At 36.7% G+C, this 72089-nt stretch overlaps 1 pseudogene; it reads left to right on the forward strand.

Annotated features, from left to right (window-relative positions):
* The first annotated feature begins 28450 nt into the window (after positions 1 to 28450).
* On the forward strand, positions 28451 to 29381 carry LOC110223256 (putative homeobox protein NANOG2; annotated as a pseudogene).
* The last annotated feature ends 42708 nt before the right edge of the window (positions 29382 to 72089 follow it).

A 72089-nucleotide genomic window follows, 5' to 3' on the forward strand; every position in this document is an offset into this window, starting at 1 on the left:
ATTTTCATATCAGTTTTAGCCTCTATGTCATTTAATCCTTTTGTTATAGAAGTACTTGTGTGAGAGAGACACTCATAGGAGAAAGAGACAGAGAGAAGGGAGAAGAGAAGAGGAAGGGAGAGACCAGATGAGCAAGGGAAGAGAGAGAGAGAGAGACAGACAGAGACAGAGAGACAGAGAGAGACAGAGAAACAGAGACACAGGCAGAAAGACAGAGATAGACAGAAAAAGACAGAGAAAGATAGAGACAGAGAGACAGACAGAGGGAGAGACAGAGAGAGAAAGAGAGAGAGAGGCAAAGAGAGAGGCAGAGATAGAAAAAGAGAGAGTGAGAGATGGAAAGAGGGAGAGAGGGAGACAGAGAGAGATAGAGACAGATACAGAGAGAGACATGCACAGAGACAGACAGACAGAGAAATGGAGAGGGGGGCAGGGAAAGGGGAAGGGGAGGCGTGCCACTTTTTTACTGAGCATTCTGTGGAAAGTTACTGTTAGAAATTAAAATAAACCATGAATCCAAGGAAAAATTACAGCAACATTGAGAAGTTCAAATAAGTTGTATATTAAATTAGGCATACTCTGCATCTCAGATATGAACTTCCTTTAATGCTGTGCTGTATTCTTTTAAACTCTTAAATGTTATATATTTCAGTACTCTTAAAATGTTGGATGTTGGAGGGGATGTCAAGTGGGATGCTAATGCACTGTTGGTGGAGTTGTGAATTGATCCAACCATTCTAGAGGGCAATTTGGAACTATGCCTAAAGAACTATGAAACTGCACACCTTTTGATTCAGCAAAATCACTGCTAGGTCTATATCCCAAAGACATCCAAAAAAAAAAAGGAAAATTACCTATTTCTACCAAAAAATATTTATAGCAGTTCTTTCTGTGGTGGTTAAGAATTGGAAATCAAAGGGAAGCCCATCAATTGAGGAATGGCTAAACAAGCTGTGGTATATAATTTTAATGTAATATTTATTATGCTATAAGAAATTACAAACAAGATGATTTTGGAAAAACCTGGGAAGACTTACATGAACTGATGTATAGTGAACTGAACAGAACCAGAATGTTGCACACAGTAACAGCAATATTATTCAATGAAGAATTGTGACTGACTTAGCTATTCTCAGCAATACAGTGATCTAAGGCAATTCCAAAGAACTAATGAAGCATGCTATATGCCTCAGAGAAAGAACTGATGTTGTTTGAATACAGACTGAAGGATGCTATTTTTCACTTTCTTTTCTTTCATTTTTGAAATTTTATTCTAGTCTTCTTGTACAAAATGACTAATATAGAAATGTTTTACATAATTGCACATGTATAACCTATATCTGATTGCTTACCATCTCAAGGAGGGAGTGAGAGAAAGATAGAACATTAAAAAAAATTTCTGGATATATCTTCTCTCCATGTCCTCACCTCCCCGTCCTACACTCCTCTCACCACAGTGTGAAAAACAGAAAAAAGAAAAAAAAGTCAAGCAAAATGAACCAACACAGAGTGATTTCTGGCAAATGCTAAATTGGTACCCATAATGCCAGTCTTGTTAAGAAAAGGAAAGAGGTACATTTCTTCTCTCTGCTCTGGAGCCAAAATTTGTGATTATAATTGTATCATATTTGCCTTTAATTTATTGTTCTTTTAATTCATATTGCTTGAGTTTTAACCTTCAGGTGATATTGAAAGCTACTATTTGGATCAAGAGCTGCTCTTGTCACAGCCTTGACCTGGCAGTTTATGCATGCCTTGATTGGGGCAGAGAGGCTGAGTAACAGCTGTGCTCTTTATGGTTCCTGAAGTCAACAGCCTTTTATCCCTCATCTCTTCTCCTCTCTACAGGGTAGTGCCAACTTGTAATAAATGCTTAATAAATGCTTGTTGACTTTCAAGGTGTGTGTGTGTGTGAATTTTGGAGATCTATTAGAACTTAGCTATAAGAACTTAGGTACTCCCTAAATTCTAGACATAGAATCAATCAGGATCCAAGAAATTTTAGGACATTTACAATGTGAATATATTTAGTTCCTTATGACTATGGGTAGTTCCTTGTTAGTAAACAAAGAACTATATGCCAGGAAAGTTCTTCAAAATGTTTGACTCACTGACTTCCAGTGGGATCGGTTACTGTGAGCAGTAGCAGAGATACCAGAGGAACTTTGGAGAGTCCTTGGACCAAAAATTACAACATAGGAAGGGAGTATGGAACTTAAGATACTGTGTCAACTAGATTTTACAAGGATTGGTGCTTCCCAAGGTCTAAACTATATAGTTGCTGTCAGGGGCATGAGTTGGCTTTCATTTTCAATTGATTCATGTCAGAACAGGGTGAGAGGAAATGCGATATAGTGTAAAGGTCACTAAACTTGGAGTCAGGGAAGAATTGAGAAGTCACTTAATGTCTCTGTGCCTCAGTTTCCTCTTCTATAAAATGAAAGGATTGGACATAGTATTATAAGGTCTCCTCTAGCTCTAAATCTTTGATCCTCTGACTCAGCTGCAAGTCCTCTCAAGGAACAGTTTCATTATTAATGATACTCATCCCTTCTCCAACTTTGAACTTGGCACATTCTCTTTCCTCAGCCACAACTCTTCTTAATTCCTGTCAACATCTTTACTTGAATTCCCTCCCTTCTTTGTAGAGGTATGGAATGGGACAGACAGTGAACAGGATTTATATAGTCATAATGCATATAATTTTTGTGTTTCTACTGACTTCATTCTACATTGGTGCATACATATCTTTCCATGTTTCTCTAAATTCCTCATTTTTGTCATTTGTTATGGTGCAGTAACATCCAGTTGCATTCATAGAGAGACAGGCAGTATGGTACGATGGAAAGAGCATTTAGATTTGGATTTAGAGGATCTGGGGTCAAATACTATTTCTACTACCTACTTGCTGTATGGACTTGGGGGAAATTTCTTCATCTCTCTGGAACTGTTTTCTTCTATGTGAAATGAGACTAGATAATCTCTGAGGTCCCTTCCAGTTCTAAAGCTATGATCCCATCATATATCACTGTTTGTTTAGTTGTTCCCCAATGAATTGACTTTCTTTGTTTCTAGTTTATTGTTGCCACAAGAAAATCCCAATTTAAAACAAATTATTCATTGTTAGAGTACTCAAATATTGACAAATTAAAGGTCATTTCCCCCCTTCTTGTTAATTTTCATGAATGATGTGATCTAGTTGCCTTCTCTGATAATAAATAGCTCTTTGGAGGATAACCAATGAAAACTACCAGATACCGGAAGGGGGCTCCATTATAATAGCTGGATTCTGAGTGATTTTCCTTTGTAAAGAGTGCGTTAGAGATTCTTAAGTTGAGAGGTCAAAAAAATCTGTGGAATTGCCAAGTAAGAGAATACTCTTATGCATATAAGATATAATGATGTGTTACTTGACTCATTTGTGGGTGGGCTGTTCATTTCATTTAGAAGCATTGAATTCCAGCACATGACAGCTCTATGGGCACCCCATGGAGCGAAGGAAAAGGTTAATCTACACCCACTCTCCATCTCACAGTTACTGGTATGTTGCCAAGTTTACTCCCCTTTCCTCAACCTGACTCCCCCATCCCCAACCACGAACACTGCAGCTAGTTTTTGTTTTTGTTGTTTTCCCCTCCCCTCTTTACTCTTCCTTTCTTCCACCCTTTAGATTACTTTGGATATCTTTACTCTTGTTTTGGCATCCTTCCTGGTTTTTCTTGCATAACACATTTGACTAGTATTGGTAGAAATGGATCAGAGAAGTACAGGGTAAATACAGAAAGAAAGAATTTGTGTCTAGCACAGAGAATCCAGAAGAGTCTTATTTCCCTACATACCATTGTAGTTTTTGCCTGGATTTATTAGAAGAACTTGGTCAATGAACTAACTCAACTATGCCTAAGATAACTTTGGCTTTAAAACAATGAACATTTACAGTAGTCCTGTAAATGCATGTTTAAACATCTCACTTCCATCAGATTTTTGGTTTAATTTATTTACGATCAAAAAGGGGGTTATAACACATTAGATATCTTTAGCTGCAATCCTGAGATATTTTATAGATCTTCCAAAACACACATTGGAGCATAAAACCATAATTGTTAAAATTATTGACTCATTGACAATCTCCTTAATGAAGAAAATGACATTAAAAAAACCACCAAAATCCAAAGATTGACAGCTGCTCTAAAGTATGCTTTGCTAAGTTTGTGGCTCCAAAATGTTAGAATATCACAGAATCTGAGTTTGGAGAAACCATCATTATGTGATGGTTTAACCTCTACCTAATCAAGTATCGTTACTACAGTATCCCTAATGAATTTGTCATTTAGCCTCTGCTGGAACTCTTACAGTTGGGAGACACCCACAGACTAAGAAAGTCGCGCATTCTGTTTTTTGTATATTTTTGTATATTTCTGACTGTGAAGAGTTTCCCCCCTCCCTTTTTGCTTCTTTCTATCCTACTTCTTTACAGAGTCTACCCATTATTTATAGTTCTTTCCAGAAAAGCTTAATCTCTTTTCCACATGAGAGCCCTTTGATTACTTGTAGATTAATGTATTGATATGCTTAGAGGACCCAATATTTGTGTTTTGGCCACTATCAAATAATTATTATCTAACTCTAAGTATATGCTGGTCATTCTCCTTCAAGAAAAAAATCAACAGGGCTTTCAGCCTAACTTTCTATTCTCCAGGCTATCAAGGAGAATGATAAAATACCGGAGAAGGGTGTCAATGTAACAACAACAACAACAACAACAACAACAACAACAACAACAGAGTGGTTATATTTGTAATGGTGTTAAGAAATACAAAAATAAACATCAGAAAACATTTATTTCTCTTTCAAATTGTTGTTTCAGTAACCTTCAGTAATGAAGCACCAATACTTGTCTCTTCTTCTGACTCTTACTCAATGCTCTCTCACATGACAGCCTCTATGGATATACAGCATCATTCCTTGGAAGACAGTAAGCTGCTGCTTCTTCAGAGCCTCCAGGTCCTCCTCCTTTAGGCAAAGCCTCATATTGACGACTTAGCTCCGTGTTTTGCATTTCTTAACACCATTACAAATATAACCATACTATAGTTAGTACACAACACATTGGTAGGGCAGTGCCTGACAACACATGTCTTGCATTGCAACACCTCAGAAGTAGGCTATGCCATTAGTCCACAGGAGTCAAGACTAATTGTCGCATTATTGCATGGACAACAGCTCAGATGTCTTTCAATATAGTTTATTGTGGTCATTGTATAAACTGTGTTCCTGGTTCTACCCCACTCTTCATCACTTCTTACATGTCTTCCTAAGCTTCTCTGAATTCTTCATATTCATTTTTTTGTGGTACAATAGTACTCTAGTGAATTTATTGATTACATTTTGTTTGGCCATTGCCAAATTGATACTTTGTTTTTGCTAAAACAGGAAAATGCTGCTGTAAATATTTTTTCTGTATGTGGTACCTTCTCTTTACTCACTGGCCTTCTTGGACCTATGTGCCCAGTAAAAAAAAAATGTGGTCTGTTGCATTTTCTATATATATTTGGAGCAATTCGGGCAGGGAGCGCATTATATTTCTTCTGCCATCTTGACTCTATAACAGGCTTCTAACAGATCTTCTTGCCTCAGTCTCTCCCTTTCTAGTTCTACACAGCTGACAAAGAGGTATCCTTAAAGCATAGGTCTGGTTATATCACTTGTCTACTCAAGATGCTTCAGATAACATAAACTCCTTGGTTTGGCATTTAAAGCCCATTACAACCTGGCTCCAACTTTTATTTCCCTACCCTTCCCACATTCTGTGCTTTAAGATGGTCTCATAACATACTGTCTTTCATATGTGACATTCTATCTCTTCTCTGTGCCTTTGGGCTATTGTCCAGGCCTGATTGGCCCTTCTTTCTCATATCATGCTGTTAGAATCTTGAGCTTTATTCAGTGCTTGTCTCTGTGAGCCGCAAATCCCAGTATGTCAGTCAGTTCTCAAACTCCTGTTGCACAGAATATGAACTCATCATCATCATCATCATCATCCAAGACAGTTTTAGCAGGGAGGGCACAAGGAGGTGGGGTAGGATGAGGAAGGTCTTCAGTGTGGAAGAATATGCTTCATTAAAATTCTGATGGAAACCAGGAATTTGAAGATGTGGAGACAAGGAGGGAGTGTATTACAGACATGGGAGACAGCCAATTCAAAGACATGGAAAGAGGAGGAGAGCTATGTGTGAGGTATAGCAAGAAGGTCGATTTGGTGAACTAGAGAGCACAGAAAGAAGAGCAATGTGTAAAGGTGGACAAGGGATGGGGCCATGTTATAAAGTGCTTTAAAATGCTAAAAAAAACCCTAAAAAACAAACAAAAAACCCCCAACCCACCCAAAGTAGTTTATATCTACCTTAGAAGGATTAGGAAGTCATTGGAGCTTAACAAGTAAAGGAGTAACACAGTCCAACCTTTGCTTTAAGAAAATCACTTCCACAGCTCTCTCAAGGAAGGGAAGATGAGGTAGGCTCAGTTAGGAGGCTATTGAAATTGTCCAGGGGAGAGGTGATAAGGACTTGAGGACTTTGTGAATTATGGCTAGATGGAAAGATTTTGTGGAGATGAAAAGGAAGATATTTGGTAATTGATTTGATATGTGGAGTAAATGAAAGTGAGGATTTGGTGAAAACAATAAAGTTGCAATCCTAGGTCACTGGAGTACTCTCTACAGAAATAGGCAAGTTCAGAAGCTACATGCATACACATACACATACATGTATAATTTACTTTATAATGGAACTTGATATGAGGAGTATATTTTTGTGTTGCTTTGAAACCTTTTAGCTTTGAAAGTGGAGGGAGGAGAGAATGGGGAATAAAATCAGGGAGTTTTGAGATACAAAGGCAAAAAAGGGATCTCACAATAAGTGTTGTCTTTTTCTCAGGGAACTAAAAAAGTAAAGGAGGAGAGAATGGGGAATAAAATCAGGGAGTTTTGAGATACAAAGGCAAAAAAGGGATCTCACAATAAGTGTTGTCTTTTTCTCAGGGAACTAAAAAATGGTCCTCAGATAAGAGGATGAGAGGAGAAAGAGGGAAGAAATTTAAGGATAGAGTTTTGGGATAGTTTCTGTGGGGAATGGAATAGAGACTCAATCAAGGAAGAGCAAAATGATTATTTTGCTTCAGTGAGGGCCTAGGTGAGATTAAATAACTTAGATTTGTCGTGGATATGTTCATTTCCATTGGGTGACTCTCTCTGTCTCTGTTCAGCAGCAGGTGAGTAGGAGTAGAGAAGGCAGATGGTGGGAGTAATCCAGGGTTTGGGTTTCACAAGATATGAAAAGTGATAGGATAAATCTTAATATTTCTCTCCGCGTTTCTGTTTAAATTCTACTTCTAAGTGGCATTAGAAATGATCGGCATGTGCCATTGTGATAAGTGTCAGTTAACCCTGAAAAGCACAAGTTCTAATCTAGCGCTCCCAGAGTCTGGTATCAGCATGGAGCTATAGATCAAAGATGGTAGCACTGCTGAGAGGGCTAATGGGAATCTGGGAACGCCAGCTAGTTCTGGGGCTGTGCAGCAATTGTGAAGGAAAAGAGAACCAGTAGGATAGAATTAGAAACAATCTATTCTCCTGTGATCTTTTAAACTCAAAACTGGTCCAGAATGAATTATGATCCAATTGCCTCCCCCCTCCTGCCATCCTCCCAAACCAAGACAGTGCCAGATGCCCTGAAATGCAACCAGACTCCAAGGCAGGTTTGTCTGGAGCCACCAGTAAGTGGGAGTTTCCAGAGATTTCCATGTCAGTCCCTCTGCCAGGCAGGGGGAGTACTGGAGCTGCTGGAGCATAACATCGATTAGGGAGAGATCCTTATCAAAGTGAAAGCATATACACAGCCACAGACAACCTTTTGGCTAATGTTATTGCCAACCTTTTGCTCCCTGCCCCTACAGCTATTGCAGTGGCTATGGAAAGATAAGAGGTTCTGCTAACCTCTGGCTGATTATGTTTTTACATTGTCTTCCAAGAGATGGCATTGAAATTGTATATTTTATTTCTCCCCATTTCCTAGTAACCACTCTGATTTTATGTAAACACGGTCCCTTAACTATGTCCCTTCCATCTTGTTTTATTCTGGGCCCTTTAGACTGTTGTATAAATTTCAGTTACTACTGGAGAAAAACATAAACGATCAAAAAATTTCAGGATCACTGAAGTTACTTAAATTTGTTGAGTTGCTTTTTATAGTTGTATCTGACTCTTTGTGATCTCATTTAAGATTTTCTTGTCAAAGATACTGTGGTAGTTTGCCATCTCCTTCTCCAGCTCATGTTACAGATGAGGAAACTGAAGCAAACAAGGTTAAATGACTTGCCCAGAGTCATATAGCTAGTAAGTGTCTGGGGCCAGATTTGAACTCAGGAAGATGAATCTTCCTGACTCCAAGCCCTGCACACTATCCATTGTAACACCTAGCTGGCCTCACTTAAATTTAGGAAACACAAAACTAGAAGCAGTATCTGCAAACCTTTAAAAGGATCATTATTTACAATTGAAGGGGAAGGATACATGTCCTTTTAAGAAATTTCAAGTATTTGTGGAAACAATGGTGCTTCATGATACATTAAAAATTCTTTCCAAACTGGTGTAATATTACAAGTTATACCCAAGAGAGTGGAGTTTAGGCTATGCAATGTGTAACAATGATTTCTGAGAAACATTTTATTTTATTTTTCTCTATTTTGAGGGGTGCAAAAATGATAATTTCAGCAATAATGGAAATAGTTTCTAAATAACAATGTTCTTTGTGGGAATAGTTCAAATTTTAGTAAATCATACTACATGAAAGAATTCCTGAGAGGCAGAAAGAAGTAGAAGTCCTTCACTAAAGCCACTCTCCCTACTTTTTTCCATTCTATGTCTTTTAAGAACGGATAAAGATATGTACTTAGAATCCAAAATTCAGGCATCTCTTTTTTTCAAGTAGGTGGCTAAATATGGCTTTACCTTGGTTTTGAGGTGAAGGATTTTTGTCTAAGTTTTGTACAAGGTATAAGCATTCACAAAAATAGGCTTGTTGAAAGCAAAATCATAGAACCTTTTTGTAATCAGACATTGTTGGTTTCATTCTCCAATACTTCTGAATGATTAAAAATTGAAACAGATGTTAAAAAACCTCATTTCTAAAAGAAATAGATGAATTCTAACTAATTTAGCCAGTCTTGAAAAAGTCTTTAAATTCAAGACTTCTCTCCCTAAATGAGAAATGTTCTCTAAAATTAATTTTAGTATTCATTAAGCAATTTGGAAGCAGGTGCTATGGTAAAAGAGCTATAACTAGGAATTCTGGTACTTGGGGAAAATTCAGTTAGTCTGCTGGGTCAGATGGGGATATATCTAACATGATGACTCTTGTGGACTAGAGACAGAGGTCTAAGAGATTGAGAAATTGCCAGGGTATTTAAAGGGAACAGGAGTTGGATTAGAGAAGAAGACTGTATGTCAGGAATTGAATTTATTGGAGAGAAGGAGCTTGGAGGTTTATATACAAGAAACTGGAAAGGACAGAGAAACACAAAAGGTGAGACAGGTGATTTCTGAGTGACAGTTTCAGAGGGAGGGTCTGAAAGTGGTAGTAAGAAACAAGGATTATGCCAATTCCTTTGTCTTCCTGGTCCTATGTGACAGGAAGCAGCAAGGTGTCTTGGTAGATTACAGCACTTGGCCTGGAGTCAGGAAGACCTGAGCTCTAATCCAGTCTAAGATACTAATAGCTGTGTGACCCTGGACAAGTCACTTAACCTCTGCCTTAATCCACTAGAGAAGAAAAAGGCAAACCACTCCAGTATCTTTGCCAAGAAAACCTCATGGGCAGTATGGGCCATTGGGCCATGAACAGCCAGACACAACTGAATGACCAAATAACAGCAACAACAACCCTGTGTGTCAGGAGGGTGGGAGTGCAAGCAATCAGCAAGAGAAAGGATGATGAAAGATATTCATGTTTGCAGGAGAAATCTAAGTTACAGTGAGCACTTGAAGATGAAAGGAACATGAGAAGCTTGAGGAGAAACACAAGATGAAAGGGATTTTCCTTTTTCTTTTTGTTCTTTTAAGAACGTAGGTGGCTTCCAGAGAGTATGGTGAAAAGAAAGGATAGAATAAGATAGGGACATGGGAAAGTGAGGATCAAGTTCATTCTGGGGAAGATGTGGTGGCATCCACTCAAACGTTTCCTTTGTAACTTGTTTCACTGATGATTCCTGGTTGCCCTAATTTTTTCCCCAAATAATATAACGTGCTTAGGAGCAGCTAGGTGGCGCAGTGGATAGAGCACTGGCCTTGGATTCAGGAGGACCTGAGTTCAAATCCAGCCTCAGACACATAACACTTACTAGCTATGTGACCCTGGGCAAGTCACTTAACCCCATTGCCTAGCCAAAAAAACAAAACAAAACAAAAACAAACAAAAAAACCCCAAATAATATAACATGCTTATTGTTATCTATGTTTATTTTTTTCCTATTACTATTATTTTGAGTGATGCATTCTTTATTTGAAATGGTAAATCGGGGGTAAATGGTCTGCCTATGCAAGAAATTTGGCCTTTTAAAAAAATGTGTGATGGCCATAGGACCCTGATGGGTTGAGAGTCCAAGGACTGCATACTGGGTAAAGGAAGATAACCCCTATCCACTATTGGTACCTGGGGAAAAGTCCTGATTATTCTAACCTAATTCCAGCTCTTAGCGGAAGATAGAGAAATACAAAATAAGGTGCCTGTCTTCAAGAGACTTATGGTATAGTTGGATGGACAACATAGTGCCTACTATAGTGCTTTGCCCATAGAAAGTTCTCAGTAAATATGTATATGTATATATATATATATATATGTATATATATATATATATATATATGTATATGTGTATGTATGTATGTGTGTATATATATGTATATGTGTATGTATGTATATGTGTATGTATGTATGTGTGTATATATATATACATATATATGTATGTATATTTAAGACTCACATATGAAGTAATAGCAAGCAATGTAAGACAATACCATTAAATGCTAAGCTAAGTGGTAAAGCCTAAGAACTATAGAAATTCAGGAAAAACAGGAGAGGGCGATAAAGGAGACTGGGGTAGTTGGAAAGACTTCATAGAAGAAATAGGAATTAATTTGAGCCTCTAGTGGGTATGACCAACCAATTCAATGTTATTTCAGTGATAGCAGCTGGCATAGATGGGTATAGGATTTGGAGAGATGAATAAGGGCATTAGAAGAAAGTGCTGTAGGTCAGGTGGTACCATGTGAGTAAGGAATCACAGGCTTCTCAGAGCTGGTAGTGTATAGGTACAGAATGAGGTACATATAATCAGATATGGCTTAAATATATTTCTTTGTTACAAGGAAGGGTCTTATTGTGGAAGGGCCATGTAAAGTGAGTTTTGTTTAAAAGGGTGCCAATAAAACTTTTCCAAAGCAAAACAATAAAAATAAAAAAGCCTGTAAGAATGAAGAATATGTTTGTATAGAAAGCATATATGTAATATATGTGCATGTGTGTATATCTGTATAATAGATATACATGTACATACACATGTGAATATATGTAAGTATATGTGTATCTATTTATATATGTAGGTATGTATACATATAGTATGCATCTCTATACACACAAACGCAGAGGGCTCACAATTCTTCTGTATTCCCCAATTCCTGTCCTCATACTAGGACACTTCAATAAATATATTGATTCTAAAAATTCTTAACTGAACCCAATCACTTCCCATGAGCTACTCTTCCATACCCACCTTAGACACATACAGAGATGGTCATATTCTTTATCTTGTCATCACACACAAATGCACCACCTCCATGTTCAAGAATTCAGAAATCCCCTTTTCCAACTACAATCTATTGGCTTTTCCCTCTCCCTCTGCCTTTCCTTATAAAAACCTATTTTTTATTTGCATCATGACCTCCAATCACTTGACCCCTCAATTCTCTCCCAGACCATCTTCCCTGCACTAGCTACTGTACCCTCCATAGCCCCCTTATCATATTACTAGTTATGACCTGCCAAGTCTCAGACTTGGATCACTCCCATCATTTCCTACCATTGCTCCTACACACATTACTGAATGAAGGTAGAGAAAATCACACAACTCCTCTGATTGGATTTATCACAAATTTATGTTACACAATTTCAACTGGGTCCTCACTGCTACTGGCAATCCAACTATATCTCCCTTTATCAATTCACTATCCTATTTTCTACAGCATCTCTTCCGAACTTTTTCATCCTTCCTCAAACCTCCCATGGCTCGACCTTTCCCCACTCTCTCAGCTGAGAACCTTACCTCAAATTTTACAGGAAAAGAATTGAAGACAGTTGCTGTGAGCTCTCTCTTCTACCTGCTTCCTCATCTATCACTCAGATGCCTTCTGTTACCATCTCCTCCTTCATCCATTTCTCATATGAAGAAGTGGCTTTACTCCTTACTAAGGCTAATCCCTTTATCTACTCAAACAATTCCATTCCATCCCATCTCTTCCAAGATGGTCCCCTCTGTCATCCCCATTCTATTAATTATTTTTAATCTCTGTCTATTGACTCATTTAATACTGTCAGCAGACATTCCTATGTCTCTTCCATCCCAAAAAAATACTTCCTCCACTTGATCCTTCCATCCTTACTTGATTCTTCCATTCTCAATAACTGTTATGCTATATCTCTTCTCTTTGCAGCTTTCTTTTCATTTTCTTTCCTCTCACTCTCTTCTTAACCACTTACAATCTGGCTTCTGGTCATATATCAATAGAACTACTTTCTCCAAAGTTACCAATGATCTTAGTTGCCAAATCCAAAGGCCTTTTCTGAATCATCATTCCACTTAACCTTTCTGCACCCTTTGACATGGTTGGTCATTTCTCCTCCTTGATATTTTCTTCTATGTTTTCAGGACATAACTCTCTCTTTGTTCTTCTCCTACCTTTCCAACCTCTCCTCAGTCCCCTTTGTGGAATTCTTACCCAGATTATACCCTGTAACTATATATATTCTTCAGGCTTCTGTCCTGGGCCGTCTTCTCCCTCCACACTGCTTCACTAAGTGATCTCATCTACTCCCAGGGATTTAATGTTCTTCTCTATGCTAATGATTCTCAAATCAACTAATACTGCCCTAGCCTCTCTATTAAACTTCTATCCCAGATATCTCAAACTGGATGCTCAGTAGACATCATAAACTAACCATGTCAAAAAACAGAACTCATTATTTTCCAACACATCCTTCCTACCTACCCTATTACTATAGATGATAACACCATCCTCCCAGTCCTTCAGGCTCACAACCTAGGAGTTATTCTCAACTCCTCACTTCCTCTTAGCCCCTATATACAAGCTGTTTCCAAGGCCTCTCGATTTCAACTCAGCAACATCTCATTTATGCCCCATTCTCTCCTCTAGCACTGACACTAGCCTGTTGTAGCCTGTTACATTTCATTTACAGATTATTGCTATAGCCTCTTGGTAGGTCTGCCTGCCTCAAGTCTCTCTTCTCTGAAACACATCTTCCATTTAGCCATTAAAGTGATTTTTTTTTTTTGGTGAGGCAATTGGGATTAAGTGACTTGCCCAGGGCCACACAGCTAGTAAGTGTCAAGTGTCTGAGGCTGGATTTGAACTCAGGTCCTCCTGACTCTAAGGTGGGAGCTTTATCCACTGTGCCCTAAAGCTCAGTTCTGGTAGTATCACCCTTATTCAGTAAACTCAAGTGACTGCCTATCACCTCCTGAATCAAATACAAAATGTTCTGCTTAGTAGTCAAAACCCTTCATAACCTAGCTCCCCCTGCACCCCACCTTTCTAGTCTTCTTACACTTTACTCCCCAATACACACTCTTTGATTCAGTAACATTGGCCTCCTGGCTATTCCTGGAGCAAGACATTCAGTCTCTTTGCTCCCAGCATTTTTTCTGGCTCTCCCTCCCCACCTCTCCATGTCTGGAATGCTCTCTCTCCTCTGTGTTCTGACTACTAACTTTCCTGGCTTCCTTTAAGTCTCAGCTAAAATCCCATCTTTCACAGGAAGCCTTCCCCAATCTCTTTTAATTCTAGGGTCTTCCCTTTGTTAATTATTTCTTATTTATCTTCTATGTATTTGTTGGCATGTTCTCTCCCCATTAGGTTATAAGCCTGAGGGCAGAGGCTGTCTTTTGCCCCTTTTTGAATCCTCAGCACTTAGCACAGTGCCTGGCACAAAGTAGGCACTTAATATATGTTTTTTTTTTATTGATTGATTAATTGGTTTGAGAAAACTAAGTGTCGTATATATGAGAGGGCTGGGAATTAAATTTCAATTTCTGAAAGAGAAAAAGCTCCTAAATTGTTGTTAACTCTTTTGCATAAGATTATAGAAATGGTAAACTGACAGACCACGTTAATGATCATTTACTATGCTGTAGTTGGAGTCTGCCACATGCAGAGTGCATGGGACACCAGGTCTCCTCTTGGATAACCTGAGAAGCTTTCATTTGAGAGAATCGTGATGACCTGTAAGGCAAGTACCTTGGGGAGTCAGACAGTGGAGGATGCACAGATATTCTGTGACTAGTACTGCTCAGCTAACGTCATATTGAAGAGAAGGCTCTTAGAATGGCCATGAGACGTTCAAAAAGGGCCCATCTCCTTCAGCACTGTCTCTTTACCTCATTCACCTCTGGGGGAATTTTGGTGACTCCTTCACTCTTGGCTTCATGTGAAGGAAGTAGTGTCTCAAACCTTAGGAGTTTCTAAAGGTTGTGAGAGTAAGCCTCAGTAACCTAGAAGCTGGAGCCCAGCCCAAATGCTGCAGCCAGCCTATCATTTGATATACTGAGGATTAAGGATCAAACCTTTTTTTTTTGGAGGGGAGCAAATTTTGCAAAGAGCAATCTTTAGGTTCCCTACCCAACAGATATGAATTTGATGACCTATCTTAATCATCACCACCGCAATAACTACTGACCTACACTTATCAATAGGCAGACAGGCCAAGGGTTCTAGGAGTAGCAGCAATCCTCAGACTACCAATATAACTTTCAGATCAGCTCTCACAACCATCATCCAGGGAGGTAGCACTATGGAGAAGGGGCCAGCAATCACCCCCAACTGCTTTCCTCAGGGCCTAGATGAAGTAGTAAGGCATCCTACGGTAGAGATGTAAGGTAGCAATGTACTGAGCAAGGCAGGTCTTGGATCCCATCTCAATCACCATCTCCCCTCAGACACTGATAGAAACAGTTTAGGACCTAGAACCTGAGAACCCAGGTAATGACATGCTTCCAGCTCAGTTCCTATAGCCATCATCCTGGGAAGTCAGTCCTGTGGAGATGCAACCTGGCAACTGCTCCTGCAGGTGCTACAGCCATGTTTATTGAAGACTCAGAAAAGAAAGTTCTTACCACCGAAGTCATTGGCACTGTCACATTGTTCAACATCAGAAACTGATATGATTTCATCAATGGAAATGACATTAAGGAGACATTACCATCTGCTTTGCTATGGTACCCCGAGGACCATGGAACCTTTCCGTATGACTTGAAGCTGAAATCTTCCATATGTGTTGCCTTTCCCAATTAGAATTTTTAATTTTTGTACATAAAAGATACATAGTTTAATGGAAAGTAATTTCAAAGGGAAAGCACTAGAATCTGGTGGAGGAGGGGCTGGGGAAGGTAAAAGCTCTGCCTAGAAATTGCCCTTTACCTCTACCTTTAAATCAATCAATCAATCAATCTATTTATTATCTATCTGTCTATCTATCTATCTATCTATCTATCTATCTATCTATCTATCTATCTATCTATCTATCTATCTGGGAGTAGCAGCTACCTATCTTCCCCCAAATACATGTTAAAACAAATTTTTTTGAACATTTGGATTTTTTTTAAGTTTCAGTTTCAAATTATATCCCCCCTTCCTTGTCTCCTCTCCCCTGTCCCTGAGACAGTAAACAATCAAATATTGTGACACGTAAAAAGTTTGAGAGACATAATTTCTGGGTAAGTAACTATTTTATTAATCATGCTAGCAGATAATTAATAAAAGGGGTCAAATGCCAAAAGCCCTCATGGAACCCACTCAAAGCTTATATGCCCTAGGTGGAGTAGGTATTTTTGAAGGTGGCAATCAACTCTGATTGATTAAGAATTAATGAGAGGAAGGAATATTATAATGAGAGGTGGGATTATTCTAATGAGTGGCTGGGGACTATGACTCTGGTCACTCAGTCTTGGACAAAGAGACTTATCTCTTTTTTGAGACTAGGCTGCCTAGGGCAATCTAGACAAAAGAGGGTCCACCTCTGCTTTCGGGAGTGGAACACAATGGGCTATAATTCACCTTGGATTAAATTTTTTGTAAGGTTCTCTAATTGGGTGGGGTCTCCACCCAGGGTTGAAATGCAATCTCATCCATCAACAATGTCCTTCAGTTCAATGTCCTGAATGACCAACAGGTCCTAATTTAATGATGATTATTAATATATGAGAGAAATAATCATTTCTCTCAATACAGGTAATACAAGTGCAATCATGTAAAACATTTCCATGTTAGTCATTTTGGAAAATAAGACTCCAACAACAACAACAAAAAGAATGAAAGGAAGAAAGTGAAAAATAGCATGCTTCAGTCTATATTCAGACAATATGAGTTCTTTCCCTGGAGGTGGATAGCATGCTTCATCATTAGTCCTTTGGGATTGTCTTGGATCATTGTATTGCTGAGAATGGCTAAGTCATTCACAGTTGATGATTGTACAATATTGCTATTATTATATACAATGTTATTCTGGCTCTGCTCAATTCTCTTTGCATTAGTTCACATAAGTCTTTCCGGGTTTTTCTGAAATTATCCTGTTTGTTATTTCTCATTACATAATAACAATCCATCACAATCATATACCACAGCTTGTTTAGCCTTTCCTTGATAAATGGGCATCCCTTCAATTTCCAATTCTTAGCCACCACAAGAAAAGGTGCTATAAATATTTTTGTACAAATAGGTCCTCACTTTCCTCCCCCTTCTCCCCCTTCTTTTTTTGGTCTTTGGGATATAAACTTAGCAGTGGTATCACTGGATCGAACAGTATGTACAGTTTTATAGCACTTTGGGCATAGCTCCAAATTGTTCTCCAGAATGATTCCCATTAGAATTTGGGCTCCTGGAGAACAGAGATTGTCTTAATTTTTTTCTTTTTCTATCCCCAGCACTTAACATATAGTAAGTACTTTATAAAACCTTCATTCATTCATGAAACTATTGGGACTAGTGCTATATAGCATCAACAGAATTTTAAATGTAGTGCAAACTGGACCAGTCTCTAACCTAAGAATGACTGGAGCCAAAACAGAACAGGCCAGAGATGGGCATATCAGGAATCAAGTAGAGGTTTAATTAAATTCAGATAAACACTTCAAAAAAACCACTTGCAAGTGGAAGTCCCCCTCCTCCTGAGAAGAGGCTTAGCATGTTGGGGTACAGATAACGCTTATATAAATAAGTGTGCTGGACTATGATATAATCATTCTTGGGTCCTGGGTAGTTGTTCCAATGATAGCCTCATGCATGGACAATGCAGGTGTTTCTGGGTCCTGTGGGAATAAGTCTCCAAATTGTCTCACAGCAGAGTACCGTACCTGGTTTGGTTCACTTGGTTGTCACAGGGATTGTGAGCAAGTCAAGCAAGATGATGGGAGGTTCTCAGGTACCTGGGAAATAGGGGACAGTGAACACCTGGTGCTGGTCAAATCAATACAATTTGCCAGAGGGTGAGATCTTCCAGAGCACAAAGGATTGTTGTTATGCCAAGCTCACAGTCTGCTTGCTGGGCCTTACCTCTGGGAAACAGTCTCAAAAATATTTTGATGATAGGAACTGAAGCTTAGTCTACAACTTTCCTCCCCAGAGACCAAGATGGTGTGGGGGAGAGAATGCCTCATAGGTATTAGGGAAATATTTGCATATTTTTTCTTCTGGCTTCCATATACTTTGTTCCCCCTAGCTGTTTTACTTGTATACTAATCAGTGTTAAGTGTTTAAATGGAACTTAAATACTAGTCACTGGTCCTCTCAAAGTGGGGAGAATGTAGTAGAGGCTCAAGCTGAAAAAAAAAATCCACCCTAAGCCTCTTAGGGTATTAAGGACCTTGAGGGCAGATATAGCTCCCTTGGCCTTGAGTGAATGAGCCAAAGTGTACATGCTACAGTGTAATGGTAACCAATGCTACCTTGAATTTGTTTTTTATGTGTGCTTTTAAGTTCTATTTTACCAATACTTCCTAACTGATACTCTCATTCTAGCCTCTCTTTTTTCATGTGCTAGAAAACACATAATGAATGACTTAATGAAAAATACTAACTTTTACTTAACCAAAAAAAAAGAGCAGGAGGTTTATATATCTTATGTGAAGACTATAGCTTTTTAGTCTTAGCCATAATATTTAACTTTCATATTTTCTCCATCAGGTTCTTTAATTCCTCATTAGTATTTTCATCTTGATCAGACTGTCTCCTTTGTTTTTGTCAAGGAAGAAGGCATCTGTCACACACACAGTGCTACCCTATGCTGGTCAAGATACTTGTATTTGCCAGATGTTTCCCATGCTCATGCCAGGCACAAAAGTACTGATATCTTGTCATCCTATTTACCTTTCCATTGTCACCTCCCTGATTGACACCTTTGAACACTGTCACTTTAGAAAATCCTAATCACTTCTCTAAAGTGAGAACACTGAGAGTTTTGAAATAACGGAAGCCTATCACACTGCTAAATTTAAATCTTAAAATGATTAAAATAAACAAATGGCTAGTGGTCAAGAACCAACAGCAAACTGCTTCTTAAAATGTCTTATGTTAAGACTTAACTTAGAATAAGTTAAAATTTTAACTCTTAAAGAGCATTTAGGTATTGTTTTTAATGGAAATGAATTTAATGAAGTGTCATGAAAAAATGGGGAACAGGTGGGTCACTGGTCTTAAGCTGAGCTCAGTACCCTGAGGACTCTGCTTTAGCCTCAGTCATAGAAGAAAACAGATGTCGTGCTGACAAATTGGATAGTGTGCACACACCAGTCACCCAATTCTTCTAGTACTTATTAAGATCGGCAAGAAATGGCTTAATATAGTTTTCCCCTTAAGCTGTGTTTTTACAAGAACTTCATTATACACAATTTTCATTTGAGTACAATTTTGAAAAGTAATTTATAATTTATATTTATAATCCTGTCATCCTGGTATTAAATAGAGGGAAAACCCACTCTGAAAATTCAATAACCATCAAAAAGATGCTCAACAAAATGCCAGTGTTGGCTTCATTCCATTCTTTATAGGTGCTTTAATGTAGTTGTCTCATCTGTCTGGTTGAATTATTTTTATTTATGTCAGAACTTCCCTATATGATTTCTCCTGAAAGGTTAAAAAATTGTTTGGCTATAATTTTCTGTTTTCATGGCTAAATTCTCACTCAAATAGCAGGAGATAAATCAAGAAAGGATTTAGAGAAAACACAGGGTAGAAACTGGAGTAATTGATAACTATTCCAAAGAATTTATTTGGGATGTCTACTCAAGATTGTAGAACCCAGTGTAGAAATTCAGATAAAAAGCAAGTAGAAAAAATATAATACTCATTATTTGCTTCAATATATTGGCTGGCACAACATCTGCTTGTCATCTTGTAAACCCATTCTAGGAGTCATCTACAGAAAATAATTAAATGTGTTTTAAATTATAATTAGCAGAATTATAAGCTCCATTTGGACAAGGGCTATTTCATTCTTGCCTTTGTTTCCACAGAACCTAATACCGTGCCATTTCCATTTTACATGTTCAATCAATGTTGGTTGAATCTAATAAAATCATGAAAAACCACCCAACTTGTCATTTGTTTCCTCTGTGACTATGATGAAAGGAAAATTCATTTGGACTTTCACCCTGATTAACAAACAAGGCAAAACAAGATGAAGAGAATTAAAAGGATTTTATTATAAATAAGTCAAGGTAGCAACTCATTGACAGGCAAATCATTGAAGATCAGTAATGGCTTGAAAGTGGGGACAGCTTTTTTTTTTTTAAGGCAATTGGGGTTAAGTGACTTGCCCAAGGTCATAGCGTCAAGTGTTTGGACTGAGGCCAGATTTGAACTCAGGTCATCCTGATTTCAGGGCCAGTGCTCTATTCGCCATGTACCACCTAGCTGCCCCTGGGACAGCTTTTATAGGTAACTTTAAGACAATCCAGATAGCTCCACTTGAGCAGAAGAGATTGGGCCTTACATCTCAGTTCCTCCCCAAGGTAACAAGAACATGACAGTTTACAGGTAGAGGTATATGACAAAGAGCAAGTAATACAAAAAGCTGCTGTCCCTCTCCAGCAGACCTCCCCCAACACTGATTGATAAGCAGGGCTGAGAACAGTGAGAAACTGAGGTACAGTAACTTTTAACATCTAACTTTGAAAATTACCAAAGTTCTAGATACAGAGAACTAACTGACATAATTGTTAATATAATTGTTAATATAATGACAGAAAATTATTTATACTGATTATGATATGGACAGCTACAACCTCTTAATCGTCCTGACAATGTCAAAATTCCAGTAATATTCTTACATTCTTACCCTTAAGATAATGAGATTAGGTTAAGTTGAGTCAGACCTTAAGTCTCATCCTGACATCTTTGCCCCCTTCCATGAAGATTCATGGTAGGAAGGGCAAAACAGCTGGAATGAAGTAGTTTTCCTTGCTGAGGGCTGCTGGGATCTCATGACCAAGCCTTTCTGCCTTCTTCTGTTACATCTTCCCTGTAAGAAGCTTTTGCATGGGTCTAAGAGCTGGGAAATCCATTGTGCTCTGCACTCATGGAATATCCTTCAGGGTAGTATGTTCCCTACCCTGTTATCTCAATTAAAGACACTTTATTCCTCAACTGGTGGCTTTGATTTAGTTCAGATCAGGTAGCAGGCTATTAATAATAACAATAATTAACATTTAAAAAGTGAATTTAGATTTATAAAGCATTTTCCTTAGAAAAATCCCATAATGGAGTTAGTGTAAATATTATTCTCCCCATTTTACAGGGGAAGCTAAGACTTAAGTTGGGTAATTCGGCTCTGGTCACAGATTGAAGCTAAGCTTCAAGCTCAAATCCCTGACTTCAAGTCCAGCTTTTTTCTCCCCTATATAATTTTGCTTGTCAAAGATAGAAGATGTAATTGCTATTGATTGTAAAACAAATTCTCATTGCAGAACTTCTTTACATGGGCAAACTTCAAAATGTTCCATGACATCTTGAGGATAGTATCATCCTTAAGCTCTAGTGTGTTTTCATCCAAGTCTTCTGCTGCTAATCTTTCTCACTTAAGCTTCTGACTAAAGGATTTTAAGTAATTTTTGGCCATATACATGATAGCGTGATGCCTAACTCAAATTATATAGTATATTTATTTGACACAATACTCTTTTCCTAAGGAAATGCTTTTCTATAATTGTGCTATAAAGAGTAGATTTGTTCCTGCCCTTTAAAATGACTCCTTATGACTCTAAAATAGAATTAACTGATGATCTCTAAGTTCCCTTTCAGGTCTATGATCCAAGAGCTCATTGTTTTTGAATACTTCTAAAGATATTTTTTCTTACAGAAGAAAGGACTGTTTTCTATGTAGTATGCCTTCACTCCTTTATTTAGATTTGTTCTAATCAGATATAAGAACATCTTAGCAAAGGCTTTTTTTTTTAAACAAAAAGCCCATTGACGGCCTTAATTAACCCTAATAGGTTCTTAAATAAAATGGTCCATAAGATTTCCTGCTGCTTTTTGAGGAGATTTACATATTCAGGTAATGGTTTGCAGTATTCTGCTAAATCTTAGGCCATGGATGGTTTCCATCTGAACAACTTAGATTTCATAAATATATGTGTGTATGTATATACATATATACATACATATACATATGTGTGTATCTATATATATATAGAGAGAGAGAGAGAGGGAAAGAGAGAAAGAAAGAAAGAAGGAAAGAAAGAAAGCCATGTTGCCCAACTAGCCAGCTCCAGTTTTGTCCCCAGTGGACAGTACCTTTTCTACTCACAGAGGTTGTTGTTTGTCCTTTGTTCTTGAAGAGGATGATGACACAGGGAGGTGATGCCATCACATGCAAGTGAACTGGATTTAAGTGAGGGAGGACTGTGCAAAGTCTCCAGCCTCACTTTCCCCTCTGGAATCATCTGGTTCCAGTGGCCAGACATATATCAGGACAACTGGATATGGTCCAGGATGTAGTGGGGACCTTGGTTTTTTCAAGCTAAGATCTTTAACAAGCCTCTTTACCTAGTAAAAAATAAAATAAAATAAAATATAAATTTTAATCTCTGAAACCTTTTGGTTTTATAGTTTTTGTCTTTTCTTTCTTAAAGAACAGCCTTAACCTCAAACCACTCTGGCTCTCATTGATTGACCAACAGTAGGTTCCAGGCCAAGCCCTTTTTGGTCATCTTTGGGCCCTGATTGGCTCAGAATAAATAGAAATAGCAATTGTTTCTGTTTTGGTCAGAAACCCTGAGGGTCTTCCCCTCCCAGATCAATTTTTTTTAATTTAATTTTTTTTTGACTAGGTAAAGAGGCCATTATCTGCCTAATTTCTTATTAAGCCTCAATCACTGAATGGGCATTGCCTCAGCCAGTCTGAGACCTGTTAAAGACCTTAGCTTAAAAGGCCAAGTTCTTCCACTGCATCCTGGGCCATCTCCATCTGTCCTGATCTATATCTGGCCATTGGACCCACATGACTGCAGAGGAGAAAGTGAGGCTGGTGACTTTGCACAGCCCTCTCTTACTTAAATCCAATTCACTTGCATGTCATGGCATCATCTTCCTGATGTCATAGTCTTCTTCGAGAATGAAGGACAAACAACAACAACTACACACACACACACACACACACACACACACACACACATGTGTATATATATATATATATACACACATATCTGTATGTGTACATATACATACATGTAGATAGATACAGTATTTCAAAAGTCTCTACTAAAACAGTTCTCAAGTTTCTTATTAAGAAACTTCCCTCTTATCAGAATGGTAAACACTCTGCATTACTATGCAGATATAAATTCTAGAAATCAGGTTTTAATCCCAGTTTTTAATGGTGACTTCTAAGACATTGAAATCTTGCTATGAGATCATTTCACTTAAAATGGATATCTTGCTAGTTGGTTCTTATCCCTTTCTACTCAGGTTCCTGTCTTGTTTCTCAGCATGATAGCCCTCACTTGATTTCATCTCCACCTGTAAAGATGTTGGTATAAATATTTCATTTCATTTTGTCGTCTTAGTTCTGCCACTGCAGTGTTGGTTATTTATTATTTATCCTGTTTTTCAGGACTTTTTTGTGGTGCTTAAACATTAGCTCTAAACATGAGATAATTTGGATAAGATAAATTATTAGCTAATAAAACATAACATTTTCAAAGTTGAATTCTTATAACTCTTATTTCAAATTTTTGTGATTCAGTTACTATGCCAACTGAACTTTAACCTTCCTTTCATATTCAAATACCTTTAACCTATAGATATAGACTATCTATACCAGTCACTTCTGAACCATATTTTCCATATTTCATCATTAACTATTAGATAAAATTACTCCATAAAACTTAAACTAATGCTTTTAGATGACTGATTCTTGAGGCAGAGCCAAGACGGTGGAGTAAAAGCAATGACTTGCTTGAGCTCTCCCCCAAACCCCTCCAAATACCTGTAAAAAATGGCTCTAAGCAAATTCTAAAGCAGCAGAACCCACAAAAAGACAGAGTGAAACAAATTTCCCACCCAAGACAACTTGGATGATTGATTGGAAAGGTCTATTGTGCCAGGCTGGGAGAGGAACGCAGTTCAGCGAGTATGCACAGGAAAAACAAGCCTCAGTGAACTTGGAGCAGGCCTCAGAGGACTGAATCACAGGCAGCTGTGGTGTTTTCCAGACTTCTCAACCAGCAAATGACAAAGACCACTTAAAAGGTCAGTAGGAAAAGTCTGTGATTGTAGGGTAAGAGAGAAGCTTGATCCCAGCCAGTCCCGGCATAGTCCTGGGGAGGCATATGCTTTCTGAGCTTCTGGCCCACAGACTGAGGGGGAAATGAGTAGCTGATCAGAGGGTCATTGCAGGTGTTTATTTGCTGGTGCTGAGGCTGTATTCTCTTGGTTTGCCTGTGCTTGTATCTGGGACATAGTTCTGGGTGGTGGTCCTGGGTTGAGGAGGGGCACTGTCATGGTAGAGCTTGTAGTGGTGGTGAAGAGAAAATCCTCCTTACAGTTCCGAGCAGAAAAGAGTGCTTGTTGTCACTCATAGACTAGAGCACAGACCAGAAAGGAGTAAACACCTCACCCTTGATTGTGCCACCTTGGATGAACTGAAAATTTACAGGTCCCTAAAAGTATCTCTGAAAACAGCTGCACAAAACTTCCGAAGCTTGGGACAGTACATTCTCCACACTGGAAGCAGACCCCTACCTTAACAGAGAGTTAGTAACTCAAGTAATTAGCTGGGATCATGAGCAAATTATGCAAAAAAAAAAGTCAGACCATAGAATCTTTCTTCAGTGACAAAGAAGATCAAAACATACAACCAGAAGAAGACAACAAAGTCAAAGCTCCTACATCCAAAGCTTCCAAAAAAAATATGAATCAGTCCCAGGGTATGAAAGAGCTCAAAAGGGATTTTGAGAAGCAAGTAAGAGAAGTAGAGGAAAAACTAGGAAGAGAAATGAGAGTGATGCAAGAAAATCATGAAAAACAAGTCAACAACTTGTTAAAGGAGACCCCCAAAAATACTGAAAAAAAAATAACACCTTTAAAAATAGCCTAACCCAAATGGCAAAAGAGGTCCAAAAAGCCAATGAGGAGAAGAATGCCTTAAAAAGCAGAATTGGCCAAATGGAAAAGGAAGTATTATATTTATTCTTCTAACTATGTTTGCTCCAGCTGACAATCAGATTCACAGCCAGTATTCTACTGTTTTTGGAGACCTGTTAAAACTTAGACACTATTAACTTTCTTGGCTCCACTTTTTTTCCCCAGACTCCCTGACTATAGATGTCCTCAAGATGAAGTCAGCCAGCTTCCTTTGTTTTTCTCTTGTGATGCTTCCTAAGTGGAAGATTAGTACCAAACCTACAACCAAGGATTTGAAAGTTATTTATGCAAAACCATGAAAATCCTCAGATAAGAGCCTTTAGAAAGTAACATACTTTAAAAACTTTCCAAGACCTCCTGGGTCCAACTTTGTAGTCCTGGAATAAGAGAATCTTTCTTAACTTCTTCCTAGTTTAATACTCCCAATTTAATTCAATGAATATATCATATTGCATATTTATATTTCTAAATCCTTTGCCCTGTCAGTTTTTGCCTCAACTCTAGTCCAGATTTTCATCTTATCTTGAATAATTTAGTAAATTTCCCCTTGAGAATGTGAGAATATCATCTCTGTCATCTTGACACTCTAGTCTTCCTTATGTTCATTTTAATTAAAAAAAAAACCTTAGTTTTTCTGACTGATACTAAGTATTTACTACTTGCAAGGAACCTGTTAAGCAAGGGGAACTGAAAAACAAAAATGAAACAGTTCTTGCCCTGAAGGAGCTTAAATTCTTTTAAGTGAATGTAACAAGTACAGATTAAGTATCATAAAAGGAAAATTGAGTAGATATAGATTTCCCATCAGTCCTAAGTGCAAATAAGGAATCCTAGGGTCATATGTATATATTTAATTTTTCACTATTCACAGTCATAATTATGAAAAATGTGGTAATTGGTTCCAACCAATTGGAATATGCAGTATGAATTCTAATATTGCCATTACTTCATGACTTTCATTATTAACGATTTTGAGTACTTGGCCTCACTAACAACTGGGGAAATCAGGGAAGGTTAAATAGAGGAGGGTATACTTGAATTGAATTTGAGTAAAGACAAAAGATTCTTAAGAAGAGTTGAGAAGGCAAGGAATACATTCCAGCCAGTGGTTTCATTTGCTTTATCAAAACCTTCACTGAAACATGTCCATGGTCTTTGCCTATTGTTTTAGTTATCCTATAAACCTAGAATAATTTTCTTTATTATCATTGTAGTACCAAGCCATAAACAGGTAGACTCTTCCCAAAAAGCTACATCAGGTTCAAGGCACTCCTTGGAGCCACATCCATTAAAATCACAGCACATAAGCACACACCTATATGATTACTTTTAATAGTCAGCCTCTATGCTAGTGGTGTCAAACTCAAATAGTAAGGGAGGTCAATAATCCCTGCATAAAGGTCCCTGGGTGTGGCATATTGACTTAGTTTTAAAATGTAATGTTATCTATGTCTTATCACATTTTAATTTATTTTGTTGAATATTTCCCAATTACACTTTAATCTGGTTCCTGTAGCATTGTTTGTTTCATACCTCTGAAACAGAGGACACAATTAGTTCAAGAAGAAATAAATAATACAATAAAAAAATTGCAATAAAAGATTCTCTCCATAAACCTGGGACATATTCTCACAGAAGTACACACACTCTCAGTGGGAAGAGTGGAAACTCTTAATGATCACATGTTGAAACAGACACTTAGGAAATATGTGTCCAATACATCCATATGGAAGAATCACTATTGCTATAGCTGTCACTGAACTTATGAGGGCTTCTGGAGATACCATCGCACAGATCTGCTGAGCTTGCTCCCTTCTGGACATAGTGTCTCTGCTGCTTCATCCTGGGTGACTGGTGTGTCATGTACCTACTACTCTCTTGTGGTAGGGCTATTCTGACATTTGTCATCTACTAAACAATTGTGATTCAAACTCTTCTTCATCATAGGAGAAATTGGGTCCACTCTCAGTTGTTTTTTAAACTTATGAACAAGAGGCTAACTTTTAGGTCTATTAGAAAGGCAGGCTTTATATATGCATATAGTATATATAACACATTATCTCAGATGCTCTCTCTTAAGGATAAAGAGTTTTGTTTGCTCCCTGAGTTTCAGCTTCAGATGTTAACCTCTTTGAGAACACATACCAGTCAACCAGCTAGTAGCCTGTCTTTTGGAGTACGTTTCTTCCAGCTATCAGTGAAATCTCTGCTCAGTCTCTGTCTAACATAATGTATTTTGTTGTTATCGAGTTGTTTTAGTCATGTCCAACTCTTCATGACCCCATTTCAAGTTTTCTTGGCAAAGATACTGGAGTGGTTTGCTATTTCCTTCTCCAGCTTATTTTACAGATGAGGAACTGAAGCAAGCAGGATTAAATGTCTTGCCCAGGTCACACAGCTAGTAAGTGTCAGAAATCAAATTTGAATCTTCCTGATTTAAAGCCCAGTTCTCTATTTACTGTGCCACGTAGCTGCCCTAATTCTAGAACACCCCATTCAACTCAAGGTATTTCTTGATTGTCAACCTGAATTCCTCCTAAAACTATTTTGAGGCTAGGGAGTAGAGTGAGGACTGCATTCCAATGACTGTGTGAGTCTGAGCATGGTTGCTTTCCTAGATACCTTCTCCCCAAATCTTATGGATCTCTCATGTAAATGAAGGGGTTGGGAGAAGGAAATAACAAAATAATAAAGTGGAATCACTGAGAAGTTATGGGTGGATGAGAACAATTTGTTCCAGTGGCTATGAAGGTGACTGACACAGTAGAGCACTTGGAGCTTGATCAGACATTGAAGATGCCAAGGTCATCCATTTCATCCCAGGCCATCACCACTCATCTTGACTTTTGTCCTGCCAGGGTACTTTGATGACTCTGGAAGAGAGAATGAGGCTGATAACTTTCTGCAACTCTGCCTCATTTAAATTCAATTCATGCATAAGTGAAGATGTCACCCATCATCTACTATTTTACCTTAATATCATTGTGTCATTGGTCCTCTTTGAAAATGAAGGACAAATTACATTTTTTCCACCTAAACCCTTTATTGTAATTTCTTCCTCCTTGAGCAACTGACCATAAGCTTCCCAGACTTTAATCCTCTCTATATTATTAATATAAATGCTGTATGTATAAGCTACTGTCTTTGGTTGGTCTGTAGCTATTTGTGAATACTGATGTTTACAGGCCTATCTTTGAATAGCAAGATGGATACTGCCATGTGAATGAACATGTGAATTTGGAGCTAGAAATCTAGGTTTGGACATCCTCCTGTTTAGACTGGTATTCCTAGGCAAGCCACAACCTTTGTCATTTTTGAGTCTTGCAGTTTTCAACTGAAAGACTATTTTGCATTTGTAGAGCATTTTATACTTTGAAAAGCACCTTGCCAACCATACACTCAAGGCTTTTGTTCCTGGACTTATTGTGACTGCCCAGATTGGACCCCTTCCTTCAGTATGTTCCCTAAAACATGACCTCCACCTCTCACTCACAGTAATGCCAATCCTGCTGGCCCAAAGGCAATGCCAGCTGCCCTTACAACACCATGTCCCTGCCAGAGCCATTTGCCTCCCCAAGCCCTTACTCTAATTTCCAAAATACCAAAACTGGAAAAGCTCCAGCCAAGCATAACAATTTCTTCTGCTCACCCTTCATCCATGGATATGTTTATTCAGATATTCCTGACCCTGCCACTAGCCCAACTTCAAATAACCTTTCCTCCCAGATTAAGCCCAAGATCCATCATGGAAAAGAAGATCAAAGCCCGGTCAAAAAACCCAAGATGAGGACAATGTTCTCCCAGGCTCAACTAAACGTACTCACCAGTAGATTCATGGAGCAAAAATATCTCAGTCCACAGCAGATCCAAAATGTGGCTGAGATTTTGAACCTGACTTACAAACAGGTTAAGACCTGATTTCAGAACCATAGAATGAAATCAAAGAGATGGCAGAAAGATACCATGTGGTCAAAGAATGGCAACAGTATGAGTATGGTTCAGAATGGATCAGTTGTTGGGGTGTACATAAGCTTCTACTTTCCATTTCATCAGGATTTTATGATGAACCCTTCTGGAAACGTATTTTGGAACAACCAGACTTGAAATAACCAATTCCAGAATGGTGGAGAGGGTGCCTATCAACACCAGATGCTTCAGCACTCCTACCCTGCCATTGATTTGGGAGCTACCTTTGGAAATAATACTGGTGAGGTCTATCCCATGCAACTACAGACTACTATGAGTTGTTAATGTCCCCTACCTCATGGAATATCTTCCAAACAACTCCATGAACATGCAACTAACCCATAGAAAGTCAGAAGAGGACTATGATTATCGGCAGGACAGTGATGCTCAGGCACAATTCTTAGATCCCAGTGGGGCATCCATATTCCAGTTGTAATCTGGGCAGTTAATTCCCCCCCCCCCCGCCCCCAGAAAAAGTACTCTTTCTAGGGGTCTTTACCATTGGTTTCTTTTCCTGCCTTTTTAGTATCTCTGTTATATGACTGTTGTGATTGGTTGGTTTATATGGGTAAAGGCACATAGTAACCTCCTTAAATACTTGTTCATTTGACTTGGCCTGGCTTTTACCTTTCCAATACCAAAAGCTAAAAAGTATGCAATAGCCTTACATTGATCTTTTTCTTACTGAGACATGAATTTGATTGAAATTTGTTTTTTTTTTTTAATGAAAAACTCATTTGAAATCTTGTTCCAATTTTGTTGTTACAAGATGATAGACCAGCCAATTTAAGAGTTATAAATACGTTGTCTCTTTGTAACTTAAAAAAAAGAAATCTAGATTTGAATCTCTTTTTCTGCTATTGGTAATGCTACTTCATTTTTGTGAGATCTTAGGAAGGAAGTGAAGTCCTGAGATCTTTCATAATCTGTAAAATAAGGGGGATGGATTTTGAAGGTCCATTCCAGTTCTCTATACTATGATCCTACATCAGAAAGCCATTTAATTAGGACTAGTCCAAATTATGAAGCTATCAAGTTGCTCTAGAATTGTGCTACAACAAATAAATTAAATATATGTTTTCTGTGAATATATATTACATATGTAAGAAAAGTTATATACATGTTATATGTAACTTTTCTTCTTAGATTGTAAAAAGTATAGAATATCTATACTAGAATGTTTCACCTAAGTTTATATATGTGTACATACATGTATCTACATATAATATGTATGTACATGTATATGTGTCTATATAGTCATCCATCACATAAGGGACGTGTGTATACGTATATACACACAGATCCATGCATCTTTTCTTTTAAATGATAGTTGGCAATTAAAGAGTATTTGATTTCGTAGAGATGATGTCAAACTTGATAGAAAGGCCTAGGTTTTAAAAGTATTTCAGACACCTATTAAATGTGTGTCCTTGTGGGAGTAGCTTAATCTCTCTTCTCTATCTCCTTATTTATAAAATGAATTGGAATGAACCCCTAAAGTGTCTTTGAGCTCTAAACCTATGAAACTAAGATGTATGATGTGAAACTAAGATGTATGATGTGACAGTCAAAATCACCAGTACAACCTTAAGCTTCATTAATGAAAGCACAATGGCTAGAAAGAGGTAGATGAAATTCCATTATACTCTGCCTTGTTCAAACCCTCTCTGGATTAGGGTGTTCAGGTAACACATTTTAAGAAAGACTTGATAAATAGGAAAGCATTCAGGAGAGGGCAGTGGGCCAGGTCCTTTCTTTCCAGGCTCTGTTATGAGAAGATAATCAAATCCAATGCACTAGATACACAATTACTAGAGAAACATGCAGCTTATATTTTAACCTGTGCATCAAAGAAAGATGATTACATTGGAAATGAAAGGCACATAAAGACGAGTAGAATCCACTGGGGACTAATAGTAATGTGCCTCATGGGACAACTTCATTGAGTGAATAAAGAGGAAATTCTAACATACATTAAGACATGCCAGACAGCATGAGTGTGGAGGAATAGGTGCTAGCCTAGGCCATGATCCTCAACTTTTGTATACTTTTAGTGCTGTTCAAGTGAATATTTCACTGAAGACTGTTATTTACACCTGTTTGATTTTGAGATTTAGTTGATTCAGAATGTTCCCTCACTATGTTATACATTGTAAAGTCTTAAGTGTAGCTGATTCTCTTTTTTTAAAATTTATTTTATTTTGAACTTAATAAAACAAGCATTTCCATAACATAGTAGAAGAGAAATGCACATGATACCACAAATCTATTATGTACAACTTGCTATTCTTTTTAAATATATATTGAAGCTATAATGTAACTTTCTTTTTTTTTTCTTCTTTTCCCTATCCTCCTCCCCTTCCCCACCCCCAAGATGGTTATCATTATACACAAATGTGTATGTGTGTGTGTGTGTGTGTGTGTGTGTGTGTAATCATTCTGTACATACTTCTATTTATCAGTTCTTTCTCTGGATACAAATAGAATCTTCCTTCATAGATCCTTTGTAATTTGGGTATTTATAATAGACAAAATGACTTGATCACTCAAAGTTGTTCTTAAAACAATATTGCTGTTACTGTATACAGCATTCTCTTGGTTCTGCTCATTTTGCTGTTTATTATTTAATGCAAGTCCATCTACATTTTTCTAATATCATTGAGTATATAATTTTTAATAGCATGGTAGAATTCCATCACAATTATATACCACAACTTGTTCATCCATTCCCTAATTGATGGGCATCCCTGGAATTTCCTGTTCTTTGCTACTACAAAGTGAGCTTCTATAGATTGTTTAGAACATACAGGTTCTTTGCCTTTTTCCCTAACCATCTTGGGAAACAGACCTAGAAGAGGTATTGCTGGGTCAGAAAGTGTTATATTTTGGACATAATTCCAGTTTGTTCTCCAAAAATGTTTGTTCAGTTCACAGTTCCACCAAAAGTAAATTAGTGTTCCAATTTTTCCACATCCCCTCCAACATTTGTCACTTTCTCCAGTCATTTTAGTCAATCTGATAAGTGTAAAATGATATCCTCAAGGCTGTTTTAATTTACATTTTTCTAATCAAGCGTGATTAAGAACATTTTTTCATATGACTATAAATTGTTTTGATTTCTTTATCAGAAAACTGCCCGTTCATATCCTTAGACCATACATCAATTGGGAAATGACTCTTATCCTTATAGATTTGACAAAGTTCTTTATATATTTGAGATATGAGACCTTTATCTCAGAAATTGTCTATAAAATTTCCCCCCAATTTTCTGCTTTCCTTCTGGCTACATTTGTTTGGCTACATTTGTTTTATTTGTACAAACCCTTTTTAATTTAATATAATAGAAATGATCCATTTCATATCTCATACTTCTCTCTAGCTCTTATTTATTCATAAATTGTTAAATATCCATATGTCTGATAAGTAACATGTTCTTTGTTCTTAAATTTTCTTGTAATACCTCTTCTTATATCTAGGTAATGTATCCATTTCAACCTTATCTTGGTAAATGGTGTAAAATATTGGTCTATGCCCAATTTCTGCCAGTCTGTTTTCCAGGTTTCCCAACAATTTTTACCAAACAATGAATTATTATCCCCAAAACTTGAATCTTTACATTTGTTAAACACTAAGTTACTATAGTCATTTGCTGCTGTAAATTGTATGTCTATTCTGTTCCACTGATCTACCTTTCTACTTTTTAGCTAGTACCAGATAGTTTGGATTATGACTGCCTCATAATATCATTTAAGATCTGGTGCTGCTAAACCTCCTTCCTTTACATTTTTCCCATTAGTTCCTTTGATATTCTTGATCTTTTGTTCTTCTAAATAAATTTTGCAATTGTTTTTTTCTATGTCATTAAATAAATTTTTGTTAATTTAGTCAGGATGGCATTGAATATATAAAACAGTTTATGTGAAATTTTCATTTTTATTATATTGACCCTACCTACCCATGAACAATTAATATTTGTCTATTTAAATCTGATTTTATTTACATAATTAAAAAAAATAATTTTGGTCACATAGTTCCTGGATTTTTTTCAATTAATTTTTTAGTTGAGTCTTTGGGATTTTCTAAGTATATCATCATATTATCTTCAAAAAGAGATAGTTTTACTACCTCATTTTCTATTCTGATTCCTTCTATTTCTTTTTCTTCTCTTATTGCTATTACTAGGATTTCCAGTACAATATTGAATAATATTGGTGACAGTGGGCATCCTTGTTTCACAGCTGATCTTACTGGGAAGGCTTCTAGCTTATCCCCATTACAAATAATACTAGCTGATGGTTTTAGGTAAATGCTTTTTTATCAGATTAAGGAAAAATCCATTTATACCTGTACTTTCAAGTATTTTGAATAGTGTTTTATCTTATTTAAAAAAACACTTTTCTGAATTTATTGATATAACATGATTTTTGTTATTTTTATTATTGATATAATCAATTATGTTAATTGTTTTTCTTATGTTAAGCCATTGTATTCCTAGTATAAATCCTGCTTGGTCATAATGCATAATTTTTGTAATATATTACTGTAATCTTTCAACTAGTATTTTATTTAGGATTTTTGCATCCATATTCACAGATGAATTTGGTCAATAATTTTCTTTATATTTTTTTTATTCTTCCTGGTTTAGGTATCAGTACCATATATGTTTCATAAAAGAAGTTTGGTAGGACCCCTTCTTTGCCTATTATTCCAAATAATTCAATGTAGTTGGTTTTCTTGTTAGAAAAGCGATGTTGAATTCTGACCCTAGGTCTAGGTGGTACAGTGGGTAAGACACTGGGCCTAGAGTGAAGAAGACCTGGGTTTAAATCTAGACTCAGACACTTTTAGCTGTGTAACCTTGGGAAAGTCAGTTAGCCTCTATTTACCTCAGTTTCCTTAACTGTAAAATGGGAATAATAACACACCTACCTCTCAGGGTTTTTGTGAGGATCAAATGACGTCAGGTTTGTAAAGTGTTTAGTATAGTACCTGGCACATAGCTAGGTACTATATAAATGCTCCTTTCCTTTCTTTACCCTTTTTTGTTTATTGAAGTCCTGATCTGAGATTTCATTGATATAGGAAGCTTTTAGAGAGGGAACCTGTTCTGGTCAATGCAAATTGGCAACTGCATCACAATTTATTGTCTCAGAGAGTTGTTTGGGACACTAAGATTTTAGGTGACTTTCCCAGGGTCACACAATCACTATGTCACAGGCAAGACTTGAATCCATGCCTTTCTATTACAAAGCTGTCTCTTTAACCATTATATTACAATGCGTCCTGTTAGAGCTGTCCAAAGGTGAAATGGATTGCTTAGAGAAGTGAGTTTCTCATCCTTGTACATCTTTAAGGGAAAGCTGGGAGACCATTCACCAGGGAGTTTTCAGAAGAGATTGATTACTGCTCAGATAGCGGTTCAACTACCTGACCTCCAAACTGTAACTCTATGACTTTCCTGTCAAATTTAGCTGTTGAATTTTTTATTACAAATTCATGCATACGCAGACATCTTTTCCACAGAGAAGTTAAGAGAAGAAGGAGAGCAAAGAAGGCTGTTGCCTGTATTGGAACTCTATGGCTTATAATAGGGGACCTCAGTTGTTACATATGCTAAATTTACACTTTAGCAAGACCTTAGCAACAGAATAAGTGCAAGAGTCTGTGGTGGCAAAGTGTGGCATGTGATGACAGCACCATATGGGGAATTCTATGCTATCTGGTGACAAGTTGTATGTTAATGTTTAATTTAAGAAATATGATCATCTAAATTTGGCAGTAGGAGCCAGGAGTGAAAATGTTGGAGAGAGGGGAGAAAGGCATGAGAATGAGAACCTGAAACTACTATCTATGATATCCAATGAAACTTAAAGCTAGATAAAGAGTCATCATTTAGTCTTCTTCTGCAAAATGCTCTTATATTTAAAAATAAGTTTTTATTAATCTTGCAAATGAATATTCCTATTTTTACATGTGAGAAATCTGTTACTTTATTGCATACTACTATTTATTTGTATGGATTAAGGTTCCCTCCCCCATTTTTAACTACTTTGTTTGTTAACATTTAATCTCATATAAATATGGGTGCTTAAATTGCTATTGCAACTGTGAGTGTTTTGGCCACAAGTTGTGATTCACACAAATTGTAGCATATGGACTAGCATATGGAATAAGCCAAAAAGGATTGGGGTTCACTTTGTGGGAGCATATGTCACATCATTTTCTGGTATTGCTAATATAATCTAGTATAGGTAAATGTAATTTGATTTCAACTGCTTAGTTAAGACAAATAAAAAATAAGCACATTTATTTTAACAGAAGACTCTATTCAAAAATGCTAATTATTTTAATTGATGAATATTGAAGACTTGTTAACACTGTTCTAACTAAGTGAGCTTCCTTGACTCTCATTCCCATCACCAACTACATCTTTTTAATTATGGCCTGATTTTCTCAGAAATTTGTCATTCTTTAATCCCCATGAAGAAGAACATAACTGTGGATGAATATAAGTCAATACAGTTTCATATGCATCTACTCATGCCAAGGAAAAAACAGGACTATGAAATAAAAAGGAGCCTTGAAAAACCTTCCAAATACACCAGCATCTAGGAAATCATGAAATCAAACTTTAAAGAATGGGAGTGCATTGTGCCAAGTTTAGAACTCAGTAAAAAATTTTATTTTCACCATTTATAACCTAAAAAGATTTTGCAGGGATTTCACCTCATACACTGAGGTGGAACAAAACTTCTCATTTTTAATTAAAAAAAAAGTCTTAAAGGCATATCTTAAAAACCCCAAGATTTTATATAACATTATTTCTTGATTGAAATATAAATACCTAAAACATAAGAATTTTATTTTTAATTTAACCTTAACCATAAATGCTCAGAAAAATATATTGCATTGCATTATCTTCTCTAGAAAATCATTGAAAGCCACATTTGAGGATAAATGCAGGCACTGTTTCTATATTATACTATAGCAGAACACCATCATATTTCTTGCCTTCTCAAATGGGTGGGGAAGGGGTAGAGGGAGGGGAAAATTTGGACTTGAAAATTTAAAAAAATGAAAATTAAAAAAAAATGAAAAATAGTTAAATTGGTTCACCAAGGAGTCAAGATGGGTAAGAGAAGAGAGAATGGCTAGTGCAAGGGAAAGCACTAAGATCAAGGGACTGAAGGTCATAGTAGGGATGGAGGATAGGTTTTTTTTTTTAAGGGAAGGTAAAGGAAGAGGCGAAAAGTCAATAGATTATGGTCAGATAAGGGAATATCAGAATTCTTGAAAATGCCTAGTACATTTGTGGGTGATGCAAGATGACTATGTTTATATGCAGCTGAGGTGGGGTGGAAGGAAGTGAATAGATTAAAGAACTGAGTCGTTAGGGAATTTGAGGGAGAATCAGTATGTATATTGAATTCTCCTAGTATGAAGGCAGGATTTGGGGAGGAGAGAAAAATTGTGAGCCATGTATTGAACTCATTGAAGTTGGAAGGTGAGTGTCCTGGGGGATATGTATACAACAGCTACTAGGATTTTTATTGGTTCATAGCTGTAAATACTATGAACCTCAAAGGAAGAAAAGTTACTGAGTGATATAAGTATGGGAGAACCTCATAGTGGAGCAAGGATTATTCTAACTCCCTTCCCAAGGGGAATGAGTAAATGTGTAGCCAGTATTAAAAAGAGTGGTCAAGGAGGCTGTGTCATCTAGGAGAAGCCAGGTTTCAGTAAGGGCTAGTAGATGGAAGGAGGAGGAAAAGAAAAGTTTAAGGACAAAGGAAAGTTTGTATAGAGATGGAATGTCAGATAGTACAGTGGAAAGCCTGGGTGGTTTTTGGTTGATACTTCGGGGTTGGGATGGTTGAAGGAGATAAGTATAAGGAATTAGGTGACCAATCAGAGTGGGGAATGGGATTTGGAAGATAATCTTTGGGCTTTTGTAATTCCTTGGTTGTGAAGTGGGGTTGGGGTTGGAGTTGGGGTTGCCACTTTTTTCAGAGGAGGTTGGAGACTGGGCTGGAAGCAAGTACAGCACATGACTGGAGGGACATGGTCAGATGATCAGATGGGAGGCCTTGCTTCATGGCACCTCTTCACTATGAAAGGTAGAGATTAGGGAGGAAAGGGGCGCTGCAAGAGAACAAAGTAGAACTTGCACTGCAGAGGAAGAAGTTTATGTGGGGACTTCATGTGGGAAGTCTCTTTCCCCACCAAACTTCTTCTTTCAAAGGACAGGTGCAAAAGGAGACAAAATGCCTAAGGTCAAAGTGTTGGGTGCTCTTCTCTACACCAGAGGTTCTTCACATCTCATTTAGGATGTTGGATTGGCAGCAGGATGGTACAGATGAAAGTTGTTGCTTTGCAGCAGAGAGAGGTCCTTTACAGCAGATAGAAAGCACCCAGTCCAACCTCTTCCCTCATGGTCATGCTGTACCCAGCAGAGGATGGAAGACATAAGGTGAGTGGTCACAGGAACTCTTGGCCTCTTTTCTGAAACAAGAGGAGAAAATTAGGATTCTGTTTCCTTTTAAACTCCATTTGGCCATTGTTGTGTCCTGTAGAATGGAAACTAGAGCAGTGGACTACTATGGAGATTAATAATTACTTGTAATTGAAGTGAAGATAATACACACACATATACATGCATACATAGATGTATATATCTATTTTCACTTTTATGTATATATATTTGTGTATGTATATATACATATTATACATAATGTGTGTGTGTGTGTGTATGTATGAAATGGGGCATCTCTTAACTCTCTTCCAGTAATATATGTCCCACTTGATCTAAAAGGTACAGAATTAGAAACGTTGTTCTAAAAAAACCTTTGAGAAATACTGAGTATAATGGAAGAATTACTTCTTAGTTTCTATGTTGAATCCTTAAATTAAATATAACATACCAAAAATGCTTCAAAGATTATTATGCCTAGATATTGTGAATTTCATGGACCCAAAGAAGTTTAAGTGATAAGTTTCAAAGCATTTTAAAACTCTTTAAACTCTATGGCAGTTTATAAAGTTTAGTATAAGATATACTATGCAAGAGACTTGACCTGATGCTTGCTGATTATAATTATTTAAAATGTATTGTTATCTTTATTGAAGGGAAATATATTCTCAAAGTAAACAAATGGAACAATTGATCTCCCTCTTCAAAAGGATGGAGCACATCTAATGAGGGCGGGAAGAATATATGTGCCAAAATTGTTGGGGATTCTTTACTAGGATAGTTACACTAATGCTTTGTTGATATATCTATAAATTAGTCCAACAATTTTGGAAAGTAATTTGAAACTGTACCCCAGAACTTTGCTAAACTATGCAAAGTCAACCCAGTGCTACCATTATTAGGCAAATACTACAAAGAGAGCAAAGATGGAGAGAAAGGGCCCAAATGTGCAAAAATATTTACTTTTTATATAAAAATATTTATAATAGCATATTTTATTGTAGCAGAGACCCAGAAATAATTTGGGAAATCATCAACTGGGGAATGGCTGAACAAACAGTGGCATATGAGTTTAATATAATATTGTTGAATCAAAGGAAATGATGAAATGTGACAGATTCAGAGAAACCTGGGCAAGAAGTGTTGCCCCTTGAAGATGTAAGCAGTTTGATTGTTGAAAGAGGAAGAAAAAGTACTTCAATAAAAAGAAAAGTAAGTAAATCAACCTGTGAAGAATATAAGGTAATGCCCCTTTCACAGATTCACAAATGAATAATCTACTGGCTGGAAAGAATAAAAACAGAACTTTTGTTTAATAAAAACTAATAAATATATGTTTGCAAAGAGACAGTTTCAATATCAGATGTAAAGTTTCACTGTAAACATGATAGAAAATGGACTTTTTCATAAATTGGAAGGTTTTAATTACCTTGTAAAAGATATGACAATAATTTTCTTGTGGAAAGGGGCAAATAAGGAACTTTGATTTGCTAAAAACTTGAAATAAAAATGCAAAAAACCTACCTAATTTTCAGAAATGCAGAATTTTAAGAAGAATGGATTGAGGATTGAAAAGGGCTGATCGGCATTGTTGTTTCTTAGCTTATTTTCAGATAACTGTTTTTAGGCTCAGAGGTTAAGATTCATAAAGTAAAAAATCAAAGTTTTTAGACTGGTATGATTAAATAAAGATTGTTGGTTTTATAACTAAAAAAAGGGAATATTGATAAGGTTGTTTTTTTTTCTTCATAAGCAAAAGGTCAGTCATTAAATTCCAGTAGACTGTTTTGAGCCATTAAGCAGTAAAGAACAGAAACAAATGGACAGAAGAGAATTGAGCAGGAGAATGAAGACTCAACTATGACTGCAAAAACCAGCTCTGAAAGAGTTGTGTGAAGAAGCAGGCCAAGAGTCAAAATTGACAAGAAACCTTCTTCTATTAGTTCTATATTAGCTGGAGAAAGACTGATTCTCATTGGAAGACAATTGGGCTGCCCTTTAGTCTCAAATGTGGTTTGACAGAGGTCAACCCCCTTTGACATAATTGTTGTTTTCTGTTCCTCTCCTTCACATGAGAAGGAAAACAGAAAGGTTTTGTAGCTGTTATGCTGTCAAGATAACTGACTGACAGCTGATTGAATGCCACAGAATTTTGATGAGTGGAGAGGTGGCTGGGTTTGTCTACTTTGCTCAAAGAGAGTGAGCCTGATATACTCTGCAGTTCATACATTAAAGGGATCAGCTAGCTAATACAGTAGTTTAATACTTTCTGAATGCCTTTTTAAAGATGATTGTAAGTTAAAAGAGCTTGTAAATGCTTCATCAATTCAAGAGTAGAAGAGAAGAGGATTTGCCCATCGGGAGACTGGTGAGGACCAGAAGACGTGTGTTTAAAAAAGATGTAGCTTCATATGGTGCAAATGTTACTGAATTGACCAATGACATCAAGGCCCACATTCCAGAGTTATTTTACCCTGGGTAGAAGAGCAATAATAATTCTTATATTCATTCATTAAATAAGAGTTTAGAAAGTTACTGTTATGGGCAAGTCACTATACTAGGTGGTAGACATAAAAAGATGAACAGTACACATCTTTAGACACATACATATGTAACAGTATGAGTAAAGAAACACAGTGAACTACAGATCTTAACATAAGGAGAGTATGACCCAATCTATAGCAAACTCTTAGAAAACTTGTATTCTCATTTTCTCTACTTTCTTACCTCTGTTTTGTTTCTCACCACTTTATTATGTGGCTTCCCTACTACTGCATGGAAAATGCTCTTTCCAAGGTCACCAATGACGTCTTTATTACTAAACCAAACGTCCCTATGAAGTCCTCATCCTTCTTGATTCCTTTGCAACATTTGACATTGTTGACAGTCATACTCTTCATGACACTACTCTGCTGTGGTTCATTTACTATCTACCTTATTGATTTTGCATAGTTTTCCTTGGATGATTCCCATGTATTATTATCCATGTCCCATTCCCTCTGTGTCAGTATACACCAAGGCACTGTTCTGGGTTCTTTCTTATCTCTATAAATTTTCTCTCTTGGCAATATCATCAAGTCCCGTGGGTCCAGGTATCATTTCTCTGTAGATCAATTCTAAAACATGGCTAATACTCTCCTATATTCCATCCGGCATGTCTGTAGATTTGAAAAATTGATGTGAAAAATACAGTATGTGTTACACTTCCATTGTCTCCAAAATACGAACTCCTTTGTTGTCATTGGAAGCCTTTCACATACCAGGTGCATCAGATCTTCTCAGGCCAAAACAACATTGCATCCCATCATATGCACTGATTCTCCAGTCTGCAATATTTTCTCTCCTTATCTTTAACTATAAAAATTCCTAAATACCTTTAATGCTCCTCTCAAGTGCAATTTTTCCATTTAGATGTCCCATAGGGATCTCAATCTCAACATGTCCAAAACCAAATTTGTTATCTTTTCCACTAATCCTGCCATTCCTCCTAACTTCCTTATTTCTTCAAAGGCACCAACATTCTTTCAGCCACCTGTCTTTGCATACTAGCAGTAATAAATGCTTGCTGATTGATTCTCAAATCTTCACTCTCTCTCACCCCCAATATCCAATCAGTTACCATTTCTTGCTGATTTTGCTTCCTCAATATCTCTCATATCCATACCCTTCATACTACTTATATGGCAGCAATCCTGATTTAGGCTCTTATTATTTTTCTCCTGCACTGCTGCAATAGCTTTCTAATTGGACTCCATAAATCCAGTTTCTCATCTCTCCAATCTATTTTCCACACTGCTGTTAAAATTACAGGAAGGAAAAGAAGAAGGGTGAAATACAGTTCTGAAATGCTGACCTGACCATGTCATTTCACTATGCAAAAAGCTTCAGTGACTCCCTGAATTCAGAATAAGTATGTTAACTTAGGATGAACAACTTCATTTTGTGGTAAGTCTCTATCGTGTGAATAAGGAGTTGATATATAAGCTATTTTTCTGTAATAAGATAAGCACTTGAGTGGTATACTTTGACAATGTCATGTGTGTTCCCCAAATCTAGTAAACATCTACTGATGGTGTATCTGTGCCCCAAATCTGGTAAACAACTGATAAACACTTGCTAATGATGTTAGAAAACTAGCACTTTAATTATTTCTTTTCATCATAAACTTAAGTAATTAATCACCAATCAAAATTTAGAAGTAAATCGTAAACACCTTTAGCCACAGCCATAAAAACCCAGTGGAGACTCCAGCCATCAGTCTGCTTCTGGATCTCAATGAGGACAGACTCCTGTGTCCCTTACATAAGGAAATTTGAGCTTCCCATGTTCATTTGAGAGCAGTGATGAGTGATGGAGAATTGCTAGACTGTCACCTTGGAAGGAGACACACTGCCATCAGCTGTGCAGATAGAGAACCTACTTACAAGCACTGGTACAAGACATAAACCTTTAGAAATAAGATTGGTGATTATGTTCCTAGATGGTTGATGTTTGTATTATTGAATGGTCAATAAAGTTTGATTGCATACATTGATGAGTTTTAAACTTTTTTTAGTGTACCATCAATAAGCATATGGAACAGCAAATTGATTTGAAAAAATACAGTATGTGTTGCACTCCCATTGCCTCTAAAATGTGAAGTCCTTTGTTGGCATTGGAAGCCTTTCACAAACTAAGTACAGTATATCTTTTCAGACCAAAACCACATTGTATCTCATCAAATACACTGGTGCTCCAGTCTGGAATATTTTTCCTCTTCATCTATAACTCTTGAAACTTTCATATGCCTTCGATGCACAGCTCAAGAGTAATTACCTGTAAAAAAATCCTTCCTATTTCCCTATTAGTGTCTTCTCCTCCTCAATTTTTATTTACTTTATTATATATCTAAATGTATTCCCCCAGTAGAATTGAGCATTCTTTAGGACAAGAACAGTCTCATTTTTGTAGTTATGTCTCCGGTAATTAGCATGATTTCTGACTCATAGTAAGTACTTAATAACTGCTTATTGATTGATTCCCTAAGATATAATGGAATTTGGTTTATGACTAGGAAATAGTTATGGAAACATACATCTTGTTGACAGACCAAAAGAGATATAAGGGTTGCAATGAATAAATGGTCAAAGGATATGATCCGAGGAAAATTCTTCTGAAAAAATAGCTCTGAAAAAATGTAAATTATTTGCAACTATATCAAATATCACTCCAAGTGCAAGTAAAACATCCTCATATGTAAAATTGGCAAAGATACAAAAGACGGAAAAAGTCAATATTAGAGAGGTTTTGGCAATACAAGAACTGATAATTGATGGAGTTATGAAGTGGTCCAGCCGTTCCTGAAAGTTGGAATTATGCTAAGAAATTGACTAAAATGTTCATTCCAAAGTCACTAAATAGTACATACCCTTTTACTCAGTAATACTATTTCTTTGCTTATCTCAACAGAGATCAAAGATAGACATGACTCATGTGCAAAAATATTTGTAGTAGCTCCTTATGTTGTAGCAAAAAATTGGAAACAAAATTGGTGCTCATCATTTAGAAAATGACTGGACAAATTGGGGGTATATAAATCTCTCCTTTTCCTTTAACATAAGGAGGTGCAGCATAAGTTGAGGCATAGATAAATTCAACTTGAGTAGGACCTGTGTTTATTCTGACACTTTCTGGCTGTGGGACTGGGGATAAGTCACTCAATCTCTCAGTGCTCAAAGCAACTCTCCAAGATTGTAACTTACAAAGAAGGTGCTATCTTACATTTTTTTTGGGGGGGCAATTGGGGTTAAGTGACTTGCCCAGAGTCATACAGCTATAAAGTGTTAAGTGTTTGGGCTGAGGCCAGATTTGAACTCAGGTCCTCCTGACTTCAGGGCTGGTGCTCTATTCACTCTGTCACCTAGCTGCCCCTGCCATCTTACATTGTTAAGAGTTTTCTCATCTAGAGTTTAATATGCCAGCAAAATCATAGATCTAGATCCTATCTACCGAATTGCAAATTACATCCCAAAATTTGTGAATGTGATTATTGAAACCTTCTTTGTGATTTTGAAAAATTGTGTGGAAGAGAAGAGGTGGATTCTTCAAATTATATTCCAGGAAGCTTGATTTTGATTCTTGCCAGCAATCTGGAAAGTGGTATTTAAGGAGTGTTTCATTAAGAACAAGTTAGATAGTCAGCTAGTGATTCAGAATGAGATGCTACATTTATTCTCAGTCATGTCCAGTATATTAATTCATTTTGCTAGACTACATGCTTGTTGTTGTTGTTGTTGTTTCAAGGGAGGGCTTCTTATCTGTGGATACGAAGTGGGGATGGTAAATTAATGGATATTGATAAAAGGAAGTGCAAAAAAAAGATCATGAATAAAACAATTTTAAAATGTACAGAAGACAAAAACATTTAAAAAAAAGGGACACAAACATAGAGAAATTATATTATTACTTTGTTATGCATATATGCATACACATACATACATACATATATATATATATATATATATATATATATATATACTTCTTAAATAAAATGTTCATAGAAGTTCATCGAGTTTCTTATACAAATCCCTTATTTTGTTTGTTATATATTGAAATGTTCATATTTGATATGGCTTATTGAGTTAAAAAAGATCACTAATTTAAAAAAGAAAGAAATACATGAAAACAAAAACAAACTGAAAAAGTCATGCCATTAAAAGTTAAGCTCATTTCCATTTTTGAAAAGCTTACTAGAACTAGTTTATTAGGTAAATGCCATAGACATGTTATAACTGAATTTCAGAAAGGTATTTAACAATATCTCTATTAAGACTAATAAACAAGGACAGGGATTAGCAGAATATTCAGTACCAGTGCAGGTAAATAGGTTCAGAACACACTGAATGATCACCCCCACCTCCCACCCAAAAAGTGTTGGCCTATCCTGAAGGAGGCTTTGATATGAGTCAATAAATTAATATGGCAGCCAAAAAATCTAGTGAGTCTTATTCTACATTAATAGAATGAGGGAAATGATAGGATTGGTATCATTGTTCAGTCATTTTTTTCAGTAGTGTCTGACTCTTCATGACCCCATTTTGGGTTTTCTTGGCAAAGATACTGGAGTGGTTTGCCATTTCCTTCTCCAGGTCATTTTACAGATGAGGAATTGAGGCAAACACAGGTAAGTGATTTGCCCAAGGTCACTAGTAAATAGTAAATATCTGAGGCTGGATTTGAACTCACAAAGAAGAGTCTTCCTGACTCCAGGCCTAGTACTTTATCCACTGTACCACCTGGATACTCTAGGATTTATTTATCTTGTACGAAGTAGGCAGTCGATTAACATTTTGTAAATTAAATAGAAATACTAATCTCATCATGATTGGTGGACACTGAAAACTATATGCAGTTTCTGTCTCCTATAGAAAGGCAATTTTCATTTGAATGCTCATAAGGAATCTATTCAACAAACATTTATAGCACATTATCTTTGGCACTAGGGAAGATGTGAAATTTACATAAAACTGGAACTATCCTCATAGAGCCTGAAATCAAGTCAGGGAATACTTATACATAGATAACTGTGATACTCAATCATAAGTATTTTAACAAGCTACAAAAAGAAGGATTATGTGAGGTATGAATGATTGCACCATATACCATATTAAATTCTCATGCTAAATATAATATGGTTTTAAATGGAATTTGTATTTGAAACAAGAAGGTTTGTTGTTTTAGAACCAAGTTGTTGTTTGGATCATTATTCAGTGTTGTCCAGCTCTTCATGACCCAATTTGGGGTTTTCTTGGCAAAGAAACTGAAGTGATTTGCCATTTTCGTCTCTTGCTCATTTTACAGATGAGGAAACTGAGGCAAACAGGGTTTAGTAACTTGCCCAGGGTCACACAGATAAAAAGTGTCCGAGGCCAGATTTGAATTCTTGACAATAAATCTTCCTGCCTCCAGGCCTAGTGTTCTATCCACTTGCACCACTTAGTTGCTAGTGAGACTAAGTACATTTTAGCTAATATGAGAATGCTGTTCTCCAGAGGGCATTAGTTTATGTTCTCTAATGCTTCTGAGCTAGTCAGGTAGAGAGAGAAAAATTATAGTAATGCTTTATTTTGTTGAAATTTCAATGTATATGTTTGTTATTAAATAATTGTTACATTATAGAAATTATTCACTATAGATTCCCTGGGGAGTTGCTCTGCTAACCATTTTCATCCTTAAAGAAATGATCCCCTCTCATGAGGTTTACCACTATCTTCCAGGAAATATGCCCCTCTCCCAATTTGTTTACAGACTGTTTCATCACAGATAAGTTGTTTCTTTGGCTGCGTTTCCATGGCCCCTCTAACTTACAGAACAGGCTAACTTAATGATTTATGACAGTCAATAACTTCTATATGATGCTAAAAATCTTAGCCCAAACAGCCAGGCTGTTTTCCAACTGTAAAATGTCAAGTAGTGCATCTCATAGTTATTCAATCACCAGGCATTTATTAAGCATCTACTGTGTACTAGATGCTGGGTAAACAAAATCAAAAGTGATACAGTTTCACCTTTAAGAAGGTTAAAATGTAGATGGTAAAGAAATCACACATGTATGTGTGTATATATATGCATACACATACATATGCATATATCTGAATATACATATATGTGTACATATGCATATGTTACACATATACATATACATATCCATACATGCATACTAGGTGGGATCAGGCAAAACTTCTTGTAGAAGGTGGTACTTGAGCTACATCTTGAAGGAAGGGGGAAATTCTACAAGACGGAGGTGATACAGGAGTACATTTTAGGTATAGGGAATAGTCAGTGCAAACGTATGAGGAGAAAGAAGGCCAATTTGGATGGATCATAGAAATGGATGAATGTACAATAAGTCTGCAAATAGGGATGGGGCAAAGTTGTAAAAGGCTTCAAAATCTATACAGAAGAGTTTATATTTAATTCTAGAGGCAATACGATGCCACAGGAATTTAAGGAAGGCAGTGACATGGTCAAATCTGTGGTTAAGCAAAACAATTTTCACATCAATGTGGAGGCTAGAGTAAAGTGAGGAGAGATGAGTCAAGACCTAAATTAAAAGATCATTACAATAATATAGGGGATTAGTGATGAAAGCCTATAAGGTGATAGCTGTATTAAGTAGAGAAAAGGGAATGAACGATAATTGCTGAGTAGATTTTTAGCATAAGACGCTTTTGTATAATGGGCCAGCCCAGTGAACAATTGTGAAATAGGTTAAATTTGTCATTTGTACTCTCATTTACTCATTTTTATATCTCCCCTATATAAAGTAAATACCACTGTCATGATGGGTGCTCCGGCATTTCACATAGGTATATATATTTTCACTAGGTAGGACACTATTCTCTAGACTTTGCTGTACTTCTTCTCCATCAGATCTTGCCAATGATCTAATTTCTTATAGGTAGCCAGTAACTAATTTGAGAAACTAATACATGCAAATGAGTATAAAGGATGCTAATAATGGACTAATGAATGTCAATATATTTGAAATTTTAATCATATCCTATTAGAAATTTTGTTTCAACTCAAAAGAAAGAAGAGTTTGGAAGGAGAATTAGGGGCATGACTCAACTCCTACTAGTTAGATAGCTGTCTCCTCTATTTTAAAAGAGTTTTTGCATTTTATAATATGATTTCAAAATGTATTGAGCTGAATTCCTTTACAGAGAGATATTGCCTATATTAGAATGAAAAGCAATAAGAAGTAGATTTTGAAACACAAAAAGTTCTCAGAGACATATCCAGTGACTACTTGATAGTTTTCTTGAGTCAATAGATGTGTTAGATAACATAATATCCATATAATTGGGGTTATTTTTCCCAAAATCCATTATCCACATCTGGCCTGATGACATTTCAGCTACCATTTTCCTCTTTTATTTTTACTCAGGCTTATAAGATATTCTTCTGTTTTCTTCTCTTTGGCTTGGCATTCCATTCATGGCAATTTTATTATCATATATCCTTAAACTTAGGATGGCCACATTCCTCATTTTACCTATTGAACTACTCCCTTTCTTGAAAGCCTATCTCAAATGCCATCTCTTATATGAGGCCCTCCATTATTGTTACCCACTCATCATCCTTCACTCTGATCCCATCAGTAATGATATCCTCCTTAAGTAATGGAGAATTGAACAGTCCAGTGCTTGAGCATGAACAGCATGTATTGTCTAAGTCAATCCCCATATGGATTATGAAGACTAGTATTTCTGAAAAAGGATGGTTGGAAAGCCATCATCAACAGTTGATCAATGTGTCTGCTTTATCATCTTTTAAAAATGTTTCTGAGATCTAGTCATGTACTGAGCATAGCTGTTGAAAATATGATCAGATGGGTAGGGCTTTTTAGACAACTCTCAAAAACAAAACACATCTTTGCAATTACATTGACTAAAAGGTCTACAGGATACAGAATTCCATGGAGCTTATTATTTATTGATTACTTTAAAAATCTATATCTTTAGTTGCTAGCATAAAAGATAAAGGCTCAGCTCTAATAAGATATTTCCTTTATTTCTGTGCAGACCACACAGAGTTCTCTGCTATGGGTGTGACAGGTCAGTATGTATATAGGCAATCTTCCTAGCACTGCCTTCCTATGATTCTCTGAGAGCTTACTTCGGGCTTAAGCTTATACTCTTAGCTCAGCTCCAACTCATTGGGAATTTGTATTCTGATCCAACCATTGAAAATCATTTAGACCTCAAGTCATAATAGCACAACATTTAGTTAGATTAAGGAAAGCATGGTAAAATTGAGAAACATTAAACAACAGATAATGCAATAAAATACATGGTCATTTGCTTTCATTTCAACTCAGATATGATCTTATCTATACCTAGGCTGTAATACAATTGCTTATCACTCTGAGACTGAATTCCGCTTAAATCCTGTTTCCAACATAGGATATTATTTTCTGTCATGCATGGAATTGGTTTGGGAAGTTGATGCCAGCTTGTGGGGTTCACTGTCCTTTTGTTTTGCACTAATCACTCTGACTTGGCAGGACTGGTTTGGCCAAATTGCCCAGTGCTTACTCATATGATATTACTGCCTCACTCCAAATCTATGTGTATGTATGGAGAATACAGCTTATTTACGTGGCTACAGCTGTGTTAGCCCCCACATTCTATGTTTTCTTTGTTTTTTCTTCCTTCTTTTATCCTTGGTCCAGCTATCCATTTTGTTTCCTTTCCTCCTGTCACCTGGCATCATGGGGAAAAGGGGCAAATGAAAGTATCTCATTACTTTCTTTTTATTGAAAACATCATTCACTATGTGATCATGTTTTTCAGAAGATATGCTTTGTTTAATGTTAAAGATGTTAAAATGTTAAAAATAACAGTTTAATGATCCTATGATGATTAATATCACTGGATGCATAAAACAGGGAGACATATACTGGCCATAGTTGTTTGCCCCTTTCATGGAATATGTCCGGTCAAAAATCTATATAAATATAGGATTCTTTATTGTGGAATATCAAGTACTGCTACCTTTTGACTCTCATAGACTCAGATTCAAATTGTGGAAGCTTTAAATGATAATTGACCTCTCTTGGCTCTCTCATCACCTCATCAACTTGGAATTTCTGTAGTTAATTTGGATCTTTGTATTCAGTTGTTTATCGTGTTTGAAGATCTAGGCAGACAAACAGCAAAATATACTTAATTGTAACAGAAATAAGTAAGAAGGGACTGAAAACAATATTAGCCCACATTCCTGAATGGTGTCCATCCCCTTCCTTCTAGAATCAGTTGGAAAGTGGGGTTCCTCCAACAGACTCATTTTTATGATGTGGTCAGGTAGACCCAATGTCTCTCTGAGTCCAGAGTTAAGGTTGGGGAAGGTCAGTGTGGATGACCTTGGGGATCTTTGAATACTGACCCAGATCGTATAGTTTGTTCACTATGCCTTGTTACCTGAAAGCTCCCAGTTTTAAATATAGTTACTGGCTTGCTTTTTCTCAAGAAATCTTACCACGCTTGGTCATGGGCAATTTCATGCTACTGACCTAGTCCCCTTCTCCTGCCCCATTGTTGTAGATTGCAATAAAAATGCCCAAATATCCATTAGTCCTCCATCTTGTTGTTGGTATATTGTTCCTTTCCCTGTAGTGAAATAAGCAACCCCTCCCTTCTCTTTCTTTCTGTCTCCCAAGAGAACAAGAGTGAACTGCACACAGGCAGCTCTTGAGATCCATGGCCATTTTGAAGAGATGAATCTACAATCCATACAGGGAAACACAAATTACTGAAATTATGACATCCAGTTGGATGGGAAGCCCTTTGAATAAGTCCATCAGTACAGAGAACTTGGCCATGTATAATTGGCCCAGAATTGGCTAGGAGGAAAATAATGGCCTATACTGAACTCCAAGATTTCAGCATGTTTCTTGTTATCTTTTTTAACATTAATATTTTCCTGCTGATATTAGATGTTTATTGATTATGGAATATCATGGTCTCATATGAATCAAAATTTCAGGTGATCTAAAGAGCTGGTTTCTGTAAGTAGGCTGGGACATATTACCAGTGATGACATGTGAAAAAGGGCCCTAAAACAAGTTATTGAGGACATATCTATTCAGAGAAGGAAAGTGTGTGGACTCCTTCGTGAGATAATTTTTTTTAATAATTAAAGGAAATTATAAATTTCAGTTAGGAAATTAAGATGCTCCACCCACGTTCACGGACATCCTGAAATCTGTTCACAGAGCCAGATAGAATGAAAAGAACACTGTATTTTGAGTCAGATAACCAGGATTAGAATCCTTGTTCTGTTAATCACTACCTGTGTTATGTTGGGAAAGTCCATTCCCCTTTCTTAGGTACAATTTTCCTGTATGTAAAATGAGAAGGTTGGGTGATTTCTATGATTCTTCCTAAATCAAAGCACTATGAATATGTTATACATGGAAGCAAAAGAAAGGCTTAGGAAGAGAAGGTAAGTAGTTGAGATAGCAAGGAGAAGAATTCAAGAGCTATTGTTGAAACTTTTTGAAGGTTAATATTCCTTACCTCAAATGGCTAACATTCCTCAGCTCCAGTCAATTTACTTATCAGGTGCAGGATTAGGTGTATTAGAAGGCCTAATACATACATTGTGTATTTGAATTAGATGTACAAAGCCAGCCCCTTCCCTCCCTCATTGGCATACACTTCCAAAGTTCCTATCTTGCTCTTATATTCCCTCCCTTCTCCACAACTTTCCCTTCCAATGAACTAAAACCTGTTGCCAGGAAAAGACCTGAAACTCATTTACACTGAAGTGGTATAACAGTTTTAGCTCTTGCCAGGGATATATATTTTTTAAATAGTATTAGAATTTCATTAACGTAACTTCAGAAATTTCAACACAAGGAAGTGAGCCTTTCTAAAAACAAGAGAAAACAGTAATAACCTAAAATGAATTCAAGTAAAATAAATGCAGAGTTGGGTTGAGGCTGGTGAACTTTGAGTTGTTTTTCTGTTGCAGTAACTGATTTTCATCTGCATTCCCACTCCTTTGTCTAATACCTATAGATATAGTGCTATATGGTTTAGAAAGTAACATGTGTAAGTATATACACACACACATAAATATGATATTCTACAATAAAGAATATAAATGAGAAACTGATGGACAAACTAACTTTTGAAACAATCTTTCATTTGATCTCTGCCTTATGAGGATTAAAATTATGGAATCAAAGAGGTTAATTAGTAGGGATCATAGATTTTGAAGTGGAAGAGATCTTAGAAGCCTCTTCATCCAAGCTTTTCACTTTACAGATGAAGACTGAAGCCTAGAATGGTTAAGTAATTGAAACAAGGATTTTGTGTAGATATCTTAATTTGTATCACAGGAGATAATATTTATAAAGTATTTAACAGTGACTGCCACATAGTAGGTACTTAATAAATGTGTATCACTCCTCATCCCCCTCTATTTGGCCCACATTGAACTATTTTTGACTTGTCTTTCCCCCCAAATATAAAGCTAACCTACAAAAGAAATAACATTGAAAGCAAAGTTGAGCTTTCTACATAAGAAATGATTTAATTCTTTTTTTTTTGACTAAGCAACAACAAAAGAGATATTTGCTTTAAAGATATAGCAGACAGAGAGTACAGATATTTTCCCCAATACTTTGGGGCTTCCTCCCCCTGTATCACCTGGTCTCAGGATGAGGATAGGTGGGGAGGTTTCTCAACTTAGCTTAGGGAAGACCTATATAGTATTGATTCTACCAAGTTTATATAAAGATAAGACATGATTAATATATGAGTTCTCAGTTTCTGCCTAGAGGTCATTCCTTGTGGCATTGATGCTGGGCTGACTGCAAAACCTGGCTTGGACTCTGATTCCCTCATTGCTGTGGCCTTCCCTCCTGACCTCAAGATTAATCCCCTTCCCCTAAAAAGAAAAAGAACTAACACAGGAACCAAGAACCAAGGACCATTTGCAAGGACCACATGGTCTTAGAGGGGAGAGGCCTTAGGGCCTTCTATCCTTATAGCATATGATCTCACATGAGTCTGTGAGCAGTCATAGCACCAGAGCACAGCTGAAGTGGGAATGCTCCCCCCACTCCCCCCCTCAAAAAAAACCCCAACAACAAAAACTGAAAGAAATATGAAAACACACCTCCCCCCACCCCTTTGAAGAGATTGGAATCATAGGTGTACAGCAGACATAACCACAGATACTTTTCATTGTGTTGGTCAGTATTGCTGAATTTTTTTCTCTACTTTTCTTTGAAAAGTTCTTTGAAAGAGATGGCTCTCTGGGAGAGGGCAGGGCAAGGCATATAGAAGAGATCTTTGACTGTTTTTGACTGTTTACTCATGTTACTGGATTCTTTTTTGAAGTGGATTGCAGGATACCAGTACTCTGGTTCTGCTATAAGTTAGTCTATTCTTTTCAAGCTTCACTTGAGTCTTGTATTTGAAAGTCAATTTTTCTAATTAGCTCTGGCTTCTCAAGTATGTTTTAAATTCCTCATTGAATATCAATTTCCCCCCTCATTTATTACACTCCACTTTTCTGGATAGGTGATTCTTGGTTTTAATCCTAGCTCCTTTGACCTCCAGAATATCATATTCCAAGCCCTCCAGTACCTTAATGTAGAAGCTGCTAGATCTTGTATTATCCTGATTGTGTTTCCACAGTACTTGAATTGTTTCTTTCTGGCTGCTTGCAATATTTTCTCCTTGACCTGGGAACTCTGGAATTTGGCTGTAGTATTCCTGGGAGTTTTCCTTTTGGAATCTCTTTCAGGAGGTCAGTGGATTCTTTCAGTTTCTATTTTACTCTCTGTTCTAGTACATCAAGGCAGTGTTTCTTGATAATTTCTTGAAAGATGATGTCTAGGCTCTTTTTGTGATCATGGCTTTCAGGTAGTCCAATAATTTTTAAATTATCTCTTCTGTGTCTATTTTCCAGATTAGTTGTATTTCCAATGAGATATTTCACATTGTCTTCTATTTGGTTTTGTTTTATAATTTCTTGTTTCCTCATAGAGTCATTAACTTCCATTTGATCTATTCTAATTTTTAAGAAATTATTTCCTTCAGGGATTTCTTTTTCCATTTGACCAATTCTGATTTTTAAGGAATTCTCCTCGTTGACTTTTTGGACCTCTTTCGTCATTTGGTCTAATCTAATTTTTAAGGTGTTATTTTCTTCAGTATTATTTTGGGTCTCCTTTAGCGAGCTGTTGACTCATTTTTTCATGCTTTTCTTGCATCATTCTTACTTCTCTTCCCAATTTTTCCTCTACTTCTCTTACTTGATTTTCAAAATTCTTTTTGAGCTCCTCCATGGCCTGAGACCTGTTAGGAACAGATGTTCATTGCCTCAAGCTGCTTGCAAAACAGAAAGGGGGAATTGTTGAGGGTCAGCCCTAAAGAGTCCTATCTGGGTCAAAGATCCAGGACAGAGCTTGACTCTTGCCCAGTCTTGACCCCTAGGGCTTAATCTTTAGGAAGGTGGCTCTCCAATCTCCCCTGCAAGGGAGGCCCCTGAAACATTCCTTTCTACTCTTTGAACCTTAGATTTATACACCACTCCTCTATGCAGGTGGCGCCAGGGTGCCAGGGAAGGCCTTGGAGTATACTGTCTAATCTGTGAACCCTGATAAACAAGGAAACATATGTTGTAATGTCACGTACACAGCAGATGTTTGGGGAGTGTCTCACGGGGAGGACTCTTTGAAGTAGGTTAGGTTTTTTTTGTATATGCTGTACCCTCAAATGAATAAACTGGCTCAGTTCTTCACTGACCTGCCTGGCCCACGTCTTTCTTTATTTCATGTTCTTCCGTCTGGCACCATGCTTGATTGCTGGCAGCAGAGACCAATTCATATTTTTCTTGGAGGCTTTGGATATAGGAGCTTTGACTTTGTGTCTTCTGATTACATGTTTTGCTCTTTCTTGTCACCAAAATAAGATTTTACAATCTGAGTTTTTTCCCACTGTTTGCTAATTTCCCCAGCCAATTACTTGACTTTTTAACTCTTTATTAAGGTAGAGTTCTGTTTCCAGTGTGGAGGGTGTACTGTCCCAAGCTTCAGGGTTTTTGTGTAGCTCTTTTCAGAGATACTGTAAGTTTTCAGTTCTTCCAAGGTGGCATGATCTTAGGAGAGTTGTTTACTCCTCTCCTGGCCTATGCTGTGGTCTATGAGTGACCACAAGTACTCTTTTCTGCACTGGAACTGTGAGGAGGGTTCTCTCTCACTGCTGCCATAAGCTTTGCTATGCCAATGCTCCTCTTCATCCCAGGACTGTCTAGGATCCAATTGTGGGCAAAGTAACAGAATCCTGCCTCAGTGCCAGCAAAGAGATCCTTATAATCTCCTTCTGATTAGTAGTTCGATGTCCTTACCATCTGTGGGTTGAGATCTCTGAAATCAGCTGCTGCCACTGCGGCCACCACCACCACACTGGGGCTGTGCTGGGGCTGAGGGTGGCCTGCACTCCTCTCTCACCCTGGTTCTACAGACTTTTCTTATTGACCTAAATTGTCTTTGGTGTTTGTGTATTGAGAAGTCTAGAAACCTCCACAGCTGATTCAGTGATCCAGTGATTCAGTGATTCAGTCCCCTGAGGCTGTTATGAATTTGCTGGGGCCTAGTCTGTGCCTGCATGGTCCACATTAGATTCTGCTCCTCTCCCAGTCCAGCACAACAGACCTTTCCCATTGACCATCTAGGTTGTTAATCTGTAAATTTGTTTCACTCTGTCTTTTTGTGGGTTCTGCTGCTCTCCCAAGAAGCTGGAATCTTTGGTTTTATCAAGCAGTAGATTAGTATAGTCGTTGACTACTATGTTTTGTGTACCTAACCAATTCTACTGATCTACCATTCTATTTCTTAGCCAGCAACAAATGGTTTTGATGGTTTCCTGCAACCATTTTAAAATTGTCTTTTAAATGGAAGCACTTCCCCCTCACCATGATTAAAGAAATAGAAATACTGGCATATAAGAAAATACTTAATTGATATTAAATATCATAGTTTTTTGACAAAATGGCTTTTGTTCTTTTCCAGTTATAGCTGCATACATTCAAAATTAACCAAAAACAGTAATGCTTCACCTGACTGAATTACCTCTAGGTTCAAATTCTATCTTGTCTATTTGTCATTGAATGCCCTTCACAATCTGGCTCTCATCTCACTTTTGCAGACTTAATAGGTATAACTTCTTTTCATACCCTGTATGGTACAGTCAAATTAGCCTTCTTGTTTTCTCTCACCTATGACATTCCATTTCCTGTGTCTGTGCCTATGGGCATACATGCTTGAAATAACTTCTCTCCTCACCTCTCACTCTTTGAAACCCTAGTTTCCTTCAAATCTTAGGTCAAGTGCCCCAAATGAAGCATTTTCTGATCCCCCTAGCTGCTAGTGCCTTCCCTTACAAAAATCACATTATTTTTTATTTTTTCTATATCTTATTTCTACTTATAATTTTACATAGTTTCCCCTGATAGAATTTAAACTACTTGTGGGCAAAGGCTTTTTAATATTTTTCTTGGTATCCCTGGCCCTTAGCACAGTACTTAGCATATAACAAGTACTTTAATAAATGCTTGTTGATTGATTGATTCAATAATGATTTAGGATTATGAACGGAAGAAGGTAGGATTATATAACTATGGGAATCTCATGGCTATGGGGTTTAAAGAGTAATGCAAATTGTGTCTATAAACAATAGTACTAGCTATTGTATTTTTTCTCATGATACTTCTCTTAATATTAATAATAGCAGATAACAATAAGAGTCTCCAAATTTGCATTTGAAATTGCATTTTATATTAATTTTGATTTGTGTGGCTTATGGGGTAACTAACCAAAAAAGTTTATTGTTGATCCATTTTGTTAGTGCAAAAATAATCTAAGATGTTTATACCTGGATGAGGGTTTTACTGTCAATTTATTTTATTTTATTTTATCTTTTTCTATTTTTTTTTTTTTAGTGAGACCATTGGGGTTAAATGACTTGCCCAGAGTCACATAGCTAGGAAGTATTATGTGTCTGAGGCTGGATTTGAACTTAGGTCCTCCTGACTCCAGGGCCAGTGCTCTATCCACTGCCTCACCTAGTTGCTCCATTGTCAATTTACTTTTTAGAAATAGAATCACAAGTTCATAGGTGTTTTGCAAACACGCATATGCATATGACTATATATACATACATGTACATATGTATATGTGTATGTGTACACATACACACATACATACACACATGTATATGTGTATGTGTACACATACACACATACATACACACATGTATGTATATACACACATACATATATATATACATATATATGTATATGTATATATATGTATGTGTGTGTATGTATGTGTGTATATATCTATATCTATATCTATCTATCTATCTATCTATCTATCTACACCTAAATCAGGACATCTTAGTATGGGGTCTATGAATTTTAAACTAATTCTTTATTGTGAAATAATATATTTCTTTTGTAATTCTATGTATTTTATTTTATGCATTTAAGAACATATCACCAGCAGAAGGAAGACTACATTGATGAAATCTCACACCTGCTGAAGTAGATAGAACACAACAGGTAAACAGAGAGATACTAACAAATACTCATATATCTGGGTTTTGCAGTTTTAAAATAATTATGAAACTATATTTAAAATATGCTGAAAGATATGATCTGGAATAAATATTTCCAATGCTGACAAATAAGCTACAACTATCTCCATGAATGTTGCTTTTCTTTATGCTAATCATGAGCTCTTCAAGATGACAGTATTGCTACTAAAAAGGCAATTGAGGAGATCTCAATCATCACAGATCCAATAAATACAAATTTAAAGCCTATTTTCAAATGGGTTAGTATATGTAAAACACTTTGTAAAACTTAAAGTCCTATATAAATGCTAGTTATTATTAATGTTGTTATTACTTAAAATGATATGAGAATGATCTAAACATATATTATGTGCTGTCTTTCCCTAATAGAATTTAAACCCTTCTAGGGCAAACACTGCATTGATAGTTTTTGTGTCTCCAGCACAGGGCTAGACACATAGCAAGCATTAAGTCAATTCTTTTTTATTCATTCAGAGAGTGGTATCGACATCAACAGAAAACAAAAAGTTGGGAGTAGAATCAAGTTTTGTAGAGAAGATGGAAAATTCAGTTATAGTTGTATTTTTGAAATGCTACTAAGACATGTAGGTGAAGATATTCAGCAGATAGCTGGAAATTTAAGGCTCATGTTTTGGTTTGGGAATTTTTACAGAGAAGTGATATCTGATGCTTTAATATTCAATAAAGCCATGATGGGGAAGAATTAAGAGAGGTCAAGAAGGAGAGGTCAGAGAAGTAAGAATAAAACTAAGAGAAAGTTGTTTTAGGAAAACCAAGGAAGGAAAGAAGACCTATGAAAGGTAGTTTGACAGCAACAAGAAATGTAGAGGAAGACGACTAAAAAAACCTTTTCTTTTTTTAGAAATCACCAGATATGGAAATTGGCATTAAGGGCATTGTTAAATATAAATGATTTAAATTATAATATGTTCCTTTGAATGATATTATATTCCTGGCTTCAGGATGTTATCATGATCATCTGTATTTGTTTATGTTTGTCTGTGAGTGGACTAGACTATCATCACTGACTTGAAGTTCAAATAATCAGCTGAATATGACATTTTTAATTAAAATAAAAATTGTGGTCTCATATTTGAGTGATCCTAAATAATATCCTAAACTCTATGAATAAATGACCTTCACATAGAAAATAAGAAAAATACTTTACTAAAGAGTTATTGTAATAACTTCAACTTTAAAAATAAGTGTAGCAGGTTTTATAGCTAGTTCCTACCCTTCTTCCCCCCGCACTCCCACCTCACTGGGTAAGAAGGTTGGAAAAACACAGTGTAAGCCAGCAATACAGGGGAAAACTTTAAAGCACATATACCATTGACTGTAGGTCACTAGCAACCTTTTTTAAAAGATACTTTATTAAAAACTTAAAACTGAACATCAGACTATTTGCATTTAGATTAATTTCAGGTCACAAATTATCATAGTACTCTTTTAGTCTTTTACTTTAAGGACCAATGAGAATTATGAGCATTAATTTTCATTTACTTTTTTCCCCTCATCTTATCAGTTAGATTCCACTCTATTCATCCAGTTTCTTCTTCTTCTTCTTCTTCTTCTTTTCTTCTTCTTCTTCTTCTTCTTCTTCTTCTTCTCTTCTTCTTCTTCTTCTTCTTCTTCTTCTTCTTCTTCTTCTTCTTCTTCTTCTTCTCCTCTTTGCATTATTTCATAAAAGTCTTTTCAGATTTCTTTATATTCCTCATACTTGTCAAATGCTAAATAAAAACTTGTTGATAAATCAATTAATTGTACTATAGTATTCCATTATATTAAGGTGCCATGATTTTAGTAATTGCATCTAATGCTGATATGAGAGCAACATTGTGAAAGCAAGCACATGTGATGCTTTCTAAAATAATTGCCAGAAATTTTATTTTTCCACCTATATTCTTTTTTTTTTTACTAAATATATGATCTTTACTTAGAGCGTATTTACTAAAATTCCATATTATGTATTATTATCCATTATAGCATGTTTTATTATAACACTGTAACATTCTAGAAATTTAGATTCCTAATTTACAAGAAATTAATAATGCTATTAAACTTAAGCTATCATTATCATTAGTAATATTTTCTGCTTCAAAACAATTATTCTTTATCATAATTCAAATGTATTTGAACACATTTCTTTGCCAGATCCTTCAAAACGTTCATGAGGTTGGGATATTTCATCTTGTAATGAGAAGAGAGTAAAATGAGACTGACAGCTTCCTAGTAAACAGAAAAAAACAGAATCATTTTAGACACTGCTTATGTAATTTTTTAAGTGGAAGGTGGGGGTAGAAAAGAAGATTCTACTTTGAACTGACAGAAGCCCTGGAAGCCTCATTTTTGAAAATGGAAATAACTTGTCAGTTGTTCCCCCCACCCCCCTTTCCCCTTCTCTTTTTGTTCCAAATGCATTTTTAGTAAGAGAGAGAGTGTCTGGAAAGGAAATAAGATACTCAGAGAAAATTAAAAGAAAATGAATGACAGAAGTGAAGAGCAGAAAAGGAACTTAGCTTAGAGTGCTAAACAGAAATCCTGTCTTGTGGGTAAAATGTCTACACATGAATTCCAACTCTTAATTCTCAGCCTTTAAATTCTTGATGCAAATTACACATGTCTATTTGAATACAATTTCCAGACATCAGTTTCTGGAGCTACACACTAACATTAAAATAATTCTCCTTCATAGTTTTGGTGGTTTGATTTCCAATAATCCTCATTATTTGTGTTCCTCCCTCTTTGAGATACTAATTCTTTTTGGGCCTAATTACTATTACCTCCAATTTAAAATATTGAACTTTCCTAAATGCACATTGGGTAATTTGGAGCAAAGATGTTGCTGTTAAGTGGAATGTAAGGATGGCTTGAGAATTGAATCAAGCAACTAGGCACTTGCTTCATTCAATACAAAGCTCCAGGAAATAGATGGCTCACTTGGACTGGAGTGTGGCAAACATGGGATTTCAATGTCAGGGACAGTGTGGCTATGGTAATGTCTAAAACTGTGGAAACAATCCCCTGAGTCCTTTTTTGCCTGTGATGGTTCCAGAAATTTGGAGAAGGCATCCTTTTTTTAAACATCTTTATTTAAAGTTTTGAGTTCCAAATTCTTTCCCTCTTTCTCCCCTTCCTGGGATGGTAAGCAATCAGATATAGTTATACATGTGCAACTATGTAAAACATTTCCATGTCAGAAGATTCAAATAAGATAAAAAAATGAAAGAAAGTAAAAAATAGCATGCTTTAGTTTGTATTCAATCAATATCAGTTCATTCTCTGGAGTCAAATAGTATGTTTCATCATTAGTCCTTTGAGGTTGTCTTGGATCATTGTATTGTTAGAGTAGCTAAGTCATTCATAATTTTTCATCAAATTGCTGTTAATGTGTAAAACTTCACTCTGCATCAGTTCATGTAAGTCTTTCCAGGTTTTTCTGAAATCATCCTGCTTGTCATTTTTTATAGCACAATAAATTCCATTGCAATCATACACCACAGCTTACTTAGCCATTCACCAACTGATGGTCATCCTTTCAGTTTTCAATTCTTAGCCACCACAGAAAGAGCTTCTATAAATATTCTGTACAAATAGTATTTTTCCCATTTTTTTGAGATGTTTTTGGGATATACACCTAGCAGTGGTTTTGCTAGGTCAAAGGGTATGCACAGTTTCATAGCCCTTTGGGCATAGTTCCAAATTGGATCAGTTCACAACTCCACCAACAATGCATTAGTGTTCCACTTTCCCCACATCTTCTTCAACGTTCATCATTTTCTCTCTCTTTTTTTTTTGTCATATTAGCCTATCTGATAAGTGTGAAGCAGTAGCTCAGAGTTGTTTTAACTTGCATTTCTCTAATCAATAGTGATTTGGAGCATTTTTTCATATGGCTATAGATAGCTTTTATTTCTTTGTCTGAAAACTGCCTGATATCCTTCTAAGCATTGCTTGGCTGTGTTTCTTAGCAGACTTCAACCCACAGATTTTAACACTTATAAAACAACACTGTTAATGGTCTCCACAAAGTTATCTTTGTCAGCCACCCCAAAGTAGACTCAATTTCCTAGTTTGCTGGTTTCAGTGTCATACAGGAAGAAATGAAAAGCCTTACAGAGGAGAAAGGAGGTCATTTTGGAGACCAAAATCTCTCTTCCGTAAAGGGAGAATATATCTCTTGTTTGCTTATAATAGTAATTCATAAACATATGGTGCTTTAAGGTTTGAAAAATACTTGTGTAATTTTATTTGATCTTCATAATAGACACATGGTAAGAATATAGATTTCATTATCTCTATAATCTCTATATCATTAATTATAAAATAATTGAGGAAACAAAGAAAGAGATTAAATGATTTACAAAGGGTCACACAGCCAGCAAAATGCCTGATACAGGACTTGAACCCATTTCTTCCTGATTCCAAGTTCAGCACTCTTTCAAATTCATGTTCTACAAGTCTTTGAAAACAGAGAAATCACAAGGTGCTGCACTTATTCATAGTTACTTTATGGATTTTCTAAATGTTGATATTTTCATAATCTCTTGTGATTTCTTTAATATCTCTTGTATAAACTCACCATCAATGATCTATCAATAGGTATTGATGAAGTTTCTATGATGTGTAAGGTACTATGCTAGATCTTGGGCATACAAAAACAGAAATTATATGATAAGAACTGTTCCTGTCTTTGCTCCTGTTTTTTTTTCCTTTGTAATACATATATACTTTCTTATGTGCCAGACATGGTGCTAGGTATTATGGACACAAAAATAGAAATGATACAAGAAAGAGAAAAATAGCTTAATAATAGTGCTTTACAGGGTCTTTTAGCTTTCATTCTGTCTACTGTAGTACTGAAGTCAAACTACATCTGCCCTTTCCTCTAAGCTATTGAGAAATCCCACTACTTTTCATGGTACTATAGCTCATTGTATCATGAATTCCATGGTTCCTAATGTCTTACATTAATATTTACTCTTGTAGGTGGTTCTATTCCATCCTGTCCTAATGTTGACAGAAATAAGATGATTATAGTTTGTCAATGATTTAATATCCCATCATAAGCCTAACATTTAATAAAACCTTCTTTAGCTTTCTCACCTCTTGGTTACATATAACTGCTACCTCCATGTAGCTGATTTCTCCAAATATTTGCTACTGTGCTCTGAAAGTTGTCATGATATATTTAATCAGAGAAGCTCCAATGTTAAAACAGTACTCTCAAAAAACAAACAAAATATCTTGAAGAATATTTAGTCTAGAAGACATTTTGATATTTAATGCTTTAGCAATTCATGATATTGTCCATATAAATATCCTCTCCACTAACAAAGTTTACAATCCTTCTCCTCACTTAGTCATTTGAGATGCTCTGACTGACATGTATTGACCATTCTGTGGCTAATTTTCTGGGGATGAGCCTCTCTAAACTTTGGTGAGGCTTGTCCTTTTAAAATAACATGTATCAAGCAATTCACTGCTCACATACTGGAGTCCTTTCTGGGTTGATAGGATCTGACAATGCTTAAATTATACTGATGTGTCTTTTTCAAACTCAGGGCAAGGGAATTACACAATGAAACATCAAATAAGATATAAATTTTAAATCTAGAGTACCAGGGAGGTTAGAACGGGGAGAAGGTTAAGGGAGAAAGATAATGAGTTCCATTTTGTACATATTGTCCTTAAAATGTCTACTGGACATATAATTTGAGATGTCTAAAATTCAGTTGGAGATGTGAGATTGGAAGTCAGCAGAGAGTTTGAAACAGGAAAGATATCAGCTTAGAGTTGATGGGCCTGGCCCCCAGCAGCCTTTCCTCAGTGGTCATGCTACGCTTAGGAGCACTAGCACACTCATGGTCTGAAATCTTCTCATCTGAGGGGGCTGGCTATAAGGCATCAATAGGAAGTGGTAGACTCCCTGCACAGATGGAAGACAGTCTGGCCCCTACTTGTTTGATGCATGATAGTAATTTATGCATGGGATCTTCCATGAAGAAATTCTACATATCACCTTTTGAGTGGATTTGGCTATCCTGAGTCATTCACTAGAATTGATCAACTTTTCTCATAGGCTATGTCATTCACTATATGTCTGATCAGGCTCCTTTCCTAGATCTTGGACTAGTTTAGAAACAACTATGGCTACACTGTATTTGCATAATGCTGAATTTCTTGGGAAACTATACTACAGACCAGAGAGTGATAGAAGGTTGGTGATCCAAGGTACCTCAAGCTGCCAGGCAGAAGGACTCAGATAGTTTTTCCTTCTAATATATGAATCTTTTGACACCACAGTGTGTTTTTCCTGCAATAATCTCATTAATGTCATGGTTATAGCTGCCACCTATAAATAAATGATTCTAAACCAGCCCTGCCTTCTCTCCAGAGCTCTATACTGAAATCTCTGGCTACCTCTACAACATCACCTCTACAACATCTACTTCTAGATATCTCAACATAACCTCAGAATGTCCAAAACCAAGTTTATCATTATTCTTAAAACTTTTCCTCCTACTGGCTGTACTGTCTCTGTATGTGATACTCCCATCTTCCCAATCTCCCATGTTTTCACCTTGGTGTTATCTTTGACTCCCCCCTTTCGCTTCTATTTCATATCTAATTTTAACAAGATGTTGTTTCTCATATTTGTCTTCCAGCACTTACATAGGGAGCAGCCCTCAGTCCTGTTCCTTTGGGGATTCCATTGGTATTAATAGCAACTAATGTATGTAGCACTTGCTCTGGAGTTACTCTCTAAACTTTCGTTTGCAACGGCAGTTCAATTGCTCAAAGTATGTCCTTTCTGGGATCTGAGTACCTGAAAGGTTGGGATATGTATTTTCTAATTCTATAGCTCATGAATCCCCCACAAGTAAACTTCTCACCATGGTTATCAGTCATTATTAAATACTCACCAGGACATAATTAGTATTTTGTAAGGGGTATTTACTAGGTGGTGTAGTGAGAACAGTTACTATATAATATCCTCCTACAAATCTGCAACACACTTTTCATCTAGTACACACAGAGTCAAGGGGAAAGTGGGCCCAAGCATAGAGACCACATGTAGCGAAGGGATAACCACGGTTCCTGGAAATCTTTTTGCTGAAGTCCTTAATATATATCCCTTATGTATGCTGTAGATTTTCCACTGGTCTGTTTTTAGAGCTTTGAATATGTTTTCCTCATCATGTCCAATCCATGCTTGGCTAGATACTGGATGCAGAGGAAAATGTCCAAATCTGCTGGCCCCTTCAAGATTCAGGGGGGGCTTCTCTGGCTAAACGCAGGGAATTGAAACCAAAGCTAAGGACTGGTGATCTGCTTTTCCTATCAAATTTATTCTTTCTCAGAGTTTTAGTTGAAATATTCTCTTCTCAACTGCCAGGTGATAGAATCTTCAATTCCAACTAGCTCAATGTTTTTTTTTTGTTTGTTTGTTTTTAACAGCCCTTAGAAAATGTGACCAAATCCATTGTTGAGTTGTTGATGAGTCATTTTAGTCATGTCTGACTCTCTGAGACCCCTTTTGGGGATTTCTTTGCCAAGATACTAAAATGATTTGCCATTTCCTTCTCCAGCTCATTTTACAAATAAGGAACTTAGACAAACAGGGGTAAGTGACTTGCTTAAGGTCACACAGCTAGTAAATATCTGAGTCTGGATTTGAACTCAGGTCTGCCTGACTCTAAATCTCTTAGCCAATCTCAACAGAAATTCTTTCACCTTTTAGAAGGGTACAAAGGCCTTGTTTATAGTGAATAATTGAGATGCGCTGTCACTTGATAAGTGTATCAGAGATAAATGGGAAGGCATAATTTTATACTTTCATGACCCAATGGCCCTGGAGAAAAAGAGAGAATAAAGAGGTAAGAAGAGAAAGGAAGCAAAGAAGTGTCCTGAATTTAAGATTTTGTGGGAGATGCTGAAGAAGGAGGAGACATTCTGCTTAGAATTTGATATAAAGGGAAGTAACTTGGGAAAGTAAATGGTATTAATTTAAAAATAAAAAATGGAGACTCCTTACAGCATGGTAAACGAGGTACTTCCCCCATAGCACTTTAAGAGATCCTTTGTTTGTGGGGTAGTGCTTTTGGACTCAGTGTTTGAAAAAGATTACATAGCCTCAGGTCATCTTAGATTTGGAAGAGTTGTGACAGTATTAGTCTTTTCTCTTTGTTTAACTTCTAGAAAGCTAGCACCAGCTCCTGAAAGCACAATCAATTACATTCATAGAAAGAGAATCAAGAACAGGAAGATGAAGCTCGAGTAGTAATGGTTGGGAGTGGGAGGCAGGAATGGTGAAGCCAAGGTGATGAGCCCTTGATTTTCATCCTCCTTCCTTCAAGACTAGGACTTTACCAAGGATAGTACTGTACATCTGGAAAAGCTGTAGAAGACCCTAAGTTCTCTGCATGAATCACAGAGATTTATTTGGATAAAATTTCCAGACAGACGTCAATTTCTGAAGACACTAATTGATGTTAAAATAATTCTCTTGAATAGTGTTATTGGCTTTCTTTCCAATAATCTTTATTATCTCTTGCCACAATGGCCCATCCAAGATAATACTTTAAGTCAAGAGAATTCTGTATCTTCCTATGGGAAGGCATTTTGGATTATTTGGGCTTGAGTAAAAGTTCTTTTTTTTTTTTTTAGAAATATAAGTCTTGGGGAAGCTAAGTGGTGTGGTGTATGGAGCACCGGACCTGAAGTCAGGAGGACATGAATTCAAATCTGGCCTCAGACCAAACACTTGACACTTACTAGCTGTGTGACCTTGGGTAAGTCACTTAACCCCAATTGCCTAAAAAATCCCCATAAGTCTTTTTTGATGTCTTTTGCTTTTATATCTTCATGGTTTTCACATATATCCCTCTTCCTTCCCCTCCTCCTTCCAGAAAGCCACCTTATATAATAGTATTTTTTTGGGGAGCAAATCTAGCGCAAAGATTACCTTTTTTGTGGGATAGGGCTCATTTAATATCATATTTATTTTTAAACTTGCAATGTTTTTTGTATCATCAGTGAACAAGACATGGAATTTCATGAACCAAAGCAGTACGTTAAGCATGATTAACATTATGGCTTTCTAGTTATCAGAAGACTAGCACTCAGGGATGGGTCAAATGAATAAAGGATTATGGACCCCATACTATATTCTAGGCATGGTGCTAAGTGCTGGGGATTGAAAGAAAGACAAAAAAAAATTGTCCTTCCTCTTAAGGACTGCATAATCTAATATATGGACTTTTGCAAAAACAAAACAAAGAAAAAAACTTGACTTGGGGATGGCCTGTGGCCTGTTGCAATGGCTTTACAACAAATCTTCACAATTCCATGCCCACTCCCAAACTGCCTATCATATCATTGCCAGAATATTTTTTGTACAACTATCTGACCATGCTATTCTCTGCTTTAACATCTTCAATATCTTCCTATTGTTTCTTGTTTAAAGTTTAAATGCCTTTCCCTGGTATTTGTGGTCCTCTACAATCTCATGCAAATTTAAATTTTCAGCATTATTTCTATATTTTCCTTCATACACTCTATGATTCAGTTACATTGGTTTACTTACTGTTCTCTAGAGGTACCATATAGGCCTCCATATTTTTAATTAAGATATTCTTTAATACTAGAATAGCCTTCTCTATTATCTTTGTCATCAAATTCCTCAAAGTCAAAATGTTACTTGCCTCAAAAAAGTCTTTCCCAGTTGCCCCCAATTAGCAATGATTTTCCTTTTGAAAAGTCACATAGACTTTTTTAATTTTTATTTTTTTGCTTTTCTAAAGACATTTTGTATGCAGTATTGTGTAATGTGTGTGGATGCACACTTGTACATCTGTATGCATGCATGTCACATATCTTTGTGTATGAACATATAAATGCGCATATGCACATGTATATATACGAGCACGTGTAAATATCCTATGATGTATGTTTGCATGTCTTGTGAATGCCCCACCTCAACCCCCTCCCCCTTACTTTAAGTTCCATAGGGGGGCAGTGGCTTCATCTCGCTCGATCTCTGTATGTGCTCCCTCATTCCAAGTCTAGCCAGTATAGCACTTTTTCACAAAGTAGGTGATTAATAAAATGTTTTGTTGAATGAATACTTCATAATCCTAAATAGTGAGTCCAGATTTGACTATTTATACAACATTACTTTCTTTTTATCAGTCTCATTTATAAATCTCTGATGATTGAACAACTGTATTAATAGTAAGGGAATCTGGATTATATTATCCACTGATTCATCTTGAAATCACTTGACCTCTCTGAGCCTTTGTTGCCTCATCTGTAAAAAAAGGGACTTGGACTAGATAATCCCAGAGATCTCTTTTGGCTTAAAAATTCTGTGAGTCTAGATTGTGATTCCATATTCCCTATAGTGACAAATTAGCTTCCACATCCCAAGTGGGTTGAACTTTGACCTTTTAGAGCTAGACTGATTTTCCCTGGGTAAATGAAAAGGGCCCCTTTTTGAAGCATTCTTCTTTGACATATGGAACATTTGGGCAAATCAGTACATTTCAGCTGCTCACACAGGAAGCCTTTGCCTTGTTTTTTGGCAAGTACCACTATGAGATCTGCCAGTAGTCATTTCATGAAAGGGTATGGCAGCAATTGTTGCTCAGGCTGTTTTAACATGAAATACAGTTACTAAGCCTATCAAGAGCTAACAAAGAAAAATAAGAAGGCTACTAAAACACTTATCATCATGAGAGTAGATTGAAGCTGTGTTGTCTATGCTGGTCATCAATATCAATATCAAGCTTGTCTAAGCTAGTATTTCCACAGGATTTGAAATTATGCTCACAGAAAGGCAGAAGGCTGGCACGGAAGTGGGATGAAAATTGATGACAAAAACATACATAACAGTGTTGTCGCTATTTCATAACTCTAAAGTGATTCATCACAGAGGAGGTGACCTAAAGCACTGTTTTAAGATGCATTGAAGCATATTTTTTAAAAACTTCTTTTTAAACATTTTTCATATTCATTTTTTACACCAACTTCATTTTTCATTATAGCTCTCTCTTGGGCTCTTTTGGGACACTGTTCCTTATAACAAAGAAATGGGAAAAAAAACACAGTTTAGTAAAATTAGCTAATACATTGACATAGTCTGACACAATATGCACTGCTTACCTCAGTGCCTGTCTAGGAGACAATTAATAAATATTGTTGCCTGACTATTTCACATCCGTAGTTCCTACCCATATAGAGAAGGAAAAGTAGTGCATTCTCACATCTTTCCTTTGGTTCCAAGTCAAGAATTTATTTTAAAATAAGTTCATAGAATAGTAGATCCTGAGCAGAAGGGGCCTCAGACCACCTATTCCAAATATCTTATTACAGATGAGGAAACTGAGGTCTAGGGAGGCTGATTCACTTTCTCAGGATTTATAACTTCAGGTTTTTTTCATATCAGACATATCTAGATTCATTGCCCCCCGGAAAAGAAATTGCCCCTCTGACAAAGGAAAACAATGAACCAAATACTCAGTTACAGTTACCATATCTGACAACGTATATAACATTCTACGATTGTATTCTCCCACTTCTCCACTGAGAAGAGAAATGTGTGGGTTTTTTTAGCTTTTATTCTCCAGGACCAAAAATAATTATTATAGTTGTTCAACATTAAGCTTCCTTTCAGCTTTCTTGTAATTTAAACTAATGTAGTTATTACCTATGCTGTTCTTCCAGTTCTGCTTATTTCAGTCTATTTTCTTTGGCTTTCCAGGCCCTTCAGAACAGGAACTTTTGTTTAGATAGTACCACTTCATTTATCTAGCATCGTTGTTGAATGGGATGTTCCACATGATGTATTTACAGCTGAGAAAAACCTATCCATATAAGGATAAATTATTATTTTAACAAATTTGATGAAAATTGATAAAGTTTATTATTCTTTAGATATAGGTTGAGTATTTTTAGGATCTTGATGGACACTAAATCAATGTTTCTACCTCATTACCTCTCCACTACTTTTTAATAAGGGGCAATTACATTAAAATCAGTGCCTGGCTCATATTCTTTCTCCTCCAATTTCTGCTCTCATACTAGTGGGCTTCAACATACATTTATAAAATACCCTAACCTACTAGTTCCTCTACTTATTGCCCATGACTTACTCTTCCATACCACATCATCCATAAAGATGCTCATATCTTTGACCTTGACATCACCCACAAATGCACCCCCTTCCATGACATGAACTCTGAAATCCCCTTATTGGACCATAATCTATTGACATTCCACCTATTCCTCTGCCTTCCAATACCAAACCCTGTTTTTTGCCTGTACTGTGACCTCCAATCTGTCCACCTCTCAGTTCTCTTCCAGGCCATTATGGCAGCACTAGCTATATCTTTCTCTACCTTTTTGCCTTGGTGAACCAGTTGAATTCTATATTTTCCTCTTCTCTTAAGTTTCTTGTCCTCTTATCATATTGCCACATCCTCCTTCACCCCTGTTTCACATCATGCGGTGTTCTCCTTGCTGAGACCAATCCCTTTACTTCTGCAAGTGATCCCGTGTCATCACATCTCCTCCAGCATATTAGCCTCTCGATCAATCACAATATTTCATTTATATTCAATCTCCCTCTGTCCACTGGCTACTCCCTATTGCCTTCAAAATTTTCATGTCTCCCCCATCCTTAACCCTCCTCTCCACAAAACCCTCACTTTATTTTATGTCCCCGCTATCATCTCATACAAGTCCTGCCTTTCATGGCTAAACTCTTTGAGAAGATCATTTACAATAGGTACCTCTACTTCCTTTTCCCTTAGTCTTTTATTGACTCTTTACAGTTTTGCTTCTGACCTTATCATTCAGCTGAAACTGTTCTTTCCAAAGTTACCAGTGCCCTTTTAGGGGCCAAATCCAAAGGCCTTTTCTCATGCCTCATTCTTTTTGACTCTTTTGCAGCCTTTGCCACTATCACCTTTTTCTCATTGCCACCTTCTCCTTTCTAAGTTTTCAGGACACTATGCTTTCCTGGTTCTCCTCCTGCATATCTGACTGCTCCTTTTCAGTCTCCCTTGCTGTATTTTTATTCAGGTCATGCCCACTAACTGTGGCTCTGTCCTGAGCCCTCTTCTCTTCTTCCTTTGTAGTATTTCACTTGATCTTCTTGTCGGCTCCCATGGATTCAATTATCTTCTCTAGGCTGATGATTCTCAAATCTGTAACCTTTCTGCTGATATCCAGTCTTGCTTCTCTAGCTTCCTATTAGATGCCTTAAATTGGATGTTCTATAGACATCTTAAACTGAATATGTACAAAAATGAACTCATTATCTTTTTCCCCAAAACTTTTCCCCTTCCAGACTTCCCTATTACTTGTGAAAGCACCACCATCCTCCAGGCTGCTGAAGCTCACAACCTAGGTGTCATACTTTATTCTTCAAATCTCTGACCATGCATGTCAAATCAGTTGCCATGATGTCAGTTTTACTTTAGCAACATTTCTTAAATAGACTCCCTTCTCTCCTTTAATACTTCCACAACATTGGTACTGTACTTCATTATCTCATACCCGGACTGTTCCAATTGCCTATTGGTTTCTCTGGCTGCCACAAGTCTCTCCTCGTTCCAGTCGGTTCTCCACTCAGTTGCCAAATTGATTTTTCTGAACTGCAAGTCTGACCATGTCATGCCCCTCTCTTCCCAACTCAGCAAACTCCAATGGTTCCCTAACACCTCCAAGATCAAATATAAAATCCTCTAATTTGCATTCAAAACCCTTTATAACTTATCCCTTAACTTTCTAGTCTTTTTATACCTTCTACCCTCTTTCCCCCCTTGTCACACACACATTCTTTGATCTAGTGATATTAACCTCCTTACTATTCCTAAAACAAGATATACAAGTATTTTCACTGTGTGGCTCCCCTGTATGAAATCTCCCTTCCTCCTCATTCCCACTTTCTGACTTCCCTGGTTTCTTTCAAATCATAGCTAAAATGCCATCTTCTTCAGGAAGTCTTTCCCATCCCCTTGTAATCCAAGTGACTTCCTGCTGCTGATTATTTCTAATTTATTTTGTATATAGCTTATTTGTAGACAGTTATTTGCATGTTATTAGGATATAAGCCCCTTGTGAGCAGAGACTGTCTTTTACTTCTTTTTGCATCTCTAGTGCTTAGCACAGTGCCTGGCACCTAGCAGATGCTTAATATTCATTGACTAAATGACTGACAAATGGCATCCTACCTGCCAAGACAAAATGCTCTTGCTAGCGTCATCCTCTGAAAAGAGGGGAAAATTTATATTGAAGTCCTTCTCCAGAGGGTTCTTTTCTTATTAAATTATAAAACTATTTTTTCATTTTAATTTCCCTTTTCTATTGTTTCATAACCCAAGACTTTCTGGTTTCTCAAATTAATTTCAACCACTTCAGGGATATCTCTTTCCATTCTTTCTTCATTTTCTCTTGAGCACATACTCTTATTCCTCATGTGTGTCTTTATTATCTAGGAATTTAGATTGTTGTTGTTTTTTCAGATGTAGAAGATCTTGGGGCTTATCCTATAGATTTTAACACCTCTATGCTCAGTGTACTCTATAAGGACGGAGGAATGGCACAAACACACAAAAAGATTAACTGCAGAACAGTAACTAGCCCTGAAAAAAGACACATAGAAGAAAACTGTTCTGGACACAAAACAATTTTAAGAGCACACAGGGGTCAATTTTTAGATACCTCAACGAGGAGAATGTTTCAAAGGAATGAAAAATTTTATAGATTCTATTTTTAAAAAAAAGAGAGAGAGGTCACCAGGAAGACATCAGTAACTACCAATCTGTATAATGACTTTTTATCTCTATGAAATCTTTAGGAAAATGCCTTTTCATGCATTGAGGGTGTCTTTGATGACAATATGAAAAGGGAACAGGCACAGACAATTTTGTGTGTATCAGAACATATCTTTACTTCCACGCCACTGATCAAAAGGTATAGAGTGCACAGAATCCTGCTGTTTATTATTTGTGATTACAAAAACCTTTGGCTTGGTAGAACAAAATGCAGCCTGAAAGGCTTTCCTTCAGTAATGTATTTCTCCTTGTTTGTGTCAAAGTCATATAAGATTCCTTGATAGATGTGACCACAGAAATTTGTTTAACCACTTCTCTGATTAGCAATACTGAGTAAGAACAAAAACAGGGAGACACCTGCTTGCTAAAGGTGTTTGCTGCCATCATGGAGGATGAGGAAGTATTCCCTATGGATTGTACTGAATACAACAAATCCCCAAATAATACGGGATCTCTAGCTGTTCAAAGGAGCTCAAGCTAGCTATCCAAAGAGAAAAAACTAAATTAATGATATAGCCTGGTTCTTCCTCTGATGTAGAATGCAAGCAAGCTACCCCAAATTAGTGGCCTACTTTGAGTGAGCTTTTAAAACCACAGCTTGCAAGCCCTGACAAGGTTTCTTTTTAGCAGTCCAAAGAATCTATGGATACCTTTTTTCAAAGCAACCAACATAT

Source organism: Phascolarctos cinereus, unplaced genomic scaffold (assembly GCF_003287225.1).
Source record: "Phascolarctos cinereus isolate Bilbo 61053 unplaced genomic scaffold, phaCin_HiC Scaffold_4;HRSCAF=312, whole genome shotgun sequence".
Classification (NCBI taxonomy): Eukaryota; Metazoa; Chordata; class Mammalia; order Diprotodontia; family Phascolarctidae; genus Phascolarctos; species Phascolarctos cinereus.